This window comes from Neofelis nebulosa, chromosome 5, assembly GCF_028018385.1.
Source record: "Neofelis nebulosa isolate mNeoNeb1 chromosome 5, mNeoNeb1.pri, whole genome shotgun sequence".
Lineage (NCBI taxonomy): Eukaryota > Metazoa > Chordata > Mammalia > Carnivora > Felidae > Neofelis > Neofelis nebulosa.
In genome coordinates this window covers 156,582,888-156,652,701 of record NC_080786.1, presented here as the reverse complement: position 1 = coordinate 156,652,701, position 69,814 = coordinate 156,582,888, and the positions used below count along the sequence as shown (strand labels likewise).

Sequence of the window (69,814 nt, the reverse complement as noted above, 5' to 3'; positions counted from 1 at the left end):
GACTGGGACGCCACACAGCGGGCCTGGGAGAGGGGACAGACAGTGCTGGAAAGCAGCAGGGGGACCGGAGACATCCGCGGAGTTCGACTGGAAATTTAGCCTCAGGAAATTATCTTGCAAACGCACAGACTCTTTCACACCGTAATAACTTCCATGGTTCTAAATGTGGGATAGGAGAAAATTGAGAATGGTCCAAATTTCCTAAAGGACAGTCACAAAGGACATTAGTGTGATCCCAATTTGTAATTATGTGATGTGATGTTCTATTATATCATGTTAGCTGGAAGGAAACACACTGGAGGGTAGAACTGAGGGTAATTTTTACTTCTGCTCTGCATGGTTTCCCACATTGGCTGCGTGGCTGTTAGTGGTATTTGTCTGATACCCGCCACATCCCCAGCATTCTAGCTGAGCTCTGTGCGTGAGTGTGGACATAAACGACACTTTGCGGAAAGGAAACGAGCTCAGCAACATTGAGCTGATGAGCTGGTGCGCAGCGGCCGGGGTCCAAGCCTGAGACCGCGACACAGGCCTCAGAGGTCCTGCAAAACCCGGCATCTTATTAAAAATGCAGCTGGCTGGGCCCTGCCCCCAGATCTGCCTGGGCAGAGCCCAGGAATCTGCATGGACCAGCCCCTGGGTGACGGGCTTCCGGTTAACCTCAAGGTCAGAGGAGCCCAGAGTTCCCAGAGCCTGTGGTTGCAGGGAGCTAGAGCGCCCAGGGCCTGAAACCCACCCACCACGCCAAACTCACTCCAATAAGTGCCTGCTCCCTCTCCTTGGTATATGGGCTTAGAAACTGCCCTGGAGAGGACGTTCACCCCACCGACTCCTGGGCCCTCAAAGTGGGGACTTCCCAAGAGAACAGGGTGGGATCTGAACACAGGTCTGTCCACAGCAATGTCCTGTGAGTTAGACAGGCCACACACCAAGATGGTGGTTCCAGAAGGTTCCTTGGGGCCCAAGATCTTAGTTGAGCACCTACTTGAAGCCAGACTCGCCATCGGGGGGTGGACAGGGTAGCTCCCTGCCCTGCATGGCCCGATGCTGACCCCACCTTGGTCCCTGGGGAGAGGGAGGGGCCGGTCACCCCAGGTCACCGCCAGGGAAGGGCAGGGCGGTGGCCCCGAGAGTTCCTTCGGGCAAAGGGGCAACTCCGGCCGCCCCCCGCTCAGCGCTGTGGGCTCCAGGTACCAGCAGTGGCCGGGCCTGTGACACACTCTCCCGATGCCGGCTCCAGGCTTCCTGTCCGGAAAGCCAGGCTGACGTCAGCGTGCGTGGGGACTCACCCTCTCCGGGCCCACGCGGAGGCAGCGGCGAGTCCAGAATGAGGCCCCTTTGGTACAAAAGCCCTGGGTGAAGGGGCTGAGAGGGGCTCTGAGGGCCCCTCCGGGGCCCCCCGGACTCAGAGACTGCGGCGATACTCAGCACCGTCTGCAAGGTGCAGGCACGGGGCGGGGAAGCCCCGAGGGGGTACAGAGACTTCCTAACACTTTGCAGAGTCCCACACGTTCGTGTCCCAGGTGCCTGTCCAGAGGAGCACGCGGCACGGACGGCCGGACCCCTGTCTGAGCCTGGGACTGCGGTCAAGGAGAGCAGGTGGCTCCGATCGCCCAGCCAAGTGTGTGTGTGTGTGTGTGTGTGTGTGTGTCCCCGTGTGTGAGGTGTGCATGCCTATGCAACCGTGTGTGCACCCTCCCTCCCAGGGTGTACAGGGAAGTATCTGGAACCTCAGAGCCCTGCCTGGGGGAGAGGGCAGGTCCGCCCGTGGAGGAGGGGATTTGGGCCTTGGGCACCTGCACACACACATGTGCAGAAACATGCATACACGTGCACACACGGTCGTGCCAAGAGGGAGGGGAGGCACCCAAGTGAGATGGGGCCCGGCTCACAGGCTTGGAGCACAGGGACCATGGGGACACAGGTGGGAGTGCCCTGAGGCCCGCCGAGCTGTGGGAACGGGGACCTGTGACCCCTCAGCTTGCTTCCCGTTGAATTCGTGGCCCGACCAGAGGCAGCGTGCCATGTCCCTGTGTCGGGAGGGACCCTGACCACTGACTGAGTGCCCTGGAGCCTGTAGTCAGACGGGAACATCCGGGGACGCTGCTGGGGACCGAACACTCTGTCTCAGGCCCAGCTCACCGGGTGTGGGGAGGGGTCTGCCCTTCCCCGGGAGGCAGCAGGGGCCGGAGGGACACAGTGGGTCGGGGTCTCAGCTCCATGACGGCTGGGGCTCCTGGCACGTGCCCTCATACGGAGACAGAGGGAGGGGCCGCGTGGTCCGTGAGGCCCCCGGCCAGGAACGCTGACAGCCACCAGGCTCCAACAGAGGCAGAGAGGACCGTCTGTCTGAGCCTCAGCGAGGAGAGCAGGCCTGACGCTTTGATCTGACTTCCGGCCTCCAAACTGTCACCGAATAGATTCCGGTTTAAGCCCCTAGTGGGCGGCACTTGGCCGTGGCCAAATCGGTACATTCACACAAACTAGGGGCTGGAGGCTCCGTGGCTTGAAAGATTTGTGTGCAGGCACAAGGGGCACGGGCAGTGGCCACTCCAGGTGGGAGAAGGGGACGATCAGAGTTTGTTTTATTCTGTTTGTCTGGGTGGCTTAGCAGGGACCCTGTCCCTCCCCCCAGTGTGCAGATCTTTTGGGGGGGGGCAGCCTGGGACAGCACGCATGGCCCAGCCAGTGCCGACAACGGATGTGGTCAACTTGTCCTCGGGAAGAGGATGTCCAGGATCGAGCCCCAGGCTGAGCTCACGGCCCAGGGTTCATCCCAGGGCAGCCTCCCGGGACCCCCCCCCTCCCCGAAGCTCCTCCCTTCCCCGTGGTGCTGTCACCGTGGGGGCTCTCCGTGGGCCTGTCCGCTGTTGAGTAGCGGGCGCCCAGGTTCTCTGGCTAGAGAGGGGCTTAGGGGCCGGAGGCTTCTGTGCTCTGTCGCCCCCTCCTAGCAGTCCTCCCTGACCTTCCCATCTAGAGCTGCACCTATCACTGCCCGTCATATCGCCGTGCTTGCTGCACAGGCAGTGCGTGTAGTGATGAGGGATGCACTCTGGGGCCAGGGCTCTGGGCCTCTAATCCAGCTCCTGTGTGGCCTTGGGAAAGTTGCCTAACTTCCCTGTGCCTCTGGATTGCAGTGGTCCCCGCTCCTCAAAGCGGCTTAGACAGCTGAGGAGCTCAGAAGGGCACCAGCAGCAGGGACCGTTGCCCAGAGTGAGGCCCGAGTACCGCCGCACCCCTGCCTGGAGCTGCCCCTCTCCCAGCCCCACTACAGGTCAGTCCCGGGAAGTTACCGAAAATAACAGGGAAGGTGCAGCCCCCCCCCCACACACACACACATCCCGGGCCTCTGCAGGGTCATGGGATGTGGCCCTGGAATCTGGGTGCTGGGCAGCTCCTGCCTGACTCTGGTGTGTGGACAGACCCGCCTCCTGCCCCAAGTAGGTCAGCATTCCAGGGTCACCATCCCCGTGCAATGCCAGTGGACGCAGGGGCAGGCCTGGCCCGTGGCCGTGCGGGCACCTGCCTGCGCCTCCCGGTGACGCTGCCCGGAGTGACGGTCAGAACGGCTGCGGAGGGGGAGCAGGCACCCCTCAGACCCTCCCTTCCCTCCAGCTCCGTCCGGGCTCTGCCTCACAAGCACAACAGCACCCGTGGGGCTCTTCGTGGCACTCCTGGGCAGTGCCACAGTTGAATGAACTTGCAGCAGGAAATGCAGGGACGGGACGCTCCTGTGCCCCCAGCACCGCCTCCTCCCGGAAACAGGCCCGTGCCAGTGTCAGGCGGGCCTCCCCCAGGGTGGCCGGAGGCCATCCAGCTCCACGGGTGACCTGCTGCCTTAATGACCGACATGTGGCCGCTTAGCAGCCTGGCTGGCTGGCTGCAAGGGCAAAGCCAGGCGAACAAAGCAGGCCATTAAAAAGCAGTATGGAGGCATTTGCCCGCAGCCCAGGGCGGGAGGGCCAGACGGGAGGCGAGGCGGGACGCACGATCCCTGGCAGGACACTCCGGTCTCGTGTCCTTGTTAGCGAGCCGCGGCACAGGACTGGACGTTTAGCGCCTGCAGGGCCGGGAGCAGAGGGGCCTGAGTCACAGCGGAAGACAGGTCACGGTCCGAGGAGAAAGCGGGTGACCCGTATTGCCTCCAGGGTCCCTTCCTCTTGGTGGAAGTTTCTGAGAACCCCTCCCGCCCTAGGCTGCTTTCCCTTCCTCCGTTGTCCATTCCTTCGTTCATGTATTCACTCATTCATTCGTCCGTCATGCGTTCCGTGCGCACTTTCTGTGTGCCAGGCGCTGTCCAAAGTTCCAGGGACACAGCAGAGAACCAGCCAAGTCCCCGCCCCCACGCACCTTGCAGTCAGAGCAGGGACTGCAGAGACAGCCACGGGAGCCGGGCAGTGACGCAAGCCAGCGCGGGCGCAGCACATGAGAAAACCAACGGCTAGTGCAAGGCAGGTGACGGGGACATGCAGTCCCCTCAAGGGCTTGGCTCCTGGACCCGGCAAGGCAGTGAAAGGACAGGGAGCTTGTGGAGAGAAAGCTCACGGGTGCACACGTCTACTCTGCGGACAGAGCTGTGTTCACACGCTGTGCGAGCAAGGCCACCGAGCCACGAACCCCGGGGGCAGGGCTGGCACCGGGGGTTGTAAGGCGCTGCCTGCGGCTGTGATGTCAGCCTCTGTCTCCGGGAGCCGAGGGGCCACCGGCCGCGACGGCCTCGCCGAGACCCTGTGCCAAGAACACACACACTTCCTGTGGGCTCCCCGGGGCCCCACGCTGGAGCATGGAGGGGATATGAAGGCAGACACATCCCTGAGAGACCCAGCATTCTTAAGCCAGCCAAGCATGCCTGGGGGCCTTCCTGGGGCCTGGCCGAAGCTTCCCCTTGCTGTCCCCAACCCCTTCACTTGGAATCAGGCCTGCAGGGGCACCGCATGGCTCTCCCGGCTTCCCCCCACTCCCACCCCATCCCTGCTGTCACAGGTGTTTCCCCCAACAGGATCCCGGCTCCGGTGGCTTCTGGGATGGCACAGACTGTCTCAGCCTAGAGTCTGCTGGCTCCCTGAGGGCCCAGAGGGGGAGGTGTTGAAAAGGTCACAGCCTTCCATTCACCAGCTTTGTGTCCTGGACCTCTCTGGGCCTCACTTTCTAGAGAAAAGGGAGACGCTGGACCAGATGTTCTCCAAGAGCCTGCCAGCTGTCAACAATACAAGACCTCCATGCTGGTTCCTGGCCTGGGGCCCGGGCCGTGCCTGCAGCACTGAGGGACGCATGGAACCAAGGCCAGGAGGGGCTCCCGCCAGAGTCCGTGGCCACTCCTCACTTTCCCTCGCGCCCAGCTTGTGCGATCCTGGCCACACTGCACCATCTCCAACGTCTGGAGGGCATTGGCACCTGTCGGGGTTGAGTCTCTGTGCCCTGGGACTCTAGGACCCAGCCAGGCTGCCCTTGTCTTAGAAAACGTGTTTGCAGTTTGGGACTCATGCAAAGTCGTGAAAATAAGACCGGCTCTGGAATGTGCAATGATCTCCTCCAGAGGAGCCGATGAAATCGAGCCACCTCCTATCTGGTTTCCACAAGTATCAGAAAGAAATGTGCTCCACTGCAAGTTAGCGGTGGGGAGCAACCTGGAAGCGCTTAAACAAATAGAGTTTTTATCAAAAGTCGCATCGTGAGAATCCGGAGATAGACGGTCGCTGTCTGGGGTTTAACAGGTCAATGCCCTCATCACCAAAGTCTCTGCAGTTTTCTAGAGCTTCGCCTCGCTGATGCAAGATGGCTGCTGTGGCACCAGCCATCCCATCCTGCTCTCTGGTGACCGCTCTCTGGAGAGCTGGTGTGGGGGGAGGAAATGGGGGAAAGGGTCTGTGCGGTAACCGCGCCTACGAACAATGGTGCTCTGCCCCCGCGGTCCCAAGACACCAGCAGGGCGACATGAGCCGTCAGTGTTAAAACCAGCTACTGGGTGGAGGTGGGGGTGGAGGAGGCAAGACGGCGTGTCTGTTGTAAGAAGCTCCCCAGCTTCAGTGAGGTTAGAATGTGGGGGGCGCCTGGGGGACTCAGTCGGCTGAGCGTCCGACTTCGGCTCAGGTCATGATCTCGCGGTTCGTGGGCTCGAGCCCCGCGTCGGGCTCTGTGCTGACAGCTCAGAGCCTGGAGCCTGCTTCGGATTCTGTGCCTCCCTCTCTCTCTGCCCCTCCCCGGCTCACACTCTGTCTCTCTCTCAAAAATAAATAAACGTTAAAAAAAGAAATTTTAGAATGTGAAAAGTATGCGGAATCCAAGGTGAGAACAGGCCTGTCATAGCAGATTTCACCTGAGGGAGCGCCCGAGGCACACAGGGGTCTGCAAGGGCCGGGGTGTGGGCCCCCGCACAGCCACCTGGGCTGGACCCCACCACAGCCACACCAGCTGTGACACACCAGCCCTCGCCCCAGGGGTAGTGCCCAGGGCTCCCCCCACGGCAGCCGTTGAGCCCTCACCCCTGTCCTTGCAGGGAGGCATGTCACAGCAAGAGACCGGGGTCCTTGCAGGGCCCCAGACCCATACACCTGCCCCTCTGTAACAGGCCGTCCCCCCCCCGTGGTAAATAGAAAGCTGGCGGGTGCCATGGACGCAGCCCAACCAAAGGGCAGGAGTCGCTGTAGGAGCAGAGGCTCCCCTTGAAGTCCACCCGGAGGCTTGAAGCCACGGGAGCAGACGCCCTGCTGGCCGAGGGGCCGGCACTGCCCCCGAGGACAGACAGCCCCGAGGCCGTGTCCCAGAGAGCGTTCGGAGCAGTCCTCCTGGCCACCTAGGCGGAGAGGGGCCAAGGATGGGGCGACAGACAGAGCCGGGGAGAGGCCCCACACCCTCCACTCCGGAAACGGAGACCAGCGATAATGACCGCCAAAACGTTGCCGGCATTTCTGGAATCTTCCTGCTGCTCCACACGGACTGTAATCTGCTTTCAATGTGTGCTTCTCCGGCACCGAGACTGCCCGCTGCCCAGGACGAGCACCCAGCCTGGGGGAAAAGAGGTGCTCCCGGCATCAGCTCTGGGGGCCGAACAGCACAGAACCCTCCGTGGAGGGCCTCGCCACCTTCAGCCCTGCGGCCCGCTAACTGCTAACGAGCACGGGGCTATCTGCAGAGATCTCCGGGGGAATCGGCAGCTCTCCGGTTGGCATAAGGAACACCAGAAAGGACTCTCCTGGCTGAACTGATGGTGTTGAAGACACGTGGGTGGGCTACATTCTGGAGCTGGTGCCTGCCCTGCGCTGGGCACAGAGCCGAGGAGGGCGTCCAGCAAGGCCCGGCCCCCCCGGGTCTGCATCCCGCACCGTCAGGGGTCCTGGTGGCTGGTGCCCCTGCCTCCGGAAACCCCGTGCTGGCCGGAGCACCCACGGGGCACACTGCTAGGATCCCCGGGGCCACCGACAGGCCACGGCTGTCTCCTGTCTGCTCATCGACACAGGCCGATTTCCTAAACACCTCTGGTCAGACCGTGAGGTTGTGCGGGACTCTAAGCTTTAGCCACCTGGAAGTCTGGGGTCACGGTCACCCTGAGAGCTGTGCCTGACCCAGCCGGCCAGAGGACACGCAGATGGCCCCGGCCTCCCGGAGCCAATGCCCACACCCCCGCCTCCTCCTTCCCATCTGGTGCTCTCTGGTGTCTGGCCTGTCCCGGTGTCTGACACGCCCTGGTACGGCATGTGTCCTTATCCTAGAGAGTCTCCAGGACCGTGCAATCCGTTGGTCACTTGGCCCACTGGCCGTAGCTCACAGACTCACACACCACATGTCGCCATCTGGCCCCAGACTGGCCCTCCAGGGCCGCTGATTATCCCGTTGGCTAGGAGATTGCTCTTCCTGTTTGGGGCTGCGAAGGTATGGTCTTGGAGGCCGGCTGGCCTGTGCACGGCCTACAGAAAGCCCAGCGCCTCCCTCCGGTGCCCCCGAGCGTCTCCAGTCAGGAGGCCAGGCCCAGGGGCTCTGCCCAGGGCAGGAGGGCCTGGAGACAGCCGGCCCACACTGACAGCTGCAGCTTTGAGACGGTCTCTGACCTCACCAGCCAGACGTTGGATTGTCCCTAAGCGTGAGAACCCCAAACCACCCTGGGCTTCTTTGTGGGGACTTAGGAGTTAGAGGCAAGAGTACAGGCACAGGTCCCCCACAGGCTCCCTGTCTCTGCCCCCCAGCTCCCACCCCAGGGCGTTTATATCTGCTGCCATATCTGCCCCGGCCACCTGCCTGTGGAAAGGGTGGGGGGACAGACCCCAGAGTGCCCCAAGTAGAGACCAGAATGTGGTCAGGGCAGAGGGCTGGAAAGAGGGGCCAGGGCCCGACTTGGGAACCCACCTGGCCTGTAGGGGGCAGGGACCTCCATGCATGGACCCAGCCAGGGCCCCACCCTCCAATTCTAGAAGGGAGGGGGGGCTGTGACAGCTCTTGGGGACATGGAGGCCTGGGAGTCCCTGTCCTGTGTTAGGGGAAGTCACTGGGAAGGACGATCCGAATGGAGAGTTCAGGACGGTCCCGCTGGGCAAGGCAGTACACGTGCACTTGGACCCCGGGGTCCATAACCTGCTGTTGAGGGACCGGGGAGCCTGGGGGTGTGTCTGAGAACGCCCCCATCCCCGGCCTCCCAAGAAACAAGCCACGGGCTCCCGGCCTGTATCCCCGAACCCACCCCCAGGGTCCACACACTCAGAGACGAGCCCTAGATGGGCACAGCTGGGAGCAGGGCGGAAGAGGAAGGGGGCCTTGGCTGGGACTGGGGTGCTGGGAGCTCTGGAGGACCCGAGGCGCCCCGCCCTCACCAGGGTGGTCTCCGAATATCGTAACGTCGGCAGACAATGTCACTGCCACTCTAACAGGGTGCCAGGGGCAGGGGCAGGTGGGGTGGCCCTAAGGAACACCGAATTGTGCCCCTGCCCCAGGGTGGCCCAGGAGCCTTGGGTGTGAGCAGGACCCCGGAGTGGGCTCTCTTGAGGCCAGAATGGAACTGGTAACTCCGTGTTCCATCAGCTGGGGTCGGTGAGGGTCCTGGGTCTGCCCTGACAAAGCCCCACAGGCTGGGCGGCTTGAACAACGGAAGTTTCTGTCTCCCGGGCCAGAGGCAGGAAGTGGAGATCGGGGTGAGGGCAGGGCTGGTCCCTTCCGAGGGCCCTGCTCCAGGCCCTCCGGCTTCTGGAAGCCCCACAGGTTCTTTGCAGGCGGCCGTGTTCTCCCTGTCTTCACAACATCTTCCCTCTGTGTGTGTCTCGGTGTCCGAATGTCCCCGTTTTATAGGGACATCAGATTGGATTAGGGCCACCCTAATGGCTTCATCTTGACCTGGCCATCTGCAAAGATCTTATTTCCAACTAAGGTCCCGTTCACGGGTACTGGGGGTTAGCACTCCTGCATCCTGGGGGGCACACAATTCAGCCCATCAGCTGGGGGAGGCGGGGGAGGCTGCGGGCCCACCTGCAGATGGGGAGGGAGGTCCCCTGGGCTGTGGCCGGCCCCTCCCCACGGCCACACGCAAACATAAACCTGCATCTCGTTTTACGAGCTGGAAATCTAATAGCAAACCCTCCTGCTACTTAAATTTCTACATTAGGACCTGGGAGCATGAGCATTTTCCCCTCCTCCACACCCCCCCCCCACTCCCTCCACCGCCGTTTTATGCTGAGTTGATTCAAGTGGGCACGTTGCCAGGGTGAACATTAACCGTGAGGCTCTTTCCCCGCCTTGGGAATATGCATAATAATTTTATATCTTCTCCATCTGGCCAAACACAGCCTCGAACGTTCTGATGATGAGCCAGGGGGCATATTCTCGGTTTCCTCCAGTGGTATAGAGTTTTCTAGAACCGGAGAGGGGAGACACTGAAAACACTGTGGGGCCAGCACTCCCTTGGACGTATTTTATTGTTTTAATATATAAATAGGTTCTTTTAAAAAGGGAGCCACATATCTCATGGTGTGCCCCCTTTATGTGCAGAAACTCCAATTAGTTGATATTTTGTAAGCGCCTGAAAAATTATATTTCTAATTCCTCCCAAGGCCCATCGTGAGAAAGCTTATCATGACCGCGGGGCACTCCCCCCAGGATTCGGCCGCTGCCACGCCGAGGGCGACGATGGCGTTCACGGCTCCTTTCAGGGATGGGCCCTGCAGGCTCAGACGTGATGTGTCACTAGCGATGTCCGTCTGGATCTGCATCGTTGAAGCACCCGTAGTGCTTGAAGGCTGTGGAGAGCGAGGACAATCGTACCACTTTGCCACAGTCAGGACAGTCGCGTCATCGCCCAAGTGAGTCAGGCTGCCCAACACAGAGCAGAGAAAGGCGTGACCCCCCACCCCCCCACCGTCCGCATGCAGAGAGATGATCCCAGGGGTACAGGGAGGGGAGAGCCCACGGAGCAGGCCGAGCCATCTGGAAACCCCTGGCTGCAGACAAATGGCTGAGGGCAATGGTCCCTCCCTGCTCCCCATTCTTTTTGTCACCTCCTGAGGCCCGGTGTCTGTCCTTATGGCCCTCTCCCAGCTCTGGACAGTCCTTGGCCGTTAAATGTCTCAAGAATGCCAGGGAATAATCTTGCTCCCGGGCAAAACGCTCCCCCCATCTGGGGTTTATTAGAAAGAGGTCTGAAACTTTACAGAGGGGTACGGCGGGGAGAGTCTGTCCCAAGGGGAGCCGGCCTCAGGAACTCGACCCTGGAGGTGACGCAGGGCCGGAGGCTGGGGGCAGGCGTTAGCGTGGGTGGGCAGGCTAACTCGGGGTCAGAAAACAACCCCCCGCCTCTGCTTCCCGATTCCACGCCTGGTACAACTCGACCTCAGCTCAGCAAACAAACGCTAAGCTAATGATTGCCCAGTACCTGCTGGCTGCCAAATTCTAGGAGGGATGAAGGGAAGGAAAGCTGTGGCCCATGCACTTGGGGAGCCTGCAGTGTAGACTTAGCAGGGGTGGAATCTGAGCAGGTTATGTCAGAACAGGACAGTGCCATTAAACGTCAGGCTCTGAGATCCTTGAGGCAACCACGAGGGTGGGGTGTAGAATCACCCCCGACATCCTTTACATCCTTCTGCCTCAGTGACAAGAACCCCAGCTTTTAGCTAGATTCATTGCACACGGATAAAAGACTACAACCCCACACAACATAGTGACTAAGTAAGGAATGTCTTCTTGGCTGGAATGCGGAGGCGATGGATGTCCCCCAACAGCCATTTTGGGCCACGAGGTGTCACGATCAGGACAAAGGAGCAGCCGTGTGGAAAAAGTCTGACTCCCAACTCTTATCTGAGCACGTTGTAATAGAAAGCCCTCAACCTAGCTGGATATACTCCCCATCCTGTCTTGTGGCCATGTGCCTAAAGTTTGGCCAACAAATCTTAAGCAGCTGTCTTATATATGCAGCTTTCAGAAAGCATCCTTACACAGCAGGGCCATGCCCTCTGCTACGACCTGAACTGTGTCCCCCTCCTGAAATTCACACGTTGGAGCCCTGACCCCCGCGTGACGGGATTTGGAGGTGGGGGCTTGGGGAAGTATCTGGGTTTAGATGAGGTCATGAGTGCGAGCCCCGGGATGGGATCATTGTCCATATAGGAGGAAGGGACTGGTTCTCTCTGTGCCGCGTGAGGACACAGTGTGCAGGCGGCCGTCTGCAAGTCCGGGGGGGAGGCCTCACCAGAACCCCACCGTGCGGCACCCTGATCGTGGCCCTGCCGCCTCCAGAAGCGTGAAAAATAAACGTCCGTTGTTTCAGGCGCGCTGTCTGTCTGCGGCATTTTGTTACAGCCGCCCGAGCTGAGCGAGGCTCAGTTCATCCCTCCGCCGGCTGGGACACCCAAGCGGCCGGCCCGTGAGGGAGCGCGCTGCCCATGGAGCCGTTAAAGAACCAGATGCTGTTCTGCCTGGGCCAGATCGCCCCCTACGATTATCTTGGATTTGCGATGTATTCTGAGACAGAACATACATACGAACCCTGAACGTTGATACGGCCTTTGCTCTGGTTTTCTAATGAAAAAAAACCCAAACCAAAAAACCTGAGTAATAATTTTGCCTGAGAATTCTCACTCCACAGGCTGATAAACACCTTCTGTGTTCTCACCTTTCCAGATCAGGTGGGTGGGTGTTTCCTGAGGCAAAGGTGTCCACACGCCGTGCTCCCTCCACAGACTCCCGGGGAGGAGGCTTCCTGCCCTGTCTGGCGTCTGGTGGAGACATCTCTCCGCCTCTGTGTCGTCACATGGCCTCTGCCCCTTCTCTGCGTCCCTTCCCGTGTCTCCGGAGGACGCTCGCCAGATAATCCAGGATGCTCTTGTGTCAAGACCCTTTCGTTACTCACACCTGCAAAGACCTTTTGCCCACACAAGACCCCACCGGGAGATTCTGGGGACTTGGTGCGCACATGCCCTCCGGGGACTGCTTCCCGGCATGCCACCGCGGCGGGTCACAGACAGAACATGACCGTGCTTGCAAAGTGTCAGCCGGCCTATGGCAGCCCCGAGAGCGTCCCCAGGCTCTTCGCCTCGGTCTGGAAGCCTCTTGGCCTGGTGGGCCCGGGCGTCACCCGGGCCACACGCCTGGGACCTGTCAGCCTGGCGGCGTGGGGTCAGCCGCTGGCCTGTGCTTCCCGCCTGGGCCGAAGTGTGCGACCTCATGGATTTCCCTGGTGGCTTTGCTGCACTCCCGCTGGCCCCGCGTCCTCAGCTCCCCGTGGCTCGGGAAGGACCTCTGAGGCTCCCTCCCCACATCTGGGGCCCTGCGCCCCTCTGCCGGGCTCCCCTCCGTGCTCAGGGAAATCTGGTACTGCTCAGTTCCCTCTCCCTCTGCTGTGTGCACCAGCCAGCTCCTCCCTCTCCTGGGCCAGATGAGCCGAGTCTGGCCAGCCCTGGGCTCCCTCTGCCCCTCTTCCCCCCCACCAGCTCGAGGTGCCTTCTGCCCGGGGTTGGGGGCAGCACCACGTGGGAGCCCCGACGAGGTCCAGCCCCTCGGGTGGGTATTCTCTGGCCCTGTGTGTCACACAGCCTGCCCTGGTCGTACGGCGCCTTCTTTACGTGACAAGATCTCAGCTGATCTTATAAAGAGCAAAGAGAATTTGGACACATTTTTAAAACAACTCTGCTCAAGACTGTCCGCCTCCCAGAAGCCTCTCCCCGATGCACCCTGCACGCCCCGATCTCCTGCCCCTCTGCCCCCAGGCTCCCAGGGTGTGACCCTCCACCCTGCAGGGCCGCCCCCTCCCCACCTGCACTGCGTCCCCTCAGCAAGATTTCCACCCAGATGGTCCAACTCGGGAGCCGTAAGGGGATGCCCCCAGAGGCCGCGGCTGCAGGAAGAGACACCACGCTGGGGTCACAGGGACTCAGGCCCAGGGACCCTGGGGACCATCGCTGTGACAGCCTTCCCCCCACACCCGGACCTCCGGCAGGTCCCCCCTCGAGGAACCACCCTGCGAGGGGGCCTGAGTGATGGGGTCTGAGAATGACCCCCGGGAAGACGTACAGCAGGTGGAATGAAGAAAAACCAAAAGCCCCACCCAGTTTCCCTCAGAGAAAGACCAGGACGGGAGGAAGCCGCCCTGCATCCACGAGGTCACACACAACCAGAGGGCAGAGTGATGGGGTCCTTTGTAGCCCCTCAGCCACGAGCACCGTGTCCGGGGCGGGGACAGGCTCAGCCTCAGCCAGGGCCTGGAGCAGAGCGGCCCCCCAGGCCGAGGCAGACCCCGGGCAGCGGGCTGCGGGCTCCCACCCCCGTCCTCTCTGGGAGGTGCCGTGTCCTCAGACGGTCCCTGCCCCACCCTGACCTCCCTCACTGGGGCGCTACCCCGGGACTCAGGTTCCCTGATGGGGCCTATGCGGCCCCTCCCCATCACCCGCCAGCCCGCCTCCCAGGTCTCCCCGAGGGCAAGAGTCCAGCACGGATTAGCTCAGTGTGGCCTGCCTTTGCCCAAAACAGCGTGCCCCGTAGGATCGCCCGATTCTGTTAGCGCCGGGTCCCCATCAGGACCGGCCCTATCCTGTTCCTAGGAGTACCTGACCCCCATTAGGACGTCCCATCACCGTTAGCACACGGCCAGCATCAGGACCAGCCCTGTCCTGTTACTATCAGGACCGGGCCCTATTGCTCAGTGTGGCACCGCTGGCTGGTCTGTCAATCCCTGGGCAGGAAAGGGCGCCTGCTCGTTGCCACGCAGGGCTGGGGTCAGCAGGAGAACTGGGGGCACGGTGACCTGTCACCTCCTTAGTGTCAGCCCGCCCCCACGGGTAAGATCCCCTCCACCTTCTTTCTGTCTTTTGCAGGAAAGAGAGGAACACAGAATCACAGCTGATGGAAAGGACATCTCAGAAATGGGCCTCTGTGTCAGAGGAGGATGAAGGAAAGGGGGAGAGAGGGACCACCGTGGGGCCACGTGTCTTTGGGGGAGGGACCCGACCTCCCACCTGCAGCCGCCGTCCTCCGGGCTGCGCTGAGGCAGGCCTCGGGGAAACCTGCTGCTCTGGCCTTGCAGCATCCCCCCCATACACACAAGTGACAGGGGCCCAGGTTCCCTCTGGCGGGAAGGCTCACCCAGGAGGGACACACATTCCTTGCAAAGTCAAAAGAGCCTGGCGGATTCCTCCGGAAGGGCTTGTCTTTTGACAGGCTTCGCACCCTCTCCCCCGAGGTCTTTGTCACCAGCCCTGATGCCCCCCTGGTCAGATTAGATCACGGTTTCCCGTCCAACACTGTGAACATCTGGGGCCAGAGAATGCTTTGTCGGGGGCCGATGCTGAGCCCTCCCGACCTCTGCCATTAGATGCAGCCCCCCGAAGTTGTGACAGCCAAAATGTCCCCAGACGTGGCTAAGCGTCCCCCGTGTCCAAACCACACGGCGTCCTGGCTGAGGAGACCCGAAGTCTGCCGGCTCTGGGATGGTCCAACTCGGGAGCCGTAAGGGGATGCCCCCAGAGGCATCCGGAGGGGCTTGTGCATAAGAGCAACTTAGGGAGAGGCCCGGGGGAGGGGCAGGGTCACAGGAGTGTGGGTTTGTCCTGGGGCAAACAGGGAGCCCCGGAAGAGCGTCAGAACCGAAGGCCACACCGGAAACCCCCTCCACGGGGAAGTGGTCTGAATGACTCTCGAAACATTTGCGTGGGACAGTTTGCATTTGACTGACCCAACCTTTCAGAACATGCAAACTCGCGGGGTCTTATGGGTAAAAGAAACGCTTTGTGGGGCGAAGCTGGAGCCGGGGGAGTTGGGTCCAGGGCCAGAACAGGACTAGGCTGTTCCTAGAGCCACCTGGGAAGGAAGAGGGTGCCTGTCCCACCTGCTTACCCCAGATTCCCACCGGCCGCTTCCTACCTGGTGGCATCGGCCTGCATGTGCGTGCACACGTGTGTGAGTGTGTGTTGTGTGCGTGTGTGTGCATAGCTGGAGGTCAGCTAGAATAAGAGGTGACTGAGTTAACCTAAAATGGAGAAGTATTTGAATTAGTGAAGAATATTTGCATTGTTAAAAACGGAAGACGTAATTCAAATAGAGATCGACTTGGAAAGACATACCTCCCTGCAGGGTAATGGGAGAGGGTGACCAGGCCAGGAGTTTGCGGGATGATGGGAGAGGATGACCAGGCCGGGGGTTCGCAGGCTGATGGGAGAGGGTGACCAGGCCGGGGACTGCTGCTCCAGGACACATGGCTGTGCCTTCCCGGTGCTAGTCTGTCCTGAGCCTGGCAGGGAAACCTCATGCCTCCGCTCCATGGGGAACAGCCGGCGGCAGCCTGCCTGGAGGACGATGCGCAGGCCTCCGCAGCACCAGGAACTAATTCTCAGTACCCATTTTGATCCTGGGTGATTCTAAGACGCGGTCTGAAATCCTGAAGACCGCCACGGAATCTTCCTTACCTCAGTTCCCAACTGCGGTGGGTTGAATGGTGGCCCCCAAAAGATATGACCACTCAGGACCTAGAAATGTGACCTCATTTAGCAAAAGGGTCTTTGCAGATGTCTCAGTGAGGTTGTCCTGGATTAGGGTGGGCCGTAAACCCCACGAAGGCATCCTTACAAAAGAGAGGGGAGAGCGCAGACCCAGGGGGATGCCGTGGGCAGACGGAGGCAGAGAGGGGAGCCAGGCAGCGCAAGCCCGGGACCGTCTGGAGCCCCGGGAGCCGGGCGAGGCAGAAAAGGATCCTGCCGTAGAGCCCCAGAAGGAGCGTGGTCCTGCTGATACTTTGTGCCCTTCCAGCCCCCAGAACCGTGAGACAATACTGTGGTTGTTGAGTTCTGAGGTTTGAAGAGTTGTCGTTTGAAGCCCCCCAGTTGGTGGCGTTTAGTTATGGGTCTCCCGGAAACTAACACGCTGACTATCTGCCCAAGTGTTACCGCTGCAGGTCCCCTGTGTCTCCAGGCAGCACACTGCAGGCCTGTTGTGCACCCCGCTTTGGGGTTGGCAATTTCTTGGGGTGATGGTTGCAGGTAAATTTGCCTCGTGCTTTTTAACAGCTGCCTGATGCCACTTCCACTGTCGGCACGTGTGACATTGATTTGACCGGCTCCTCCCGGCGGACATCGAGGCTATTTCCAGCCTTTGACGGGCGCACACACAACGGCAATCGATATCCTCGCGCAAATGTTACTTAGGCCCCCTGCGCATACATCTGCAGGGAAATCCCTCGAATGGAGCCGTGGAGTGTAGGTAGCATAAACGTTGCAACAGTGCCCCCCAGAAGCCGTGCCAAGTCGCCCCCCCACCCCCGCAACCTGTATGAGCCCCTTTCTCCCACGGCATCTCTCACCGTGCGCTCCACACACGTCTGTCCTTGCCAACCTCACAGGTTTCCATGGCTTTCCTCTCCGTTTCCAACCCGTAATCCTTCTCTCCCCCTCCCTCCCCCTCTGTCTCCCCCTCCCCTCCCCTCCTCTCTCTCTCTTTCTCTCCCTCTGTCTCTCATTTTGTTGTTCAGTGCACCTGGGTATCCTTCATACGTGTAAGAGCCCTTGTATAACTTTTTTTGGTGAGCCGTTCCTTTTCCATTACTTTGGCGGTCTTTATCACACTGATTTATAGAACCTCTTTATATAGGAATACAGTTAGAGCTTTTCCTGAGATTTATGCTGCAGATTCTGGGTTTCATTTCTCACCAGTCTCCTGTCTTTGTTGATGGTGTTTTCATTTGGGCCAGGATTTTATTATTGTTGATCTTTATTGGTTTTTTTATGTGGCTTCTGAGTTTGGGTTATCCGTTCGAAGACCTTCCCCAACCCAAAGCTATTCAAAGAAACTACAGTGTTCTCCCAATACGTTGATGGTTTCGAATTTTACAACTAAACCTTTGCTGTATGTGTAACCTATGGGGGTTTAGGGAGTGAGGTAGGGATGTAATTTAATTTTTTCCAGAGAACCACGGAGTTGTCTCAGCAGGACCTGCTGAAAATCAGACTTCAGACGGCTTCGGTAATCAATGTGGCACCTCCCTTGTTCCAAGTGTTTAAATCTGCATCTGAGTCCATTTCTGGCTCCCGGGCTCGGTCCCATGGCCCCATCTATCGAGTTGGCCCAGGCTTCCAGTATTGTAACTGTATAAGCATGTCAGATAGCTGGTAAAGCTACTGGCCTGTGTTAAAAAACAAAACCCAGCTGAGTGAATTTTGGAGGTCTGGTTGGCTTTCTCCAGGGATCCCGAACCAGGCAGCAGGCAGTGCAGCAGACAGAAAGCTCCAGCTCGCTGCACGCATGACAGACTGTCCTGTGCAGAAGGGAGCAGGGCGAGGAGGCTGCCCCGGGCAAAACATCTTAGTTGGGCGAGGTCACTCTCCTCCAGGGGACCGTGGGGATCTGCCACCGATGACCTCGCTCGTGCTGACCGGGTGACCCCTCACGGACCCTGAGATCCCATTTCTGGGAGAGGTCAGAGCCGGAATCAGGTGAAGTCTCGGTTTGGTGACGTGGGGCTTGGCAGAAGTGACTCCATTTTGGAGACTTCTGTCTTCTTTTTGACACCTGACATACCCTTCTCTTCCAGAGTTTCCCCTAACTACTCTTGCCTGTTTATTTTTCCATGTGAACTTTAAGATCAGCTTGGCTAGTTCTAAGGGGAAAAAACCCTCGGCATTGCCGTAAGTTCATAGTCTAGTTTCAGAAAACTTGACCCCTTCATCCTACTGAGTCTTTCGAGCCCAGACCAGGTCTCCATTTCATTTCTATTCGTTCATCCGTTGGAGAAAGCATGTTGGAGAGCTTGCTACCCCCAGTTGTCCACTTCTCTTTCGTTCGTTACGGAGCACTTACCGGTGTTGCGGCATTGTGGACGGGGTACTTTCCCATTACGCAATGTCCCTCGTTGCCGCTTACATCGGAAGAAGGTTCTTGGCCCTCGTCAGTTTGACACAGGTCTCTAAGCTGAGTCCCTACTCCGCGTGGCAGTCTCCCAGCAGGTTCTCTGGGGAGAACCAGAGAACGGCGGTGTCTCCGCCGCCTGCACTCAGCCCTTGTTCCTTGCGTACAAGAGTGCGGCCAGTCCCCCAGAACCGTGTTAAATAGCAGGGAAGATTCTGGCTTTCAACTGAGTGCTCCCAGGCTTTGTTCATTCGGCATAACTCGGGCACTTTGGTTGAGACCTGTTAAATATGCTTTTTTCCATATCCTTATTACTCAGGCTTTAAAAAAAAAAAAAGTATGGATGCTGATTCTATCAAATGTCTACACCTGTGGAGGTCACCTCATGCTTTTTCTCTGTTGCTTTATGAACATGGAGATCTATTTTACGAGGTTTCCTAATATCAGACCATGTTTACATCCCCAGGTCACGGCTGATTAGGTTTTACACATTTTTGTGTTGATGTTCATTCACAAAATGGGGGTGTGGTTTCCTCGCTGTGCCCATCTCGCTGGGTTTTGGTGTTACTCCTGTGCTGGCTTCATAAAAAGAATTTGGAAATTTGCTTCCTTGTCAATACTGTGCAACCATGGAAGTGGCACTGATGGCTGTGTGTTGCTTAAGGGTGTGGTGGAATCACCTGTGAAGCCGTCTGGGCCTGGAGCCATCTGTAGCTTTGTTAGTGTTCCAGCATTACGGTCCTCGGGGTCCACTGCTAAGATCAGTAGAATAGTGGGTGGGAAACTTGGTCAGAGCACACCCCATGAAGAATTTTTAAGTGATAGTGGGGTGCCCGGGTGGCTCAGTCAGCTAAGCATCTGACTTCAGCTTAGGTCATGATCTTATGGTTCGTGAGCTCGAGCCCCACTCTGGGCTCCACACTCTCTCTCCCACTCTCTCTGCACCTTGCCCACTCATGTTTCTCTCTCTCAAAAACCAATCGATCAATAAAATGAATGATATGAAAAATTAAATGATAGTAAAGCCAACTATTATTACCATCACTGTCAATTCGAAGTGGTCAGAGAAAGAATACACTCCCTCTTGAGAGGACACCCCCTGGGTACAGCTTCACCAGGATTTCACAAGAGCACACTGTCCTCAGCAAGCCAACACAAACCCTGAGCCTCTGCCAGTGCCTGGAGCCTGGTCTGACAGCTGGTTTGGTGGGCATTTACATCCTATTAAATCATACTAATTTATTCATCCGGAATGAGAAAATAGAGAACAAGAATTTTTTGTCATATTAGTTGTGAGACATTATTATAAAAATATTAAGGAAACTTTGTGAGGCACCCGGGTAGCTCAGTTGGTTAAGCATCTGACTTCGGCTCAGGTCACACTCTTGCAGTTCGTGGGTTCGAGCCCCTTGTCGAGCTTTGCACTGACAGCTTGGAGCCCGGAGCCTGCTTTGGATTCTCTGTCTCCCTCTCTCTCTGGCCCTCCCCCATTCTTTCTCTCTCACGCTCTCGCTCTCTCTCAAAAATAAATGAACATTAAAAAAATTTAAGGAAATGTTGAAACTCTGAATCTTCCAAAAATCAAGCATAGAAATTCCTCAAAAAATTAAACATAGAATTACAGTATGATCTATAGCAACTCCATTCTGGGCATAGACCCAAAAGAATTGAAAGCAGGGGCTTAAACACAAGATATCTGAACACCCGTGTTCATAGCAGCATCGTTCACAATAGCGAAAGGGTGGAAACAACACACGTGCCCCTCCATGAATGAATGGATAAACAGAACGTGGTCTGTCCACACAGCGGACTAACTTTCAGCCCTAAAAGGGAGGGACATCAGACACCTGCTGCAGCGTGGATGAGCCCTGAGGACGTCATGCATGTGCCAGAGACACAGGGGTGTGTGGTTGCCCTGCTGGGGGAGTTGGGGGGGGGGGGGACAGAAAATGGGATGAAGGCCGCCGGGAGCTGGGGGAGGGGGAACCAGGTCTCGGGGTTTAATGGGGACAGAGTTTCAGCTTTACAAGATGAGCGGAATCCTGGAAATGGGGGGAAGTGGGGCTGCACAGCAGTATGGAAGCCCACTTAACAATAGTGACCACAGGGCGCCTGGCGGGCTCAGTCGGGTGAGTGTCTGACTCTTGATTTCAGCTCAGGTCTCGATCTCACCGTTCGTGGGTTCGAGCCCCGCGTCGGGCTCTGCGCTGACAGTGTAGACCCTGCTTGGGACTCTCTCTCTCTCTCTCTCTCTCTCTCTCTCTCTCTCTCCCTCCCTGCTTCTCCCCATCTTGCGCTCTCACTCTCTCTCTCAAAATAAATACACATTTTTAAAAAATGGTCAAGATGGGAAACTTTGCATTATGTGTGTTTTACCACAATCAAACAAACAAATAAATGAAGCAAGTTCTTTAACTTGTTAAACAAAAGAGTTATTGTTAGAAAAAAAAAATTTTTAAGGAGAGAAGAAAAAACCAAGGCACAAGCCCTGGCTGCTGGGTCTGCCGGCAGCATGTCCCGTCGGGGGTGCCGTGCCCGAGGCCCCCCTCCTGCACACGCCCTCCATCGGGGTCCAACCCTAGAAAGTTCGGAGGAGCCCTAAAGCTCTAAGCCTGTGGTTACACGTGGGATTTCCCAGCAAGCTGGTTTTACACTCATTGCCGCTAAGCTGACCTCCTCTTTCCAGACATTTCCACCAACACAATCTTACCAGAAGCTTCGTCTTTGGTTATTTCATAAACTCATGAGTTTAATTCCCGGATCTCCAGGGTCACTCTGAGAAGCTCTGAGAAATGGGGTACTTTCGGCTCGGGGTGTAAGGACCCTCTTCGGGAAGAGGCGTGGCCGTTCTAGGGAATGTCCTCCCTAGCGGGGGGGTCACTCCTGGACAGTCGCTGGAAGGACCCACAGGGGAGCAGGAAGAAGTCTGTCTCGTTTCCCAGGAGGGGCCCTCACCCCCGGGCGGGCGGGTGGGAGGTCAGCACAGGCCCACGCACAGCTCACAGGGTCCCAGCGCTCGTCTGCCTTGTCCTCTCCCTCCCCCGGGAGTGAGATGGACTGTCTCCGTGCGGTGACAGGGTGGTCACACGGCTGTCCGAAGAGTTCACATGCTCCAGAAACAGCAGTCCTTCCGTTTCCTGCTTGATTTTTTTTCTGGTGTCATGAACAGAGTTGACTCCCTGAAACAGCAGCTCAGAGATGGGGACAGAAAGGACGGGGGCGGGGGGGGGGGCAGACGTAAACATTTCTAGGGGCTGTAAGGTCACTCCACGGCGCGGACGCAGCGTGAAAAAATCCAGCACGTGACATGGGGAAACTCGAGCGCGGTATTTCCTCTCCGGAACTGTCTTTCACCCGGCAGGTAAGAGGGATGGTGGGTGGGGACTTTGGGGCGTCACACCCCTGATGGCTTCCTACTTCAGTGGGCTTAATTCTAAGGCCCATCTTACCAGTCTCGTCGCAATACTGCGAACAATACGCCGGCGGTGGAAATAAAGGTACGTGGGCATTTCAAAACCTGGAACATTTCCATCGCATCCGATTCAAACGTGCGTGATCCTGTGACGAGCATCACGGAGGCGAGGGGACCCGTGTGGACTGTTGGCGGGCTGGGGACACGGGGAGGAGAGCGCTGCTAAAGAAGCGAACTCTCGGGTGACTGCTGGAGACTTTGAGGCAAATTCTGAACACTTAACTGTATCGCGGCCGCCTGCCTCCCTCGGGTCAAGATATACTTATTGGCCAGTGGAAGGATGCTCGCGGCCCCCGGGCCTTATGTCAGTCACCGCGGTGCGTCATCGGCACTATTGGCTCACCAGCCCCCGCGGGAGAGGCCCAGCCCCCACGCCGGTTTCGGCCCCCGGGAGGTGGGTGTCAGGCTTGGCAGGCTCCAGCCGCGGCTGCGCCATCCAAGGGCGGCTTCCTGCCAGGGCGGCTCCCACAGTTACCCAGTGGCTGGTGGCCACCGAGAGACTCACACAGGGCAGGGGCCTCTGGGTTTCCAGGCCCGGGGACAGGAGTTGGGCAACACGGGGCTCGTCCCAGGACTTGTCCCTCTCAGTTGGGCTGACGACCCCTCCCGGCCCAGAAACAGTACAGGCCTCGCCCTCCTGCGTTGAGCAATGCCCCTCCCCCGGGGCCAGCTGCCCGCTGCTTCCTCTGGAAGAGACTCCCCTGTCCTGGGGCTGGGGGGTGCCCCAGCAGGGCTTCTCCTTCGGGAAGCCCCTCCCTCCCGCCGTCCTCACTGCCCACCCCCAGCCGCCACAGGCTGCGGATGCCAGGATTTCCACCCCCTGCACCCACGTGGGCCCTGGTGGCTTGGCTGGCATTGCCCCCCCCCCCCCCCCCCCGCAGTCTGGCTTTTCCAACTCTGGGCTCCAAATTTAGGGGTGGAAACAGGCTCACCGTGGCAGGGCTCCCCAGTTTGCCACGGCTGGATGGACCAGAGAGGTCCAAAGGGCTCAGCTGCACGCGCCTGTGAGACCCAGGCCTTCCCCATCGGGGTCACCTCTCCTACCCCCGCCCTCCAGAACGGAGACGAGACGAGGCCGCATCTGGGGCAGGGGATTTTCCATGCCAGCTGTGTTGAGGCTCAGGGGCCGCCAGCTCCGGGCCGTGGCTGGATGCCCTTCCCTTTTCTCAGGCAGAGTCATTTGCATTCCTGGGTACAGCCTGTTCAGTTTCCATCCCGCCCGGCCCTGTACTCAGGAGAACCAGTTCCGGAGGGTGCGGCTCTGGCCCGTGGGCCCCGGGGAGTCGCCCACTTAGGAGGGCACCAGGGTGCAGGGGGGCCCCCCCGGGCACATGGTGATGCCAGTCTACCCCCCCCCCCGCCCCCCAGGGCTCAGCCAACACCCGTCTCCGCTCCCGGCTGAGAGAGGGGACAGCAGACAGGCTCTCCTATGGAGCCACGACTCAAGGTCAGCTCGGATGTGACAGCAGCCCCTGCAGGCCCAACGGCCACCGCGCTGTTACGGATCACAACAGTAGACGCGTTTCAGGTGCTCGCCCAGGCTTCGTGCGCATCCAGGCAAGCTCACGCCTCACCGGGAAGCGGGTGTCCCTGTGCTGTGCGTACCCCGCCTGGGAGCACCTCCTACCCGCTTTTAGCTTCCCAGGGACGCATCTGCACAAAGACGTCCCCGTGGGGTGATGCTGGGGCTGGTCTCTGGGTTGGGAAGGTGGAGACCCAGGACCCTGCTCTGTCGGGGCCTCTTGGAGCCCAGAGATCCTCCTGGAAGACCGAGCTATTGCTGCTGGACGTACGGCATCCAGGCTTCTCCTCGGGTGCCCACCTGGTTGGAGGCCAGCGTGGGGTCCCTCGGTGGATCGTCGACGGGCTCAGCGTGTCCCCGACAGAAGACAGTGCCTGACCCTGTCCACGCTCCTGCGGACGGTACTTGCCATCAGTCGGTGGAGAGGTGACAGTGAGCATGTGTGCCTGCCCCCAACACCCCTTCCAGATTAGCCTGCTCCACTTCTGCAAGAAAAGCCCTAATTCTGTTCGACCAGGCCAGGCCACCGGCCATAGGAGTTTCGGCTGGCATTCTTCTCCAGAGGAGCTGGTCCGGGGCCGAGCGTCTGCCACTTCATTCAGGCGGCTTCGCTGGAGCCCCCACACAGCCCCCACCTGGAGCAGACTGGCCCCCAGACACCCCGGCCGGGGTTGAGCCTCAGTGTCTCTGCTCGTCGCGGCTGCCCACGACTGAGCCTCGGTTCCACCCACTTATCTCTCGGGTCGCCTCGGAGGCTGGAGCAGCCTGTAGGGCAGACGTTTCCGGAGCCCCCACTTAATGCCAACAGCTTCAGCTTGTCCTCAGAAAGCCACCGACACGGGCAGCCCTGGTGACTCCCGGGGTGTGGCAGTCCCCGGGAATCCGGGTGAAATACAGCCAGCACAGGCCACACCTGGGCGACCGTCAGTGGGGACTGAACCACGGGCCACATCCCGCAGCCCACACCCCGTGGTTCCTAAAGGGAGGGAGACACTTTACTATCCATTGTAGATTAAATCGTGCGTTCCCCACGAGAAGACACGTCCACGTCCTAACCCCTGGTACCTGCGACTGTGACTTTATTTGACAATAGGGTCACTGCAGATATAATTAGTTAAGATGAGGTCAGACCGGAATAGGGTGGGCCCTAAATCCAATGCTTAGCGTCCCTATAAGAAGAGGAGAGGACACACAGAGACACGGGGACAATCAGCCATGGGTGGCAGAGGCTGAGGTCAGAGGGACCCGTCCTCAAACCCAGGAACTCCAAGGATGGCTGGCAACACCAGAAGCTGGGAGAGAGACAAGGAACACATTGTCCCCCAGATCTTTCAGAGGAAGCACACCCTGCTGACATCTTGATTTAGAGCTTCTGGCCCCCAGAACCACGAGAGAATAAATTTCCGTGCTTTAAGCCGCACAATCTGCGGGACTTTGTCACAGACGCTCTAGGAAACTAATAAACCATAATTTACATCCAGCACATAATGGACGTAATTTATGGCTCTGGGAGGCAGCCCTGGGAAGGACTGGAACCCCTGTTCTTCCCTCCCCAATAGACTCTCCCAAACCCCCTGACAGGTACAGAGCTTGGAGCACCTATCCGCTCACACATGGAGACCTGACCGAGCCCGCACCACCCTGGGGCTGGACCCCAGGCCCCCCTCGCCTGGGGCTGGGACAGCTCTGTCCTAAATGACGAGTTCTCCCTCGTCCTGCCGGTCGGCCATGAGAATTCACCCCAGACATCCTTTTAAGACTCACTGCCCAGGGGGGCCTTCTCTGACCCTTCCTGCCCCGGTGACCCTCCCTCCTCTCTGTGAGACACCAACCCACCCTGGCACTTCTCCCTCACCCCGACCCGGTGCCCTGGGGCGTCCATGGGACCAGGAGTGACTCTCAGGCACGGGTCTGCATGTGCTGTGTAGTGGTCCAGGTGGGCAGCCGGAGGAGGCGGCCACCTTATGGACACGGCGGGAGGCTCGCCTGCCCCTCCCCCTCTCCCCCCCGACTCCTACCTGGGGCGCCACCAAACCTGGGCCTCAGCATTCCCTGTACTTAAAGGAGTCGGGGAGACATCGCTTGCATACCCGTGTTTGTGATGAGTTGCCTTCCTTCCCTGCCAGCTCTGGGATCCCAGCGGAAGTCACAGCCGTTGACCCTGGCACTTGTCACTGGGGACCTGGAGTAAAATTGTGCACGTCAGGACCAGAGGAGACGCCCGGATTCTTAGCAAGGACGGGCTGCGGGACTCTGGGTGAGGGGAGGGGGCAGGAGGGGCAGACGTGTCCAGTCCCCTGAGCACCAGAACCCTCCCAGCACAGCAAAGCCCCCTAGCTCTCCCGCTGGGGCTGCGGGATTCCTGCCCAAATGGACACTGAGTTTCTTTTCTTCTGAAGGGAGGTGGGGGCTGGGCTTTTTCAGCATCTCCTGCCCCCTCCACACCCGCCCCTCCACCGCCACCGTGGTCCAGAAAGGGGACAGGACTCCCTGGGAGGGAAAGGAGGGATAACGCGAGGAGCCCAGGACCTCGGCAGGAGCTCCATAGCGCGACAATGACAACGGATGTGAGTGGAGAGTCATGACGGCTGCTGGAGTCTGTGTGCGTCATCAAGAGCAGGCGGATGGAGGGAGGAGAGTAAGAATATCCACTCAGGAGGTGGGAGGGAGAGCCCGGCGGGGGTGGGGGGGACACTCTCTTCCTCTTGCCTGGAGAGAGCTGCCACCAGCAGGCACAGGGTGTCCTTGGGGCTGGAGGGAGGGGTGGAAGATGCCCCAGGACCCGGCGGAGCCTCGTGCCCCAGCGGGTCCTTCCCCACCCACATTTCATGCTTGCAAACGGGAGTCCAGTCTGCTCAGTGGAGCTGAGCGCCCCCCCAGCAGAGGCCAGACCCGCTCTGTGAGGCTTCTGGGCCATATGGGGTCTGCCCCGCCCCCTGGCCTCGCCCTCACTCACCTGCCTGCAGCCCTGCTGACCCAGCTCACGTCCCACTGGACACCCGTTCGGCCCTCCGCTCAGAGGGAGTCCCAGAGCACCACATCGCTCTGTCTCTCTCAGACCCAGAAGTGCCACACCCCACCCTCCCCGGGTCCCCTGTCCCCCGACCCAGAAGTGCCACACCCCACCCTCGTCCGTCGCCGTCCTCCGCCCTGCGCTGGCCCGCCGTTCCTACGTGACTCTGTGTGCTGGCTGGCGGTCTCCCTTGCTGGGACCTGGGTCCCATGAGGTCGGAGACGGTGGCAGTCCCTGGTATAGCCCCGGTACCAGGCACATGGCGGGCCTCGAGACAGTTTCTTGAAGGGACAAGTGAGTGAGCGGATGAATGAATGAGCCTCCGCTGAAGTCCTTGCAGGCCTAGGAAGTCCATCCTGGGTCCCCGCGAGCCCCGCTCCCTGTCGGCCCAGCACAGAACTGTCTCTGTCACTCTGGGGGACCCCTCTGCGCCTAGAAAGGGGTGGGAGGCCGACAGCTTTCGCCCAACTTCAGAGTGCCCAGAACACCCACAGCTTTGTTCTGTGAGAACTGCATCCAGTAGTAGGGGTGAGGCCAGAGGGGCCCACAGGTGACCCACACCGCCCATACCGTACAGCCCTAAGGCCACAGGCAGCACCCTTGGCAAGGACGTGGCAGCTTGTGGTCAGTGCTGGCCATGGGCCGTGTGGACGGCAGAGGGAGGATCCCTCACGGAAGAGCCTAGACGACAGGACATATGCAGGTGGCAGCCACGGGGCACACGGGGGAGATGCCCTGTGAGGCTCCAAGGGCCACACACCTGTAACTCCTCCCCTTCACACCCACCTGCCAAGCTAGGGACACAGACAACCAGAAGAGACAACATTCCTGAGAACATGTTTTCTACAGCTCCTTGGGAACAGGTACTCGATGGCGGCTGAGGCGCCAGACCCAAACCTGGGGACCTGCTGCGGGAGAAAGCCACCGCTCACGGTGACGTGGCAGAACCCCGGAAGCCCGACATTAACTTTCCATAATTCAGACTTTTACTAATCCGACCGGCCTTGTCCTCCACTTAGCCAGAATCAGCGGCGTGCACTCGTCTGGGCACATGCACCTCACCAATGGGCCCTTTGCCAGAATTTGTACAAATGACCCTGTTTTACGTCATCGCTTCATTGTTCGTGGCTTATCTTTCCTGATTCTTCGCAAAGCCTGCCAGCAGCAATGCAACGCGAGGAGAGTTGTTCTCAGACACTTTTGCAGCATCCTCTGGCTTTTTATTTGCCAAAGGGAGTGCAGCCCCAGCTTCCGAGTTCCAGTAGAGGTGTGGGCTAGGCCATTACTCCCACTGCCCTTTCTCTTCCCCCTCTTAGCTACGGGGCCCCTCCTTGGTCCGGGCCCCCCTCCCATGTGGCCACACTGCGTGCGCGCAGGAGACTGGCAAGGTCCTGGGAGTAGCCTGCCCTGCAGCCAGAGACCCGCCCCCCCCCCCCCCCCCCCGTCTCCTGCTGGGGCGGAGGGGGCGGGGCTCCGCGAAAGGGGTGGGGCCAGGTGCAGGGAGGGGGGGGCTCCAGGGAGGGGGCGGGACTCCATCGAGGGAGCCAGGGATCCGTGAGGGCCAGGCTCTGCGCAGTGGGCGAGGGTCTGATGAGGAGGCGTGGCTCCAAGCAAAGGGCGTGACTCGGCGGAGGGGGCGTGGCTCCGTGCGGAGGGCGGGGCTCTGCCGGGTGGGCGTGGCTCAGCACAGGGGCTGCGGCTTGGCGGAGGGGGCGGGGCTCCCCCGGGGGGCGGGGCTCTGCAGAGTCGGGGAGACTCTCAGCGCAGAGGGCGAGACCCCATACAGAGGGTAGGGCTCTGCGGAGCAGAGGTCAGGGCACTGTACGGAGGGTGGCAGGGCTCATGAGTACTCTGATGCCTTTTGCTAGTAACTGACTTCTACACAAATCCAAGTAAAATCCACTGACAGAGGCACCAGATTAATTCTGTCCCCGAAACAAGCCAACCAGTGACACACGGGGCAACTGGACGCAGGACCCTGGGACATCCCCTGACCCTGGATCTCTGACCACTGAGACTCACCAGGAGTCTGCTGACCCCGCAGCTCCGGGGTGATGGTGTGGACCGGTGATATCCGGGACTCCATGGAACAGAACCACACGTGTATTTTTTTTTTTAATTTTTTTTTCAACGTTTTTAATTTATTTTTTTTGGGACAGAGAGAGACAGAGCATGAACGGGTGAGGGGCAGAGAGAGAGGGAGACACAGAATCGGAAACAGGCTCCAGGCTCCGAGCCATCGGCCCAGAGCCCGACGCGGGGCTCGAACTCACGGACCGCGAGATCGTGACCTGGCTGAAGTCGGACGCTTAACCGACTGCGCCCCCCAGGCGCCCCCCACACGTGTATTTTTAAAACAGATACCGTTGTATTTCTCAATAGCGGCAAAATGTGCTAATACTTACTTTCCTAAAATACATTTTTAAAAACACATAGGAAAAGTTCTAAGCATCTCAGGTGCCCTTAAGAAATGGAGTGCCACACTTTAAAACGCCAGAAAGCCCCCTGAGAAAACCCACTGGTAGCAACACACCCTTTCTGAGCACCTGAGTATCAGCGCCCTGAGGCTGCCAGAACAGAGCCCCGCAGGGCAGGCCGGGTGTCTTAAATGAGAGAAACTCGTTGCCTCCCAGTGCTAGAGGCTGGAGGTCCGAGATCCTGGCGTGAGCAGGGCTGCTTCCTCCTGAGACCTCTCTCTCGGGTGGGTGGATGTTGGCTTTACCCGTGTCTTCACATGCTCTCTCTCTGTATATGTCTGTCCCGAATTCTTGTAAGAACACCAACCAGGTCGGATTGTACCTTCGACCGATGACCTCGTTGTACCTTTATCGCCTCTGTAAAGGCCATACTGCCACATTCGGAGGCTGGAGGTCAGGGCTTCACCGTATGATTTGGAGGAGGCACAACTCAGCCTACGGACCCTTCTTGGCTCTATCGTGTCAAAGCTTTGCACACGTCAGTCTGTGCGATCCTCACATGCCCTTTGGGGTGGGAAATCTCCGAATCCCCATTTACAGAGGGAGACACTGAAGCGGTGGGTATTGAGGCAGCTTTTCCAACTGAAGGTCAGGTTGCTGCAGTCTATTCAATAACGATTTTGCCCATGACGCGAATAACTGACACATCACTGCAACGCTGTTCCAAACAGACTGCCCGCGAGACACTGTGAGTGCTGGGGCTCACTCCTGGTGAGCCAGGGGAAGGACTAACGATTGCAAACCATGAGCCGGGCCTGCCCTGTGCATGTGATCCTAACACACAGAAGCAGGAGCCAAAGGCGTGTGCAGGAGTGCCCCAGACGGGCTGCTCTGTGTTTCACTCCTGCGTCGCTCACACAGCCCCAGGCCTTCCACCCCAACAGTGTTGATAGAAACCTCAAGAAGAGTTTCAGAATGCTGGGTGCCTTAACCTGGGTGCCTCACCCGGTTGAGCGTCTGACTCTTGATTTCGGCTCAGGTCACGATCTCCCGGTTCGTGGGATGGAGTCCTGTGTCGGGCCCTGTGCTGAGTGTGGAGCCTGCTTGGGATTGAGTCTCTCTCCCTCTCTGCCCCTCCCCCTCTAGCTCATGCACACATGCACCTGCATGGACACGTGTTCTCTCTCCCTCAAAATAAATAAATAAACATTTAAAAAGAAAAGGATTCTCCAGGGGCGCCTGGGTGGCTCCGTCCGTTAAGCATCCAGCTTCGGCTCAGGGCATGATCTCTCAGTTCATGGGTTCAAGCCCCACATCAGGCTCTGTGCTGACAGCTCAGAGCCCGGAGCCTGCTTCGGATTCTGGGTCTCCCTCTCTCTCTGCCCCTCCCCCCGCTCACACTATGTCTCTCTCACTCTCTCTCAAAAATAAATAAACATTTTTAAAAATTTTTTAATAAAAGAAAAGAAAAGAATTCTCCAGATAAAATGCTCCCCTGTTTGGCGGAGTGTGGGGGTCAGGGATGACAGGTAGCCTGTCAAAATCATAATTTGACTCCTCAAAGGTTGGCCAGTTTCCCAAACTGACATGCACTGCCCTCGCCAGCCCCCGGGGCCGGGGCAGAGGCTTGGGCTGCCGGGGCACAGGCATTTCTGGTGGAATGAGAAGTCTGGGTGTGGTCAAATCCCTCAATCCATCACGCAAATAAGTGACTCACCTCATCAATTGTTCAGAGATGGAACCAGAACGGGGTGAGGAACGCCCCCAAAGCAGGCACCTGCTGGAAGGTTCTTCCTGCCAATGCAGAGTCCATCTCCCAGTGAGGGGGACCCGGGAGCTGGGCCAAGCCAGGAGCCAGAGCTCTGCCCCAGCAGTGGGGGTCACCTCCAGGGAGGAGTCTGTCCCTGGACCTGACTCTACTCCAGCATATGCTGTTATGCAGCATTATTGTGATGGCAGCTGACGGACAGGCCTGTGTTCAGGTCACCCGCCCTCGTGGCCCCACGTCCACCGAGAGTGCTGGAAGGCTCTGCGGAGCCCCAGCCCTTGGGGTCTGTTCCGTAGGGGCTGTGTCAGGCTGAGGACCGCCCACATTATAAGAAGTGCTCCAGGTGAAGTCCAGGGCATTCTACGGCTCTCCCTGTGTCGGCTTTTGTTTCCCCAGAGACAAAATCCTGTTCCCTTCCTAACGAGTCCTCTTAAGACAGAAAAGGCGGGCAAATTCACTTGCTGCATCGGTCTGCCATAACATGCCCCAAGTGCGGAAGCCTTCCAGTGTCAGCAGCCCCTTGGGGTATCCGAAACCCCAAGTTGGAAAACAGCGCCAGCCACTGAAAACCCTATACCGAGTGACAGGCTTTCCTGGGGGGTGGCCCCCCCGGCCGCCCCACTCCGAGGGAGGGTGCTGTGCCGCAGACGTCGGGGGGGGGGGGGGGGGGGCTCTGTTCAGTGTGAGGGGACGACACCTTTAGCGCCTCTCCCAGCTTCCGCACGTACAGGTTGTCAGGCTAAAAACAGCAGCAGCGAGCAGCCCACACTGGGCAGGCCCCCCCTGCCGCTGTCTCTGCCTGCTGGTTTGCTTCAGATGACAAGTCCACACAGCGCCGCTCCTGCACTCAGGGCCCCCAGGCGCACGCCCACACGCGGCCGGGCATGTGCACACCCGGACAGGCACGTAGCGTGAGAGGGCCACGGGGCCCTTGTGCGAAGGCAGCCCGGCCCGGGAGATCCAAGGCAGTGCTCCAAGGGGCCTCTGGAATGCACATCCGCAGGGCAGTGACGGGGACCAGCTTCCTGTGGGACGCACGCCGTGGGCCTCTCCTGTCCTCGGGGACAGCCGGGCCTCTGAACGGGAATGCAGGACGTGCTGGCGTTACTCCCGCTGAAAGAGCTCTGCGGGAGCAGGCTCGCAGGCCCCCAGATGTGTGAGGGGTCGGGGAAGTGGGGCCAGGAAGGGACTTGGTCTTGGGCAGCCTCAGGGGCCAGCCCTGTCTCCCCTAAGGAAAGGGCCAAGCCCCCCCTGTCGCCTGCACCCTGCCAGCCATGCAGCTCTCCTGGCCCCTTCCCTGCCTCACCAGCCACGAGGTCCCACAGGCTCCCAGGGCCTCAGTTTCTGCACCTGCACAATGGGATGGTTCCGGCAGCCCTCCAGGACATAGGAAAGCGTACAAAGCTTCAGGGAGGTGGAAGGCTGTCGACAAATGCCTGTCTCCGGGCAAGATAGGGTGATATGCAAATCTACCCCCGTCCTACCACCGAATGCTCCCTCCCTGCCAACCCTCAGCTGCCTGTTGCAAGCATCGCGCCCAGGCCCTGAGCCCGCATGTCTGGCGGCCGAGGGCATATGGAACCAGTGAACGAGGAGGTAAGCGGACCGCCGTCCAAGGAAGGTGACACGGCCCCGGCCCCCAAAGGCTCAGCCACGTGCGCCTAGACTTTGAATGTCTGGGACCCCGAAGCCGTTTTGGACCTTAAGGTGACACCCAAATGGTGAACCAGGACGGGGTAGCAGGCGGACAGCACAAGCCAGCCCCAACATCCTTGAACGCCACACCAGGCTGCCTGCTTCCACGTTTCTTTGATAAGAGAGAATAATAAACTTCTCTCTCATTTTTTTTAAGAATGTGTTTCCAGGCTGTCAGCTCCGTGACAGTTTGGTCTGAATATCCCGTCACCACATGCCCGTGCCCCACATGCAGGCAGCGTCACAGGCGTGCCTGTTGGCTCCCCGACAGTTCGAAGCAGATGGGCCGTGGGCCGCGGCTCAGCCCTCCTGGCCGCCTCCCCGCGGGCTGTCACCGCCTCGCATGCCCAGCGGTGTGTGTGTGTGTGTGTGTGTGTGTGTGTGTGTGTGTGTGTAAACGTCCCAGAAGGCCTGATTCCCAGTGACTCAGGGCTCCGGGATCCCACTTTCCTTGTGAAACCGTCATCCACCTGACCTTGGGCCAAAAGTAAATATATTTCAAGACTTTAAGTAAAAACTCCTTCCAGCGCAATAGAATTGTGGGAAAGAACTACTTTTTAAAACAATAATAAACAGAGCTCAAGTGGGTGCAGCGTCAGGGTCCCCAGGAGGCAAGCTTGAGGAGGAAGGAAAGGGGCCCGGCCAGGCTGGCTCGCTTCCCCGGCCACCGTTGGGAGGGGGCCAGGCTTCTGGGGCGCGCCAGCCCAAGGGTCCCGTGTCCGGACTCTGGCCGCGGGGGCCCTGAGCCTGGGGAGGAGCCTGCGCTCACCAGGACGGAGCCCAGCGCCTGGGAAACAGAAGGGGCGGCCTCGCACCACGCACGGCCTGAGCCCCCGTGCCCGCAGAATGTGGGAGCCGCGGGCGGGCCTGGGCACCGAGCGCCCCTCCTCACTGCTCGCCTCGGGAGAGGGGGGAGGCCTGGGCCAGAGCTGGAGGCGAGGCAGAACAACCTGTTGCGGTTGCCCTCCCAACGGGGGCGCAGGGTGCCGCCTCGGTACGCCTGCTTTCCCTGCACGGTTGGCTGCAGCCCACGCGGGGCCGGGAGCGGTCCGAAACCGGGTGTGTGCGTTGCCGCGCACTGGTCCGTGGCGGTGGTGGTGAGCGTGTGTGCATGGGGGAGCGTGCGTGTGTCTGTGCCCGCTTCTTCCCAAAGACAGGCTGTCTTGCACCTGCCCGGCCCTCTGCGGCCGGCCGACCTGTGCACAGCTGTGGGCAGCGGCCTCAAAGCCCCTCCGGGCGCAGCCCCGGGGGTCCCAGTTCCACCGATCAGATGTGGCCCCGTGGAACCAGAGCTCTCCCATCCTAAATCTGCCAAAGCTCATTTCTTGTGCTTTTCCAAAAAGAGCTGCCAGTTTTCCCAAAACTCCCGGGGGGGGGGGGGGCGGGGGGGATTTCTACCCCCTTGGTGGCTGGCCAAGACCAGGTTCCTAAGGAGCAGTCGGGCCAGCCCGGGGATCACGGTGAGAAGCCCAGAGCCCGTGCACAGGGCTCCCGCTGCCTCTCCCCTCCTCCCGCGGCCCTTCCTCCCGCACGTCTGAGCTCCATGTGCGCACAGCTCCGGCAAGGAAGGCTGGGGTCACTGAGCAGGCATGTGGCGGGAGCTGGGCCAGCTTCTCCCGGTGGCTCAGTCCCTCAGTCCCGTCCCCTCAGCCACGACGTCCAGAGCCGGCTCGGGAGCAGGCTGCCATCCAGGCGGAGCGAGACAGGGGGCACGTACAGAGGTTGGAGCCCCACCCACACCTCTGCCAGAGTCCTGAGCGAAGGTCTGGGTGCAGGCCACCCTTTGAGCCCCACCCCAAGGCACCTCCTGGAAGGCATGACCCAGGGCCCAAGGCCCAGGACAGAGGAGGTGTGAGAGCCCAAAGGAGAGGCCTGCCGCCAGGGCTTTGGCGGAATGAGCCCCGATGGCTGTCTTCCAGAGCAGCACAGGAGGCTGTGGCCGGTGATGGCCACCGTGGGAAGCGACACCTGCAGGAATCCGCTTGCTGGCCACTTAGCAGGGCCTCTCCAAGGGGTGCTCGGTGGGGATGGTGAACGCGGGAGGCAGAGAACGCAGGGACGCGACGTTTCAGGATTATTGGGACCGGCTCCAGCCCATCACACTCTTTTAACCCCCACCCCCGCTCCCGAATACAGAAAATGCAGTTCGGCGACTCTCGAGGTCAGTTCGGACACAGGAAGCACGGGCCATGGATGCGGACGGCACAGGGAGGGCCGCGGGCGGGAGCAGGGCGGGTGTCCCTGCCAGCAGGCCGTGCCCTCCCCCCCATGGCTGATGGAGTCCTCCGACCTCAGGCGGCATTTGGGGGGTCCTCCGGGGACTCCGAGGGCAGCGGGGAGGCTGAAATGGTCCCAACAGCCCGGATCCAGGCCCCTTGAGGAGCTGAGACTGCATCTGACAGTCTGTGCTAATGACGTCACTCAGGACGTGGGCTGTCCAAGCCCGAAATGCCGCCTGTGTGCTTAGAGAGGCGGGGCTCTGAGCCGGTGTCGCAGCCCGACCTGAAGGGCGCTCTGTGCCACCAGGATGGAAGGGCGTGTGACGCAGTGCTGGCAGCTCGGCCAAGGGCACACCCAAATTGGAATTACACTCGAGGTCTGTGCACTTCACCGTGTGTAAGTTACAACTCAAGTTTTATTTTTTTTGTTTTTTTTAAGGTTTATTTTTGAGAGGGAGAGAGCAGACGAGGGGCAGAAGGAGGGAGAGAGAGGATCCGCAGCAGGCTCCCACGCCGTCAGCACAGAACCCGACGCGGGGCTCGAACTCACGGACCGTGAGCATCATGACCTGAGCCGAGGCCAGGCGCCTAACCGACTGAGCCACCCAGGCGCCCCGCGACTCAAGTTTTAAAGAACGGCCCAGACCCTTCTGAAGAAGGAAAAAAGGAGGGGGCATCATCACACCCGCCGGAAAGGCTAATAGCAAAGCTGAAATCGTCATAAAGTGGGGTATCGGCTCAGGGACAGACAGGCTGACCAGTGAGCGCAGAAAGACGCCCCCACCCGTCGATGGATGTTAACCACGGGAAGCGGCATGACAGGTGCCTGGGGAGGCGCTCGGTACACACGACAGACAACTCGATGCTTTCTTCACACCGCGCACAGGAAGCCACTCCAGACGGGCTAGGAAATGAAACGTAGAAAGTCAAAGTGTAAAACCTCTAGAAGAAGACATGAGGGAGTATCCAGGTGACCCTGCAGCGGGAGAGGACCTCCCAGATAAGACACCAAGAACCATTCGTGTAAAAGACTGATACATTCGGCGACATCAAAACCGTGGACATTTTTTAAATGCTTATTTATTTATTTTGAAAAAGAGAGAGAGAATGCAAACAAGGGAGGAGCAGAGAGAGGGGGAGAGAGGACCCCAAGCAGGCTCTGAGCTGTCAGCACAGAGGCTGTGCTCACACTGTGAGATCATGACCTGAGCTCAAGAGTCAGAGGCTCAGGGGTGCCCGGCTGGCTCAGTCGGTTGAGCGTCCGACTTCAGCTCAGGTCACGATCTCACGGTTCATGGGTTCAAGCCCCGCGTCAGGCTCTATGCTGACAGCTGGGAGCCTGGAGCCCGCTTCGGATTCTGTGTCTCCCTCTCTCTCTGCTCCTCCCCTGCTCGCACTCTGTCGCTCTCAAAAATAAATAAACATTAAAAAAAATTCTTTCAAAGACAGGCAAGGGATGAACAGCATAGAGGACTTTTAAGGCAGTGAAACTACTCTGTACGATACCATCACCGTGGACACGCGACATCACACATTCTCCCAAACCCACGCAACGCACGACACCACGAGTGGACGGGATGCAAACTGCAGACTTTGGGGCATGGCGATGTGTCGGCTCAGGTTCATCGACTGTGACAAAGGCACAGCTCTGGTGGGGGGTGACGGTGGGAGAAACTGAGCTTGTGTGTGGGCAGGGGGACACGGGAACTCTCCACGCCGTCCCCTCAATTGTTCTGCGAACACAAAGCTTCTCTAAAAAACAGTTGATTACAAAAAAAACATTTTTTTTAAGAGAGAGGGTTGGGGAGAAAACTCAGAAGGAAGAGGGGCTATTAAACACATCCCATGGTTTTTGGCATGACCGGCCAGCGTCTGTCACTCGAATCTCCTAAGTCACAGTGATGTCTGCGTCCGAGGACCCAGCCACACCAGGAAGCCTGCCCACTCCAAAAAATGGTACCTGTCATATGCACAGCTTGTCCTCAGCACCAAATGACAGAGAACATGGACACACGCACCCCAAGTGGCCACACCCTGAATCACATTGGTTGTCACCGTCCAGTGCCTCAGCTGAGCAGGAGGGCTGCCCTTGCGCCTGCCCTCACACCAGGCAGAGACCCTCCCAGCGGGGCCGCTTCACTCCCAACAAACCTGGGTCTTGGGGGAACAACTGGAACCTGGGCTTAATTCCCAGACCTACCACCCTCCAGCTTTGCAGCCGGGGCCTCCCTGGAGGCTGGCAGGGCAGGGATGAAGGAGTGAAGGAGTGAAACGCCTCTGGCCACTGTCACCGGGACAAGAGGACTTGTTGGAACCCCCTGGACAGGTCTGGACGCCTCAGGTGGTAGGGGACAGCAGGCGGCCCAGGGAGCCCGGGGCTGTGGCGTCTCCCACCCACGGGTCCTACGTGGACGGCCTAGGGAGGTGGAGAAGACCGTTTCCAAGAGCCATTCCTAACGGGCTCACCTCTCAGAGCCACAGAGGAGGTGGGCTTGGTGGCTTCTGGTGAGAAACCCCCTCTGTGGGGTAGGAGCAGGGTCGAGGGCCAGGAAGACTCAGACACGCCCCTCGAACACGGCGGGGCTGACCTGAAGCACCTCTTCTCCAGAAAACGGCCCCCACGGCGTCATCGACCTCACAACTGGATTCTAGAAGCGGTCGTGTGGCCGGTCACCACTGCCCTGCCCGGCTTCCCGAGGGCCCGCTGCTCGCAGGGAGGGTCCACACCCAGCCCCCAGCGGCAGCCTGCTGGCCTTGCCCGTGTCCGGCAAGGCCTGGGACCCCAGGACCAGGAGGTCGAGTGACCTCATTTAACGGCAGGGTCCCCACACTCACTCCTAACCCCAGGGCCCCTGGGCCCCGGAAAAAGCCCAGGGGAGGGTCCTGGGGGCTCCGCGGACACATTCACAACAGCTCCTGGGACCGCACCTTCTTGCTCCTACGTCCACTTCTCGGGGGCCCGGGGGGTGGGCACCGAACGACAGCGCTCTCTCGGTGGGAGGACGAGGGAGAGCGTGCCGTGGAAACGTGGACGCTGCCCACGCCGCCAGCAAGGGTGAATTTGCCCCCGTCCTGGCAGAGGGTGGTCTCGGCAGCCCCCGGCCCCCTGGACACTCACGCGGCCCTGTGAGGACGTCCCGAGTCCCCGCGGCAGGGTGAGGAGGCCGGACAGGTCGCCCCGCTCACGGCCGAGCCGGGCCCACACGCCCCGCCGCCCCGCCGTGGCTGCTGTGCCTCAGGGCCACGGCCACCTTCAGGTTGTGTGGCCTTGTGCCGTGGCGCGTTTCACAACCTCCCTGCACGCTTCCTAAACGCGGGGAGCAGTGGCTGCAGCACTGGCCTAAATGACGTGGCCGGGGTTCCGGGAGACAAGGCGCACAGAAGTGCCCCGGAGCCCCCGACCGCTCTCCGGGGCACTGCCGTCACCAGGCCGCTCTTGTCACGCGCTCCCGAGCAGGAGCAAGGTGGACAGCAGGCGGGTCCCTCGGCTCCCGTGGGCCGACGGCAACGAGGACCCTGGCAGAAGGGCAGGCCGGTGTCGGGGGAGGACAGCTGTGGCAGGTGAGCCGGAAAACTCGGTCATGCACGAAAGCGAGCGGACAGAAGCCAGATGTCTCCCTCTCCCTCTCCCTCTCTCCCTCTCTCTCTCTCTCTCTCTGCACCCGGCGTGTGGATCCGCCCCCTCCTCGCCTTTGGAGATCAAAGAAAGGCACGGCTCGCCTGGTTGCTGCTTGGGAGCCGGGAGCGGGCGGGCAGCTGCAGGGCAGGGGAGCCGGCTTCGAAAAGCAGGCAGGTCCACTAGCGGGAGGCGTCTTCTGCAGAAAACGGAGCCTCTCAGAGTTTGACGCTCAGGATCGCGAGATGAGTCTTTTTGTGCGAATGCCGTGGCTCCCGGCCTGGGCGTGCGCCCTCCCTGGGAGGACCCTGCGCGGAGGACAGCTGGAAACCGCGACGCGACGGGACGCGCCGGGAGGACGTCGCCCGCCTCCGGACCGGGGCCGGCAAGGAAGTCCCGGCTTCCCGTCACCCCACTGCCGGTGCGGCCGCCTGACCGGGAAAGGAAGGATGACCCTAACCCCCAAGGCCAACACCGGAAAACGTGCTCGCCCTCAACCTGCCTGAGGTTATGGAAGACCCTCCCAGGGCATCCGGAAGCATCTTCCTCTGGGCTACACACGGGCCAGAGAGAGGCTGGCGGGAATCGGCCACGCTCCAAGGGGAGGGCACCAGGACCGCTGTGTCCTCTCCAGGTACGGTTTCTGTGAACGTGGCGCGGACTCAGCAAATGAATCGCTGCCTTAATAGCCGGGGGAAGTGTCGGCACCCAGAGCTTTGGACCCTGGTCCAATCATTTCTGGAAACCGGGCAAATGCCCCGTATACGTGGGCCTCGTTAGCCAAACTTGAACTCCTATGTGACGTTACGTTTTGAAGAACCTTGCCATATCAACTTCCGTTTCATTATCTACTGCTCAACGACGAATGACCCCCAAACCCAGTGACTTAGAATAAAAACCCACCACGCGCTATGCTTCGCAGCTCTGTGGTTTGCTCTGGGGGTTCTTCTGCTCTCCCTGGTATTCCGGGGGGCAGGGGTGGCCACAAGTTGGAGCTGGCTGGAGGCCCCGGTTCTCCTCCGCCTGGGGCTCCCCTCGTGGCTGCACGGCCGGCCTCACAGGAGGGCAGCCGGGTTCCAGAAGCAGACAGCAGAGGCTCCAGTTTAAGGCCCGGGCTTGGAAGCCTCAGGACGTCCTTACCGCCGCATTCCCCCAGGTCAAAGCCAGCGGCGAGGACGCCCGAATTCGAGGCGACGGGACTTCGGCTCTACCTCTTGGCTCGGGAGCAGCTCGTGTGCACGAAGGGGGGAACCAGAGCCCCGTCTTTGCTGACCAGCTGCTACAGTCACGTCAGCCTGTGTCCCTGCACGATGACCTTTCCCCGCTGTCCAGAGCCAGCTTGCAAGGTCAAAGGATAGAGTCTTGGAGACGGTCTCGAGCACATCCCCGCCTCCTGGTGCCCCGGGAGCTGGGCTGGTGCTGGCGAGAGGACACGCCCTCGGGGTTCTTCCGGGAGCCCCAGGGCCTTTGTTCTCCTCTGCAGCCGCCTCCACGGGCCAGGTGGTCTGGGATCTGTACGTCATGTCCTTCTCCCTTCTCGTCACCGATTCCGGAGACCCCCCTTCCCCACCAACAGCCCTCCCCAAGGAAAGCCTTGGCAAAGCCCTCGGTCAGCGGGAAGCTACCTGGTGGGGACAGAGGGGGAGACCAAAGGCGACCTCCGGGCCGGCCCTCTCCACCCCGCGGCGCGAAACCGGCCCAGCGCTCCACCTCCCTCCCTGCCCCCCTGCAGTCAAGCCAAGCACCCCTTCCCCCCGGGAAGGGGCCCGGTGCTGCTCCTGAGAGCTGGCCTGCCCCCGCCCCCTGCGTGTGGCCGCACGTGCCAGCCTCAGGGTTTGGGGCTCAGCTCAGGAGGGAAGGGGGTGGGCGGCTCCCAGATACTCGTGGCACTGTGGTCTAGAGAGCGGCCTTGCAAAAGCCGAAGTAGGGAGTCCAGAATATAACGGAATGGCCACCACGGTGGAAAGCGGTACCTAGACATTGCAAATGTATGCGGCACTCAGCCACAAGCCACTTAGCTCCTAGGGAGTTTTTAATCTCAGCAGGATATCAGAGCTGGGTGCAAAGACCGTCCACGCGGTCGTCCACACTCTGTCCAGCGGTGAACGGGGAAGGGGGCTCGGTGTCACTGGAATAAGCCGATGATTAGAAAGAAGTGTGCCCCAGACAGGACCACACACAGCCAGCCGTCCAGCCCCCGGGGCACTGAGCTATGACGCGTGCTCTAGACCCCCGCCAGGCACGGCCCCAGCCAGCGGGCACCTTCCCTGAACCTACCACCGGGTCCCGCCAGGGCCACGTGTGCAGTCGGACCTCGCACAGCTCCCTCCCGGCGCCCGTCAGCTCGTGATAGACGTGCCCATCTGGGGGTCTGCTTCTTGTCGGTGACCCAGCACCGGGCCAGCCACGCGCCGTGCAGCTGACACACGGACGTAGTCACTGAATGGATCCACGCTTAGGCACACCGTGTACCACGGGTCACTTACGTGAACCGTTGGTGCACCTGCTGGAAGATTCTTCAGCCATTTAAAGTGGTGGCCACGTAACGGGAGGAAATGCTCACGAGGTCGTGTAACAGGAAACAAGTGTGTCGTGAAGCCGGGTGTGCAGTTCGATCCCGAGGAATCTGAGCATTAAAAACTGGACTTGGGGGGACAGTGGTGGCTGGAGGGTCACCCCCAGCGCCCTGGGCCCGAGGAGCTGGCAAAGGTCCCTCCTGGGCTGACTCACCGTCTCCCGGCAGGTGACAGCACGCACGTGTTTCCGTCTGCAGTGGTGGGGGGCTCTTGAGGGACACACGGTCTCCCAGCTGTGGGCCTCCCATGAAGGGCACGCCCGCCCAGGGAAGCCCAGAGTGGGCACCTTCTGCTATATTTCTGTGCCCCCTGGGGCGAGTTCTGGGAGAAGGCGGTCCTTTCCAGCCACAGCGCCCTGATCTCCAGCTGGGTCGAGGCTCCAGATTCGGCACACCCTCTCTCCCAGCAGCCCCTGCACCACGCCAGCTCAGAGCTCGAGCCCCGGGACAGGTGGCCCCTTCCCTGGGGCTCCACACACCAGCCCCGGGGCCCTCCCCTCAATGCCCACCTGTAAATGCAGGCAAGGGGTGGTCTGCCTCCTGGTGGGGACCTGCCTCGTGCGGGGCACTTGCCACAGAAGGGCTGAGTCCTCTGTTCCTTAGAAATATCCCCACAGAGGGGGAGCCTGGGTGGCTCAGTGGGTAAAGCATCCGACTTTGGCTCAGGTCATGATCTCGTGGTTTGTGAGTTCGAGCCCCACGATGGGCTCTGTGCTGACAGCTCGGAGCCTGGAGCCTGCTTCCAATTCTGTGTCTCCCTCTCTCTCTACCCCTCCCCTGCTTTCTCTCTCTCTCTCTCTCTCTCTCTCTCTCTCTCACTCTCTCTCAAAATTAAATAAACATTTTAAAAATTTTAGAAAGAGAAACGTCCCCAGCTGCGCCAGAAGCCCGAGCCCAGGGCCGGTTTCCACACCTGCTTCTGCTACCCGCAGCTCACGGCCCTTAGGAGCTTTTCTGTTCTGTGTGTTTTTAGTTGACGTATAATTTGCATACAATAAGCTACACCCATTCAAACTGCAAATCTGTGTATCTGACAGATGTCTAAACCCGTAAAACCACCACCACAATCAAGATGTAGGACGGTCCCATCACCCCCAAAGTTCCCTTACACCCCCTTACAACCTGTTTCTTCCCACCCCAGTCTGCCCCAGGAAACTTTTCATTGGTGGCGGTAAGCACTGGTGTAAACTTTCTGGAGGCAATGAGGCAAATGCTATCAGAACCTTCTATGGCCACCTCTCCCCTTCAGCCTCACCGGCTGCCCCTCCTGGAACACTGAAGCACGCCTCTGCCCCGGGGCCTTTGCACGTGCCGTCCCAGTCTCCTGGCCGGCTCTTCCTCCAGGTGGCTGCCTCCTCACTTCCCCCAGGTCCGTATTCAAATCATACTGTCAGGGAGGCCTTTCCCATCCCGTGTTATATGGTCCACACACCATCTCCCCTGCGCTTTGCGTTATTTCCTGGCGTACCAAGGTTTACACATTCGCTCGCCCTTGGTGAGCTCTGGGTTTGCTGCTCGGAAACATCATTTCAGTTCCCCGCCTCCGTCACACAGGCAGGAGGGAGGGCCGTGAGTGCCCCGGGCCAGCACACGTGGCATCCCCAGCGCCCACCGTGGGGCATTGAACAAACACAGCAGGGAGGGAGCAGCACAGAGCACCATGTTGGGGGGGGGGGGGGGAGCGGAGAGGAGAGGAGTTTGGATTTTCCAGCGACAGCGTCACAGGCAGGGCCCCAGGGCACATACCGCCTTCCCGAGGTGAGGGACACTGTGTGGGGCAGAGTCAGACTCTGGGCTCAGATCCCAGCTTGGTGTGACCGGCAGTGACATACTCAACTTCTCTGTGCCTCAGTGTCCCCCTCCATAAAACGCAGATAATAACAGTGGCTCCTTCGTGGAGTTGCGCGAGGACCCAACGGTCCTAAGCGGTGACGGTCAAAAACCACCTGGCGGGTTGTCCGTGTTAGATAACCCAGGTGGGGGCGGGGGTCACGAGACCATGAGGGGGTGGCCGGGGGCCCAGGAGTCACCCAAGAGGGGCGAGTAGGAGGCTGGAGCCCCACAAACCCACCTCCCTGGACCACCGTCAGTCGCTCCACCCCTACTCAGCCTTCTCGCCCTCCGCCTCCCTGCCCTGCATCCCCAAATGAGGGCAGATGACAGGTGCACGCCGGGGCTCTGGACCAACAGAGAACACGAAACACCCCCGACAGCAGAGGGCAGTTACCGACACTGACGGCAGAGCCGTGACCGAGGGACTGGATCGTGAGAGCGGATGTCCTGCCACCCAGGAAAGGGTTAGCTGGGAACGTACTCACGAGTGCGCTCCACCAGCCACCGTCCTCTGCGGCCAGAATGAAACACGCTGAATCGTCGTTCCCCTCAGTGGCCCCTAAGATCCCCGTTGACAGAAGCCAATCTATCTCCTAAGGAGCTTACACGGAGAATTCCCCTCCAGCCCTTTAAACACATTGAAACGTCAGTCTATTTTTACAGGGGTTATGTAACCGTTCTCCCTCATTCATTGATGGTAAATGCTTCCCTATGAATGGTGTTTCTATTTAGGGCAGAGTTTACTCCTGTCCTGCCAGGAATAAGGGCTTGGCTCCCCTTTCAAGGGCTGAAGCCCCGGACTGAGGCCTCGGGGTGTCCGTGGGACAAAGCCGCAGCAGCGTGACGTGGGCTCGGGGCGGAAGCTTCGTCTTGGCAGGGGTGGGTGTGTGGGGGTCTGCCAGCGGCCGGATGGCGGTGCGGCTGGAGGGAAGGCTTCAGGCCCTCCACACCCGGTCCGCACTCGCTGTCAGGGTGAGGGCGCTTTTGCCTTGTGACCAGCACCACCAGCCACAGCGCCGGCCAGGAAGGCTTGCCCTGGCCCCGAGGCCTGAGGGTACATCTTGAAGACCCACCTTCACTTCTGTCCTCCTGAATGTGGACATGAGGCTCTGGGTCAGGCAAGAGACAGACATCGATACGCTCAGACATGACAGACCGACCTGACTCGCACTCGTGCGTGCGCGTGTGTGAGTTCGGTTCTAGGCAATTCCGGCACTCTGTAGCCGGCTCCACGGGACGACGGCGCCGTCCCACCCCAAGGGCCCCTCGTGCTGCCTCACCGGAGCCCCCCAGCTCCAAGCCCCTGGCAGCCGCTACACTCGCCCTTCCCTGGAATCGCCTCACCTCCGGAACAGACAGAAACGGAGCTGCACCAACCGCCGGCCTTCGAGACGGCCCTCCTCACCCCGGACAGCTCTGCGAGCGCCCAACAGGCTGCTGCGTGAGCGGTGGGCGCGGTCCGCCCGCTGGAGTGGCGCCCCGGGGCTGTTGATGGACGGAGGGTGGTCAGCTCGGCCGCTCCCCGGTGAAGGACATCGGGTCGTTTCCAGTCTCGGTGCTTAGGCGTTACGGCTGCCGTAAGCATCGTGTGCACGCTTTTGTGCGAACACAGCCTTCAGTCCTCGGGGTCGATGCAGACGTTTGCTTGTTTCTTTGTTTGTTATTTTTTTTAATGTTTATTTATTTTTGAGAACGAGACAGAGAGAGAATCCCAAGCAGGCTCCGAGCTGTCGGCATAGAACCCTACTCGGGGCTTGAACTCACGAACCATGAGACCGTGACCTGGGCCGAAGTCGGACGCTCAACTGACTGAGCCCCCCAGGCGCCCGTCTCAATTTCTCCTCTGATGGATGCGATTTCTGGGGTCAAGTCTGAAAACTCTCCCTCTTAGGCCCTGAAGATTTTCTGGGTTTTCCTAAAGGTTTGCACACGATGTCTCACATTTAACCCGCGATCCATTTGGAATTAATTTTCGTGTTCGGTGTGAGGCTTCGGTCAAGCCCGCGAATGTGCCGCTGCTCCCGCACCAGGTGCCGAGAAGCCTGTCCTCCCCCCCTCGAACTGCTTTGCACGTCGGCGACGCTCAGCCAGGCGCGGATGGCTCAGTGTCTACGCCCCCGCCAACAAGCACGGCGCTGTTTTGATCATTGGAGCTTTACCGCCAGCCCTCACACGGGGCGGGGTGCCTTCATCTGGGGACGGGGGCGGCTCGATCCCGTGTGTGGTCACCACTGGCTTCTCTGCTGGGACGAGGCAGCCGTTTCTGCCACCAGGGGCGCCTCGGGGCGCCTCAGGGCGCCGAGGGTGATTCTGGGCTTCACGGCCTAGCTGGCCACTGGGCTCACGGCCGATGCCAAGGCGGGCAGGCTCCCGGGGGGGAGGCTGAGTCCTTGGGCTGACCACCCCACTCCTAAATCAAAACGAAGAAACGGCCGGTTGCTGAGCTGCGGTTTTGCTCCTGGGTCCGTTCAGTGTTACCAGGACCTCGGCCCTTCTCTGTCCTTCCGGTTAAGCACCTGAGCAAACAGGACGCATTCCCTGAGCATCTCTGGGTGGTTTTAAAGTTCAGGCACCGGGAAGAAAAGGATCATCTTTGCTACCTTTGCCCTGTTCAAGGTGGCTCAGAACGTGTTTCAGAAAGTCCAGAAAACTCAAAACACGGGAGTTAGCGGCCGCCGAGAGCCTTGTCGACAGGGTGTGCTTCGTCCAGCCGGACAGACGCTTGCTGTCTGCAGAGCTTCACTGTGCTAAACACGGGACAAGCCGGCTCGGCGCCTCTGCCCCCAGCTAAGTGGCCGCCCGCCCACCAGGACGCACCCCTACTTGGAGCGGGACCAGGCTGGGCTCGGACCAGTGAGCCAGGATCTGCAGGGGAGTTTTCAAAACCCCGACGGCCAGGCGGTGCCCCGGACGAGGCAGCCAGATCTCCTGCGGCCGGGACCCAGGTAAGAGCGGCTGCTAAGTCCCCAGGTGCCCTGAGGGCCGCAGGCCTGACAGCCAAGGAGCCGGGGTTCCCAGGAAGAGCGAGGTCACGGAGAACCCGGGGAGATGCTCTCTGCCCGGCCGTAGAGACTGCGCCCAGCCCGGCGGGAGGAGGCCGGGCTGGACCAAGCATGAAAATGACAACAAACGCACGAAGACGAAAATACCTTTCGGCTTCCTAGGGCTTCAAGCACACATTGCTACAAACTTGGTGGCTCAAAAAGAAAAGGAATTTCTTCTGTCTCAGTTCTGGAGGCCGGGAGTCTGACATTGAGGAGCTCGCCATGGCCGTGCTCCCCCTGGAGGCTCTGGGGAGGATGCTTCTTGTCTCCCCCAGCTTCCGAGGGCCCCTGGCGGTGACCCCATCTGTCTCTTCTCCCTCTCCTCTGTGGGTCTGTCCGGTCCCCCTGCCTTGCTCTCATAAGGGCACACGTGATGCTTTCTAGGGCCCACCCACTAATCCAATAAACCCCTCCTCCTCTCCCCTCAAGATCCTTTCCCATTTTTAACATTTATTTATTTTTGAGAGAGAGAGAGAGAGAGAGAGAGACACACACAGAACATGAGCGGGGGAGGGGCAGAGAGAGAGGGAGACCCACAGTCCCAAGCAGGCTCCAGGCTCCGGGCTGTCAGCACAGAGCCCGACGCGGGGCTCGAACCCACGAACTGTGAGATCATGACTTGAGCCGAAGTCGGACGCTTAACCGACTGAGCCACACAGGCGTCCCCCTCTCAAGAATCTTAATGTGATTGGAGTGCCTGGGTGGCTCTGTCAGTTGAGTACCCGACCCTTGGCTTCTGGTCTGGTCGTGATCTCACAGTCGTGAAATGGAGCCCGAGTCGGGCTCTGTGCTGACAGTGCAGAGCCTGCTTGGGATCCTCTCTCTCTCTCTCTCTCTCTCTCTCTCTCTCTCTCTGTCTGTCTTCCTCTCTCTCTCTCTCTCTCTCTCCCCCTCTCTGCCGCTCCCCTGCTCATGCCTGCGCTCTCTCTCTCTCTCTCTCAATAAATAAACTTTTAAGAAAAGAAATCGTTTCTTAAAAAAAGATCCTTAACGTGATTACGTCTTTTGTATAAGGTGATAGTTCTGGCCGTCAGGATGTGGACCTATCTTTTGGGGCCACAGTCCAGCCCAGTACACTATCCACGCTGCTCCTTGGGGGACATGAGCAGACCATCTTGCCTGGTACAGAAGAATCCAGCCGGGGGCAGGGCTGTGGAGACCTCGAATTGTAAGCTACAGAATTTTCTCAGCCAAGGGAAGGGCTGGGGGTGGGCAGGGGCTCCCCTGACGCAACCTCAGAGCTTCCCACCGGGAACGAAGGGAGACAAGAGTCTCCTGATGTCTTTAAACTTGACCCCGTTAGCCACACGCACCATGAAGGCACGTTTTTAATAAGCACTGTAATTTTATTTTGAAAAGCACAATCACGGGGCACTTAGTTTCTACGTGCTGAAAGCTAATTCATTAAATGTAAACATGATGTGCCACAGTTTCAGAAACCCCGCTTTGGTTCTTACGTGCACGTCTGTGAACTGGAGCCCCGAGATGGGCGTGTCACCCCCGAGGAGCCCGGCCAGACCCCACTCCAAAGGGTTTGCTTCCGTCACGGGAGGACCGAGAGGCCCCAAGGAGGACGGCCCCCTCGCAGAGGCGACGAAGACGGAGCCTCCGCCTTCCTGGCACCTCTGCTCAGCTCCAGCTGGCATCGTGTTCCTCCCGCGCGGTAGTGTCGACCCCGGGGAGCACTCACGGGGAGGAGCGGGGGAAGCCAGGCCTGCCGCTCGTGGCCGGACTGCTCAGCGAGGGACACGACTCGGGCAGCACGGGCTGCTCCAGGCGCGGCCACGACAGGGGGCCTCTGTCGTGTCCGCGCCTTCTATCCGGAGTGCGCGTCCCATCCCCAGGCTGACCCTTCAGCCAGCTCCACGCGGCCTCGCTGCCCCCCGGCATGCCCCCCCACCCCTGGGGAGCCTCTCACAAACACGACCCCATTCTGGCCGAGTGACAACTTCGGGGGGCGAGCTGAGTACGCGTGTCTCTCCCTCTCTCGGGAAGCTCGGAGCGGGAACGGAGGTAAAACACGCAGCTGAGTCCCCCAGAGCCCCTCGGCCATGAACAGAGCTCCCTGGACGTGAGCCCACGCAGCATGTGCGGCCGGCACCCCCTCGCCCGGGCATTCCTCTTAGGGGTTCCCGAAAGTCGAGAGGACGCGCCTTTCGGGAGGGTCTCAGGTGTGCGTTTACAGGGCCTTGCATGACAGTCTGCGTCTGCATGAACCTCTTCCATTTGCAACAAAAAGATGAAGCCCCTACGTGTCCCGGCAGCCGCCCCGGGCCCCATTGCAAAGCCAGGTGAGTTTCCGGTGGCAGGTGCAGACAGAGGGAGGAGGGCAGCTACCTGCCTCGCGGGTGAGGACCCCCCATGCTGTCACGTGGCCAGGGACAGGGCCCAGCACGGTACACGAGGCCTGCTTCTGGCACCTAGAACTGGGGAGACGGGACTGCGTGGGAGAACCTTCCTTTCCTTCCTTTGCCCTCCCCTGTGCCTGCTGGCGCTGGCTGTCCCAGTCCCTCCCCTGGCCCCTGCTTCCTGCCCCCCATGCTTTGCTCCGGCCTCTCTCGTCCTGCCCCCAGTGACCAAAGCCCCCTTTCTCTCCCCGCTGCTGGTCCAAGGGCTGAGTCACTCAACCCACTCATGCGAGGGACACGGACCGGTCCTTGCCTCCTCCTCCAGGGAGGTCCCCTGCCAGCAGGTGACTGTCCCACTGTGAAGCGTCAGGACAGAGTGTGGGGAGGGGGCCCACCCCTCATGGCACCGTACCTAACCCTGACCTCACGCTGCTTTGAGACCCTCATAGGGAAGGTCTTTAAAAAGGACCCCACTTTATCAGGGAGAAGCCGGCAGCACCCGCCTCCCCTCGTCCATCCCCTTCCTGTCTGGGAAGGATGCCAGGTGGCTGCTGTCCCGAGTCTGATGGCCTGGAACCCCCAGAACGCGGGACCAAGAAGATCGGCTGTCGGCACCCAAGCTGCACACAGCTTCTCACCCCCACCGGCCACATGCGACAGTCCTCGTGGGGCCCGTGGCCAGCCGTGCTCTCTGGGTGACGCCACGTTGGCCCACAGAGCCTTCGCCTGATCCAAACGCACAAATGTGGAAGAAACCCCCAAATTTCAGGAGCTCAAAGGGAGCCTCTTCCCTCCCTCCCTCCCCGGGGCCCTCATTTCTCTCCTTGGCTTTCCAGCTGCGGGGAAGGAGGTGAGCCGGGGGCGGGAGGACGAGACCCACTGTGGCCCAGCTATCAGCCAGGGCACACGACCCTCTCCCGCCGCGGCCTGAACCACCAGGGCTTCGTGAGGGAGACGGAAGGTGACGTTTTCTTCCAGGTCAAAGGACAGGGCTGCTGGCCAGGACTGAGAGAAAGCGGTGCAGGTGGATAGGAAGAGGTGGGAGGAAGGTTCTGGAAGTACAGCGACCAAACCTAACAGGCACCTCGGGCGACCACGGGCACGCTCACCCACAGAGCCGGCTCCGGCCCCCGCCGGACAACGACGGCCGGCGCTGCGGGCGTTTCCCACCAGGTCTGTTGGAACCCCGTCCTGGGTCCGTCCGCCACTCTGCACTCCGCGGGAGGCAAGTTTCGATTCCGCAATTATTTCTTGCGCCCACGCGTGTGTTGAACGCCGCTCTAGATGTCAGGCCTTCTGCGCCCCTCACGGAGCCAGAGCGCCAGCGGCCTGCAGGCGCCAGGACAGCGGGGAGGCGGCGGAACCGGGACTGGCACCCGGACGTCCCGTGGCTCCACCGGCAGGGGCGGGAGGGGCGGCCTCTTTACCGAGCCTCCAGGGTCTCAGAAGTCACGGGGACACGCGAGACAGCCAGACAAGCTTGCATCCCGTGGCCGGAACAGTCTGGCAGGGCCACCCAGCCTCCGGTTTCCCCTCTGTGAAATGGGGTGGTGGCAGGACCTCGCTCACGCTGCTGCGGAGCGCTGCTGACTGAAACGCCGCGGCTCCCTTTGGCTGAGGCTTGTCATCCGCGGTCAGCAAGGGGATCGTCCTCCTGGAGGAAGGCCGGAGGGTCCGTAGCGCCCCAAGGTCCATCACCGGCCCGTCACTCGCCTCCCTCCATCTCATCACGCGGGCACGGCCCAGGAAGACGAGACGTTTTGAGAGAGAGGGAGAGAGAGAGAGCACATTCCCGTCATTGTTGTTACAGTATATCGTTAGAGTTGTTCTAGTTTATTCGTAGTTATTGTTGTTAAGCTCTTACTGGGCCTAATTGACAAAATGGGGCGCCCAGGTGGCTCGGTCGGTTAAGCGTCCGGCTTCGGCTCGGGTCATGATCTCACGTGCGTGGGTTCGAGCCCCGCGTCGGGCTCTGCACTGACAGCTCGGAGCCTGGAGCTGCTTCGGATTCTGTGTCTCCCCCTCTCTCTGCCCCTCCCTCACTCATACTCTGTCTCTCTCTCAGAAATAAATAAACGTTAAAATTTTTGTTTAAAAATAAACTCTATCGGGGCGCCTGGGTGGCGCAGTCGGTTAAGCGTCTGACTTCAGCCAGGTCACGATCTCGCGGTCCGTGAGTTCGAGCCCCGCGTCGGGCTCTGGGCTGATGGCTCAGAGCCTGGAGCCTGTTTCCGATTCTGTGTCTCCCTCTCTCTCTGCCCCTCCCCCGTTCATGCTCTGTCTCTCTCTGTCCCAAAAATAAATAAAAAACGTTGAAAAAAAATTAAAAAAAAAAATAAAATAAAATAAAAAATAAATAAATAAACTCTATCGTAAGTTTGCACGTAGAGGAAGAAAACAGGATATTCGGGCCTTGGTGCCGTCCGAGGTTTCAGGCACCCGCTGCGGGTCTGGGAACAGTTCGGGGGGAACCATTGTAAAGAACCCTTTGCAGAGTGAAACACAAAACAGCCGGCTGCCGGGGCTGTGACCTTCAGCTCCACGCGGGGCAGGAGGAGGAGTCGGCACCAGGATTAGGGACCCTGTACTAAGGAACCAGAGCTTGCCCCTGAAGCCCCTCGCCCAGGAGACGTGGGTTTACATCTCCTGGGCCAGAGCGCAGTCCCGGGAGCCCCAGGAGCAGCGAGAGGGACAGAAAAGCAATTAATTGGTTTCAGCTTCTGCAGCTGGAACTGGCAAGGCACAAAGCGGAAATGGCTTTGGGGACCAACCCACAACGTCCTCCCCGCGAAACACCCCAAATGCAAAACGGTCCCCTGCCCCTCCCCCCCCCCCCCCCCCCCCCCCCGGCAGCTTACCCTGAGTCTCCAGCCCCCGAGGCCCACAGGCCAGCTTCTGTAGTAGCTGGACGACAGTTTGGTTTCTACCTCTCTCTTTTCTAGAATTCTCTGAAATAGCGCTCTGTGAAGTTGCTGCCGGCGCTGAATCAGAGAACAGTGAGTGAGCCATGGCTCCCGGGGGAAGAGCAGGTAGGTGCCTGACAGTCTCTGGTCACGTTGTCATCGATCCACCTGTACATGACCTCGTTTGATGCCTGCTTCTGTTTAAAGGCGCGAGGTTTCATATACAGCACGGATGCCTGGACAGGACAGCACTTCCCACTCTGCTCGGGGCCGTTTGAAACCGAGAAATCACCAGCCAACAAGCACCAAAATGCAAGCAACACGGGACTAGACAGACTGGAAAAGACACTCATCAGAGTGACCTGAAACAGAAAGGCAGAGCATCCCCCGGTCCAGCCTGGGAGCGTGAGTATCCGTGACTCAAATTTGCCTCCTCTCTGCAGATGTCCGGGGTTGACTCTGGAGGCTCCAAGCGTTGACTTTGAGGCTACAAGTAAGTTTTCGTGAAGAGAATTCACAAATACTGAATCTGCAAATAATGAGACTCAATCACCTCATTTTCTCCCTGGAGTCAGGCCCCACCTTCTTACAGAGGTGGGGGAAGGGGGCGGCGGGGACACACCTGGACGCAGGAGGAGCTCGCACACAGCCCCTCCCCACTCAAGGAGGAAGCGGCCGGCAAGACAGGCTGTCTCTCCTGCTGTCCGATCTCTGCTGTCGGTAAATACTTTTCAAGGCTTGTGCTTCTGTTCTGCAATCGTCTTACAGTTCGGGTTCCCCTCTGGATTCCTAGGGGGGCTCTACTGGGCCGGTGTGCTCCATGCCCTGGGCCCCCTGTGCAGGGAGTGGACGACGGGGGGCCCTGGGGCTCACCTGGTGGGGGGCGGGGTGCTGCTTCCCTCCACCCAGCCCCACGGAGGGCAAAGGCCCGGGACGAAGCGGGGGGGCGTCTCGGATTTGTGGCCACATTGTGGGAGCAGCAGCGGTCGGGATCCACGCGGGAATGAGTAGAGAACCAGCCCCCCAGGAGCGCCGTCTCCCCCAGAATGCAAACCAACTTCTGGGAAAACGCTCCACTTCCCGGGGAGAAGGTCTGTGGGTGAAGGGGCTGTCCCCCCAACACCTCTGAATTTAACAAAATGGTGAAATCATCCAAACACCCCTGGCCCGGCCCCGGGACAACGCACCCCCTCCCGTCCGTGCCGGGAACGGGTCCGATTCTCAGACGGTGTGCGGAAAGAGCCGGAGGGTCAGACCCTCGGCAGTCCTGGGGATGTCCGAAGGAATGTCTGCAGAGCCAGCCGGCTGTCAGCGGGTCACCGCCTGGGCAGCCCCACGCGACAGTGGACAGTACCAGACCCCAGATCGGGACCGTGGAACATCTAGAGAAACCGGGGCGCAAAGAGCAAGCCAAGGACGGAGGGCTCACACTCGCCCCGGCCCCACGAGCGCAGCCGTGACGGCCCCGGGGAAGAGCCGTGGCTGGGTCACGTGGAACAGGGGGCTGGGGTCCCCAGACCTGTTGGGCCTTCGTGGTCGTTTGGGGTTCAGGGCACTTGTGGCCCCCGTCCTGGGTGATACTGCGTCACGACGTCCTGCAGCACTAGGACACAGGGCCCCTCGGGCGGTCTCCCTGCCCCGAGGGTCAAGGCACGCAGCCGTTGGACTCGGGCTCCCTCCCAGCTTGGTCAGATAGACACCCCTGTTTCTTCGCTCTGCAGCCCCCTTTCCGCGGGTGAAAAGAGAGAGAAGCTTCGCTCAGTCTGTCACACGTTCCAAACCGCGTGCGCCCGTCTGCACAGGGCGAGTTCCAGCCGGGCCGCCGTCTCTTCTCCCCGTGACGGCGGTGGATGGCCCGTGGACGGCGGGGGCGGAGGGGGCTTCCTGGAAGCCAGCGCGGTCTCAGCTGCCTGTTCAGCCGGCAGGAACCCAGGGGAGGCCCAGCGGCCGCCAATCAGGGGGTAATTACAAGGCCATCTGCCTGAAGGGAGACTTCCTGCCGTTTCCAGGAAATGTCTGTGCAGATTACGCGGCTTCGGGGAAGAGGGAAACTGCCCGTTTTCCTTCCCGTGAATCCAAACTGCGAGCCCTCGGGCCCAGGCGGCTGCTGTCCCCAAAGGGATCTGGAGTGACTTTTCAGGCTGCGTCCCCGCCAGCCGACATGCAGGATGGAGGCCTGGACGCCAGCACAGACCCCGGCCCTTGGGGAGGGGGCAGGCGAGCCGTCAGAGCAGTGGGATCCCAGGCCTGTGGATGACGTTTGTCTCTGAGCCAGCCCCCGGGAGCCACGCCCCAGCCTCCCCCGGCTGTCCCCTCAAGTCTGACGGTGTGGTGGGGGGACACTGGCCTGGGGCAGTGGCCACAGCAGGGGAGCAGTGCCTGCTGCGGTGAGGGAAACATCCCCTCTCATTTCTGGGGACAGCTGCCGCTACCTCTCAGCTTTCGGTCATGATGTTGGCCCAGACGCACCCCCAGGGAGCACCTAGGGAACAGAGCCGCTCTCGGGGTCCTGTTCCTGGGGTCTGGCTGCGTGTGACTCACATCGACACCGCACCATTCAGAAGATGGGACGTGACTCATTGCAGCCCCACCTGTTGGGCTCTCTGCACACCCCTCCGCCTGCTCCCAGTTCTCCGCAGGGCTCACCCCTCCCCGCCAGGTCCTGGCAGGTCCCCTTCCCAAGGGGACCACCCCCTCGTGAAGAAAGGAGAATTGGAAACAGTAGCTCCCACTACTGGCCCAACAGACGGGGGTGGGGGGGCCCAGGACACGGACGGGGCCCCAGGCCACGGATGGGGCCTAAAAGATGGGGCCTGTGACAGGGATGGGGCCCAGGACATGGACGGGGCCCCAGGACACGGATGGGGCCCAATGGACGGGGCCCAGGACATGGACAGGGCCCCAGAATACAGACGGAGTCCAGGAGAAGAGACAGGCCTGGGTCCACCTGGGTAACAAGACAAAACCACTCCGGTGAGGATGGGAAGGGACAGTGGGACCCTGCATGGTTACCCTGGTCACTTCAAGTGAGGGCAAACCTCCCCACTCCAGGAGATCAGTCTCTCCAGCAGCACCCAGAGCCCCCCAGATTAAGCCCACGGGCCCATCTCATCTAAGCAGATTTACGGGTCATGTCTGCAGGGAAATGAGTGAGGCTATGATGAATAACACACTCAGGGCAGGGACAAAGTTTCCTGAATCTTCCAAAGCAGGCCCAGTCCTAGAGGTCCAGGGAGGTGTCTACCTCCTCTGTGGAGACCAGAGCAGCATCCGGGTCAGCAGGACGGGGGACCAGTGGGCCGAAGGAACAGTAGGGTGGCTTCTAGAAGGACGAGGATCCTGGCACACCCACCCAGCATCCTTGCCAACCCCACCCTTCCCGACTACAGCTCCGTCGTGGGGCAGCAGAACTGTCGGAGAACCCAAGAGTAAGGTGACCAGCATGGCCGCCTGGCCGCCTGCTCGGAGCTGGGCTCCGTCATCCCAACTGGGATCTCCCGCTGGGAGACAACGCAGCAGGGGCGGAGGTGGGGACGTGGGGCCTGGTGGGGGGCTCGGGCGACTGCACGAGACACAAGAGAGGAGGAAACAATGGCCAGCTTTCCAAAACAGTCACCTATTTTCTTCCCCTCCGTTCACTGCACTGTCTTTTCCCAAACCTTCTAAACCAGCAGATCTGCTTTTCCCCAGTGGCCACACCCACCCCACAAAGGGCTCAGAGGGTGGGGCACCCCCACGCCATGAGGGTCCTGGATGCTATTTTTTGCCGCAGACCCCCAGAAGTCTTGTCAGCTTCTCCCTGCCCACCCCTCCCCCCGTGGGCATGACACTGGGGCAAAGGACACTTGACCTCAGCGAGCTCCCTCGTGGGGACAGATGAGGGGTGTGACAATCCTGTCCTCGAGGGAGAGGGACGCACCCAATGGGACAATGAGCTCCAGCGCCCTGGGAGGGGTTTCCAGGGTCAGCGGGCCAGCAGAGCCTGGCAGACGAGGCCTTCAACGTGGCCGTGAGCCAACCCTGTCTGCCCTGGAAGCCCCCGGACAACAGAGGAGCACAGTGGGCAGCAACCTCTAATGTGCACCCACCCTGGCTGGCCCCGCACCAGTCTATGAGAGAGCGTGTGGGGTCCCCACGGTGGCCAATGTGTGGCCTTCATCATGGAGACTCACTGACGCGGTTTGATCAAATGCCTTCCATTTCTCAGGGGTGTGACTTCATCTGAGCCAGAAAAGACACCTCCCCCCTGGTAAGTTCTCTCGGGTGCAGTCAACATCACCCTGTAGAGTAATATCCTTATTTCATAGTGGAAATTGTTTTTCTTGTAATTCAAGGACCCCAGAGTATGCTGAATGAACATTGGATTTTCCTGCCTCCGAATGCACATGTATTTTATGGACAATAGGGAGTGTGGCGTGCCCAGACAAATGGATCTGTGAATAAGGATCTGTGGGGTGAAAGCTCTTTACTGGGAGAAAGACTAACGGGGAAGAGGTTTGCATTGATTGAGAAATCACTGGGGGCGGCAGAAGATTTGACTTTCTCCGGGTGGGTATTGACTTTCATTTTCTTCTTGTGATAACTGCTAAGCACTCAGCTTCGGCCTCCTCACCGAGATGGCTTTTCTGTCAATACATTTGGTTCTTTTGATCTTTTTTCCCCTTTTGGAGAGGAGCTGTTTTTTCCCCTTGACTGGTGGCAGGTGCTGGGTTGAGTTAAGACTTTGATCCGTGGCCCATTCCCACCCCCACCCCTGCCAGAGGCAGATTAACCTAGCAGTGGGACTGACAAACCACATGTGTAATGGCAGGGCAGGCCAAAACACTAATCCTCCTTCCATCAATTGAATAACGCCACTGAGCACCTCCCGCACCACACCCTGGAGACAGGAGAATGAACACCTGGCCCCCGAATGCTCTCAGGGGAATGGGGCACGTCAATCCCAGTGGCATGGCTGGGACGTGTTGCAGGAACACCAGGATGGGGCCGCTCTGCAAGCCAGACCACCTAATCTCAGACGTGAGGACAGAAGGAGCAGAGGAGCCACGGAGGGAGGAGCCCAGAACCAAGGAAGCACTGGGTAGGAGAGAGAGTGGGGCTGGGGCACCAGAACAGGGAGCCGCTAAGCCCAGCAAGGGGTCAGGCTTTGTCCTGAGAACCTATGAGACTTCCCACATTTCTGACTTTCTGAATGAGGGCAGGACCTCTTGAGAACATGAAGAGTGGATGGGTAGAGAGCAGCCTGGAGGCAGACAGAGGCAGCCCTGAAGGAGTGGAGTTGGGGACTGGGAGGGGACAAGCTGGAGGGAAGCACGGGGAGTGACGTCAGGGAACTGCCTGCCAAGTTCATCAGGGTCACCCCACCCCAACTCCTGTCAGTGGTGGGGTTTTAGAAAGGCAGAGCTGAGTGCTAAAGCAAGCCAAGATTTGGGGGATCATAGCAGGGAACGGGAACTCTCAACAGGAATCAGAAGTTGAAGCCACAGACTCCAGACTGGAGAAGGCAGAGCAGCCAAGAGATAACTCCTTCCCCAGCCAGGGTACTGAGGCCTCTGCAACTAGACAGGCTGAGCCAGTTGCTGCATGAACCAGGGAGCCTGCTGAGGCAGCCACGGGGCTGGCGGAGAGCTTCTCTGCCTGTAAATGAAGGCTGAAAAGAAGCTGTTCGCTGCAGGGGACAAATAGCTGTACAATCAGAACCTCCACCACATCAGCTACAATCCCCCAAAGGAGGCAGCTACAGAAGTGCCCACCTGGGGGTGGGGGGTGGCAAGGAGGAGGGGAGCAAAATAAAACAGAAAACGTCAACTCAAGATGAACTTACAAACTAAACTTTAAAAACACATTAGAAAAACTACTGCCATGAAAACCAGCCAAAAAGTCAACAAGAGAAGTTGAAAGAATAAAGCAATCAAGAGAGACATTATAGAATTATATACGTTTGAAACCCTCAGATGTCAGTAAACAAACCAAGGCAATCAATGCAAAACTGGAGAATATAGGGAAGAACCAATTCAAAATACTAGAAATGAAAAAATATGGCCATGTAATGTTTTTGAAACCTCAACGAGTAGAAGAAATGCTACATAGAAGAAGTAACTTATGAATTAGCAGTGAGGAATTGACCAAGAAAATAACACAGAGATGTCAAAAGAAGGGAAATATGAAAGAAAAGTTGAGAGACATAGATGCCAGATAGAGAAAAGTTAGCACGTGCCTACTGGGAATTCCAAGATTAGAAAACAGGAAATCACAGTTAGGTAGTGTGACGCTATGGTAAACAATGAGGTAATGGCTCAGAATTTTTCAGAATTGAATCCATGAACACTCAGATAAACAGGGCACACCAAGCACCAGATAGGATAAAATGAAAATTAGCAAAAATCTTAAAAGCTACTAGGAAGAAAGACAGATTTCCTACAAAGGAAAAACAGTTAAGCTGCCAACGAACTTCTCATCAAGAACAATGCATGCCAAAATACTCTGAAGGGATATCCACAACGTGCTAAAGAAAAATTACCATCAACCTGGAATTTTATACCCAGCTAAACTATTCTTCACAGCAAATATGACCTAAGTCATTTCAGGAAAACATTGACAAGGTGCATTTATCGTTCACAGATACTGAGTACAAGAACTACTTCAGAGCCCCACAATGGCTCAGGAATCAGATGTACCAGTAGCATGAAAAGTGGGGTGCAGTGGAAAGATAAAACTGAGGGTTTGATTAAAAGTGTGGAGATCTCCCTCCAGATCCAATACCAGACATTTCCCCATGAGAATCTGGAGTTTTATTATCTGAAGGACTAAAGCATTAACTCTCTGGATCCAGGAACATCAGGTACAGAGTCAGGAGTGGAGCCTGGAAACGTGGGTCAAGTGGGAAGCTTACATAGTGCATGTGATGGTTAATTTTATGTATCAACTTGACCGGGAGGCCCAGAGAACTAGTAAAACATTATTTCTGGGTGTGTCTGTGAGGGTGTTTCCAGAAGAAATTAGCATTTGAATCAGCAGACTGATTGCCTCCACCAATGCAGGTGGGCATCATCCAATTTGTCAAGGGCCCAAATGAAACAAAAAGGTAGAGGAAGGGCCACTTCATTATCTTCACTTGAGCTGAGACATTCACCTTCTCCTCCCCTGGCACGCCAGAGTTCCTGATTCTCAGGCTTTTGGAATCAACCAAGACTTACACCATCAGCTCCCTGGTTCTCAGGCTTTTGGCTTCGTACTGAATTACACCAACAGCTTTCCTGGTTGCTTAGCTTGCAGATCATGGCAGTTCATGGGACTTCCTGGTTTCCATAATCATGTGAGCCTATCCTGTAATAAATCTCCTTATATATATGTCCTATTGGTTCTGTTTCTCTTCAGAACCCTGATGCAATACAGCATAGTGTAGCTCTACCTTTTCCCCTCCCTACCAGCATGAAGATTGGAGCCATCAAGACTGGAGAAAGTAAAGGCTCCAGAAAACACATCTCTAGATGGTGATTTTTTGTGTGTGGCCCACTGAGTAAATAAAAGACTCAGGACCCCATCCCTGGATCAGCCCCTGTGGCTGGGGCCATGCAGTGCTGTAGCTGACCAGACTCTGACCAGATGTTCATGCTTGTGGGCACAGCAGGTGCTCTGACTGGTAACATCACCCAGAACCAGCCGCAGGAGGAGGGAAAGGCAGGCACTGACCAGAATTAAGGAGGAAATAGATAAAAACAACAGTGGTCCACTAAGAACATTCTAGAAAGATCAGATCTCAAAGATTCGAGGCATGTAAAAATAACAAAGTATATATTTGGAAGAGTCCTTCCAGGAAAAATCCAGCTTGCTATCTAGCTGCTACACACATTTGATTTTGAAGGAGCTGGAACTGTGATCGCTCCTTGCCTTATTCACTCAAGGTGAATGACAGGTGGTCCCAGGTGAGGTCAGTGGAGGCTGGTTGACTTGCCGTCTCAGAACCAGCAACTTTGGACTCGGTTCTTCCCCTGTCTAATGACGAACTTCTATACGTAGCTTTCTATACATCCAACCATTGAACAAAATGGTTAAAGACCTCTGGGAACAATTTTCATAGAACTACAGTATGGACCGGTTAGATTTGTATCAAGGGAGGCATTTCTTGACTTCAGGTGATGTTCATTTTTGAAGTCTGTTGCTAAGTTTTCCTGAGGCGGATCTAAGTAGCCTCTCCTCCAGGGCTAATTTATCCCTCCTGCAAAGACATGAGTCTCAGGGCACCTGGGTGGCTCAGTCGGTTAAGCGTCTGACTTCGGCTCAAGTCACGATCCCGCAGTTCATGAGTTCGAGCCCTGCATCGGGCTTTGTGCTAACAGCTCGGAGCCTGGAGTCTGCTTCAGATCCTGTGTCTCCCTCTCTCTCTGTCCTTCCTCCACTCGCTCTGTCTCTATCTCAAAACTAATAAATAAATATTTAAAAGTTTAAAAAAAAACAAAGGCATGAACCTCCATGCCTCTATTGATGGCCCCGGGGTTCCTCGAGACCTGCTCACCTCGTCGCCTGGTCTGGGTTCCAGGAGCTATTAGGCTCCTGCCCACCACCCTCTGCTGGCCTCTGGGAACCTCCCCTCGGTGCATAGATGCAGACTCAGTGCAAACTCAAACTCAAAGGAAGCCTCTCGAGTATCTCCCCATCTCGGGTGCTCTGCCCCACGGCCTCCCCGAGGCCCAGCCTCCGGCTCCTCAGTCCCACAGGGCACCAGGCTGCTGGCACTGCCCTCCACGCCGGAGCGGGGACGCCGCCTCCAGGGGGGAAAACCGAGTTGATCAGACAGCTCACTTTACCTGTTCCTGTCCTCCCACGCAGCCTCCTGTCCCGACGTCTAATCCACATGTTCCACATATTTCCTCCAGCTTTCTAGGTCTTTCTGGCAAAAAGAAAAGGGCTGGCACAGCTTCTATACCTACCATTCCATCATGGCCAGCTGCAGAAATTCTGAAAACGGCTTCTGGTGTTTGGAAGACCACTTCACTTCCTGGAGACCCCTTAGAAACTGAGCTTGAGAAGGTTCGAGCAATTTGACCACAACAGGTATGAAGTAAGCACGTGCCAGCACCAGACCCCGGGAAGCCTGGCTGGCCTCAGGGAGCGTCCCTGGGACTGGGGGGGAGGGAGGCACACCAGGGTGTGTTCCTGCAGGAATAGAGGCCACGTGGGTCTTGATCTCGGCATGAGTGTCTACGCAATACAAAAAGCAAACTGCACAATTTGCAGCCACATGGCTCTACTCAAAGGGGGGTGAGCTGGGATTTCCTGCTGATAACACTCCCGGATAAGCCTCATTTCGTTTGGTTTTTAACATTTGTTTATTCTGAGAGACAGAGAGAGAGAACAACAGAGAGCACAAGTAGGGGGAGGGGGAGAGAGAGAACCCCAAGCAGCCTCCGTGCTATCAGCCCCGAGCCCAACAGGAGGCTCCATGCCACGCACGGCGACATCACGACCTGAGCCGAAACCCGTCGGACACTCACGTCGCCACCGAGGCGCCCCCCAGTCCTCGTTTCTGAGCAGACTGACCTGGGGCCATCGTCCCAAGCATCTGCCCACAGGGCTTTCTATTTCTGGGGTTAAAGGGCTTTCTTCTGAGTCCGTAGATCCTCGTAAAGCCAACGTTCAGGAAGTCTGAGCAGTCGCAGCTCGTGTCAAGGAAAGGTGCCCGGCCCTCAGGACCGCCAGGTGGGCAGGCCTCCTGTTCCCGTGCTTTGTACCCCTCGGCCCCGGCCCTTCTCCTCCAGTTGGGGTGACTGGATCAGGGCGGACACCCGACCAGAATAACAAGTCCACACGCTTGCCAGTGACCTGGGGGGCGGCCCACCGGGAAAAATCCCTTTGTTTAAGAAGTACAAACCAATAAACACCAACTGAACAAGGCATTTAGTAGTGAGAGCTGAAACCCAAGAGGCACTTACAGAGACGAGCCATGAGTCAAATCCGGGGCCCTGCAGGGACAGGGACACGACAGCCATTAAGACAGAGCAACGAGAAACACTCGGTGGGCGGGTAGCACACGGGGACCGAGATGACAACCGGCCTCCCTAAAGGCACGGCCTTCCCCCTGCCCCCCCACCCCCACCCCCCCCCGAGGCCCCAGGGGGCACCCCCCTGCCAGCTGCACCCCTGCTGAGGGGCTGGGCTATCACATCTCCCACCCTGGATTCCCAGAGACTCCGTCATCTATATTCCTCTGTGTTGTCTTAAAAACAAGGCCCATCGCCCAGTGGAGACGCATCCAGAGATCTCTAACGCACAACAAAATGATCACCACCGCTCCTCACAAGGATGTCGGGACCAAACACGCCGGACTAGCAAACGTAAATGAACTGTCGCCCGGTCTGGCAAAGCGCAGGGCCGGGAAGGCTCCGGCAGAAGTCTCAAAACGGCGGCCCAAGAGTGTATCCAATTCACAGACACGTCTTGTTTCACGTGTACGACAATTTTTAAATACAAACGAATACCTCCTGATGTCTTGCTCTCCTAAAGAAATCAGAAGATGCCGTGAGCCTGAGCTCGCGTCCCCAGACAGCAGTCATCTGGAGCTGAGAGGCAGCGCCCCACTTAGATGGGGCTGGGTCCCCACCCCTCCCAGGAGGACCCCCACGTGGGCACCTGACACACGACCCGGGGAACCCACTCCCCCCGCCACCCCACCCCTGCTCTAGCAGCAATATTCCTGAGCTGATCTTGCAGAGATCTGACTTGGGAGCCAGACATCTTGGGTGCCCGCACCTGTCCTACCTCCAGTTTGTGTGTGACCAGAACAGTCCCCTCCCTCTCCGGGCCAGGCTGAGCGGACCTATCCCAGGTTATTCAGTGCCAGGGAGACAGATCCCTGGGACAGTCTCCAACTTCATTCCAGCCCTGGGATCCTGGAAAACAGCCATGGTAAAGAAATCCCCCCATACTCTGTGTTCTGGAAATATCTCACTATAAGGAACCCTCTACCCTGGTAGGATTCAGACGAGACTCACCAATGCCCCCCCTGTTCACTTAAGGCCAGACACAGACTCCCAGGTTCCCGCCAAATTCCCATTCTCTGCCTCGTAACTCATACCTGACCTGCTGTCCTCATTGACCGACAGGATCAAAACTGTCCTTAACCAAACTCGGTTGAACTTCAGTCTCCCTTCCCCCCTAAAACTTGGACCTACCCTCCACCAGAGCCCAAGACCGGCTGGCCTCAGGGCAGCGTGCTCTCACCACCACCCCGTCGCCCTCTCCTTCCCCCACCCCAACCCAGCCCGGCTCTCTCTAGCTCTGGTTATGCTTCCTTATGAAAGAGAAGCCCGGCCTTGAAGGTCCCTGCCATCACCCGCCCTGCTGCACACTTCCTAATAATCTGTCTTCAGCAAAGTCCACACGTGCTGTCTACTTGCACAGAGTTTCTCTATCCCTGGGGACCCTGTCCCGGCAGAAGCAAAGCCACATCGGGGTCCCCCCCGCCCCACCCAGCTCCTCTCCCTGAAGCCAAGACTCCTGTGGCCGCCCTGCGACACCCTCCTGGCTCTGCGATTTTGCAGAGGAACACAGCGTGTTTGAGCCCCCGGTCCACTCTCCTACACACGACCACCCCGTCCTCATGGGCCAGGGCTGGGGGGAAGCGGGGCCCACGTGGGCCCACGGCAGGGGCTGCATCACAGCCTCACCCAGGAGGGGTGGCCATGGTGGGGAGCCCCACTTCATTGGCGTCCAGCTCCCGGCGTCCTGCCCCAGGCCACCCCAGGAGCCAGCCGGAGCCTGGCCCAGAGAAGTCCTCCCCGCCCCAGACCACATGCCATGGAAGCAAGGGAGGGGTGGAAGGACCACTGAGCCACGGCCACGGAGAGAAGCAATCTGAAACCGTCACCAGAACCGGATGGAAGCAGGCTGCCACTGCACCAAGGTGCCCGCCGTGGTGACAGCTGCCAAAGGCAGACTGAGCCCGGGTCAGTCCCTCACCTGGCCTGACTCTGCGGCTGCTGGCCAAGGGGCCCACCTGGTCCTCGGGCACCTGGGCAGGGTCCTCCTCTCCGCAGCAAGAGCCTGAAATGTCCCCATGGTCCTTTGGCCTCAGTTTGCCGCTGACACCTGAATGTCACCTCACAGTCACATGCAGCGTCACCTTGAGCAGGGTGGTCCCCGACACCCCCGGAGCTGGGTGATGGGGCCTGAGAGATGAAGAGGTGGGCCCTGGGGTGCAGGGAGTGGATCTTACCCCCGGGGTACAGCTGTTTGCTTGGAACGCAAGGTCCCAGGAATGTCCTCGGGGCTCTCTCTTGACCCCCAGTCCCTCCCCCATGGCTGCAGGGGCTCCCACAGGTACAAGCACGTTCTAGGACCCAGTGGGTCCGGCTCCTTCCACCTTCTCTCTAAGTGCCCAAGGACGCACCTGTTCCTGGCTCACCATGGGTGGCCAGGGTGGCCTAAGCAGGACCAGCTCTGCACCGCCTAGGACAGAGGACCCGGAACATGAGAAGCCCTTTGACGGGCGTCAAATAAAAAACAAAATGCAGGGGCATCTGGGCAGCTCAGTCGGTTGAGCATCTGACTTCAGTTCAGGTCATGATCTCGCAGTTCGTGAGTTCGAGTCCTGCATTGGGCTCTGTGCTGCCAGCTCAGAGCCTGGAACGTGCTTCAGATTCTGTGTCTCCCTCTCTCTGCCCCTCCCCCGCTTGCACTCTGTCTCTCTCTGTCCCTCAAAAATAAACATTAAAAAAAGAAAACACAACGCAGACTTGGGGGAGGACAGACTTTATTCAGGGGATAGCGGCGGGGGGAGGGCAGGGGCTGGAGTGATAGGGGGACCCCTCCCAGCACAGAGTGTCCTCTGGGGGGGGCAGACGCAAGGAGGAGGAGAGAAAGCCTGCAAGGAAGGGGTGGGGGCACAGCGGGGAGGGCCTCGGGGCAGCCACGTGGTTTGGGTCTGGCTCAGTCTGGGCCTGTGCCTTTGGAGGCTCCTTGCGGCCGAATTGTTCTGAGAGGTTCTACCAGGAGGGACAGACGCGTCTACAAACCTGAGAAATTGAGCAAATGTGGGGAGCCGCAGACACAGTCGCCCTCGGTGAGCAAAGCTCAAGGTCCCGTAAACCAGACCCAAAAGCAGCCCCATGGCGAGGCAGTGGGAGACCCCGGAGGTGCCTCTGCCGCGGGGCGGGTGCTGTGGCCTGACTGTGCCCCCCGAAACTCACACGCCGAAGCCCCTCACCCCCAGTGTGATTCTGCGTGCACATGGGGCCTGTGAGGGGTGACAAGGTGAACTGGGGCCCTGGTACCATAGGGCTTGAGCCCTTGTGAGAAGAGGAGGAGGTGAGGACAGCGAGCCAGAGTCCTCACCAGACGCCGAGTCAGTGGGCACCTTGACCTCTGACTTCCAGCCTCGAGAACTGGCAGGAAGCACTATGGCCGGGGCCCCCCAACCCCCGGTGTGGCAGCCCGAGGGACTGCGGCTGCTGGCCAAGGGGCCCACCTGGTCCTCGGGCACCTGGGCGGGGTCCTCCTCTCCGCAGCAAGAGCCTGAAATGTCCCCATGGTCCTTCGGCCTCAGGTTGCCGCTGACACGTGAATGTCACCTCACAGTCACATGCAGCGTCACCTTGAGCAGGGTGGTCCCCGACACCCCCGGAGCTGGGTGATGGGGCCTGAGAGATGGAGAGGTGGGCCCTGGGGTGCGGGACAGCAGGGAAGGGGATGCGAGTGGAGGACCCCTGCCAGTGGTGGCCCCCCTCAGCACCCTGCCGCCCTCGGGACGAGGGTCGGCTCCCTGAACCGGTCCCCATCACCGCTGCGCCCGGGAAAGCCCTAGAGCGAGAGGTGACCTTGGCCTTTGCAGGAAGGGGCAGACTACGTCAGGTCCACAGCTGGGCTCAGTGGCTGTCAGCTCCCAGATGCCAGGGGTAATTCTCCAGACACAGAGCTGTGAGCTTGGGTGGGAGGAGATGCCGGGGGGCCCCGGGGCCAGAGCCCCGCAGGATGAGGGCCGGGGAGCTTCTTCAAAGCCCGAGGCAGGAGTCACTCCTACAGCAAAGGATGAGCGCTCAGTCCTGGGCTCTGTTACGCCTCTTTTGCGCAAACTTAATTGGGTGGCAGTTTTATACAGTACAAAAATTAGCACCTCCTGCATTAGCATAGAACTAATTGCTGTTGGGAGAAAATTCATGGCTAATGACTCAAAGGTGTAAAAGAGGGGCACCTGGGTGGCTCAGTCGGTTAAGCATCTGACTTCAGCTCAGGTCAGGATCTCACGGTGCACGGGTTCCAGCCCCACGTCAGTCTCTGTGCTGACCGCTCGGAGTCTGGGGCCTGCTTCGGATTCTGTGTCTCCTTCTCTCTGTCTCTCTGTCTCTCTCTCAAAAATAAATAAACATGAAAGAAAGAAAGGAAGAAAGAGAAAGGTGTAAAATAAAACCTTTATGGCATGCCTACCATTTTATAAATGCACGGTTTACTCCGTGCCCATGCCAGCTTCCCTTTGGGGCTGTATCTATGGGGTAGCCCAGGAAGTAGGGGGTCCCAGATGCTTCCTGTGCTAGAGAAGCCCCTCCTCCCCAGGCATGAGAAGCCCTCCCCCACCCCCACGCCTGGACAGCACACAGGTGTCTCCTTCCTGGGGCGTCGGGATCCGTCCCCTCCCACCGGCACACAGGAGCCCGTATGCTGACCGCCACCTACTCTCCCACCTGCCATCCCTGCTCCTTCCTGTCGCCCCCGCCCCCTACATCCTTGAACCTGACATGGATGTTCCTGCCACCCCCCATCCCTCATTGGCCGATACCAGGGAAACACTATTGTCAGCAAAACGACATCAGAAAATCCATGCTTCAAAAACACTCGCATTACGGTGGGCTCCCACATCTCATTTCGAAGACAGGCCAATTGACAGGAGTGGCTGTGGGTTGCGGTCCCTCAAGTCCCCCTTCCCAGCATCTCTGCATCAAAGCCCCACGCTGCCGCCATTCCCAAAGGTGACTTTCTAGCCTGAGAAGCGTTAGCCCTCCTCTGGTGGGTGGACATGGCCGTCACAGTGGGGTAGACCCTTTGTTGGGGGAGGAGGCCAGAGCACGAGCCGAGACACCTGGGCGGATCCTTCCTGCCCCAAGGGCGAAGGGACGAGATGACAGGTGGCCTGGTGGAGGCTGCCTCTCCCAGAGCCCGTGCAGCCTGAGCTGGTCACCTGTGTGTGGCAGTGACCCCAGCCCCTTCCTCTGCCGTTGAGGGTCAGATCCCAGCCCAAGGGAGGAACACGGAGGAGGAAGCCTGACCAGTGGTGACCCAGGGCCAACCCTGTGACCTAGACCTGGACGCCCACAGGGCAGGCCTGGTGGCCACACTGGGGGTGATAACTGGACGTGTGAGTGTTCGCAGGAACAGCCACGACCCTGGGAGCCCAAGGGGGCTGAAGCCATCAGAGCCGCTCTGCCAAATGTCCCCTGGGGGGTACAACGGGCTTCCATTGAGAACCGCCAATATGAGGAATTCCAGAAGTCAGAGCGAAAGGCCAAAACAGGAAGGACGTGGGCAAAGACGTCCAGGGGGCTGAATGCAGGACTCTGAGCGTGGGGACGAGGCACAGCTCGCCAACAGCCAGGGAAGCACACACCAGTGGGCAGCACCCACAGCCAGATCACTGCAGGCAGGACCGTAACTGGAGCTGCGGTCGTCGTGCGGCTGAGCCCGGCAGGCCCCAGCCGCAGCCACTCCATCCCGAGGGCCCTGGGGACACGGAGTCACGCCCCCAGCAGCATGTCCCGTAAGAGCCACAAGTCAGAAGCCACTCCGATGTCCACCAACCACAGAATGGGGGACTGGGTCACGGGCCACGCCCCGGATACTACACGGGCAGGCGTGCTGGCAGGGACAGGCCAGGGGGACGAGGGGCACAGGACCGTCGGACACATGCAGCGTAAAAATAGGAAATTGTTTTCAGTCCTAAAACCGTTTGGGAAACGGTAGTGAGGGAGAAGTTGTTTTGCACACTGTAGATACGAAACAACGTGCTGCGGTTTTGGCACAGAAACAGACAAATACGGCGGGACAGAATGAGGCCGGAAAGTTCAGGGGGAAAAATAATGGAATCCTTACTTTTTCTTGTCTGAGTCCCGGAAGAGCTCAAGACACCGAGCTGGATTAGGCTTCGCTTGTTGGCAAAAGGGAAGAACCACCGCGGGCTGGCAGAGGGCGGTTGGCACACGGACCCTCTTCGAGACGCAGGATGCTCGCAGACCTGGCGGCGGAGAGGGGAGGAGCGCGCTGCGCCCGGGCTAAACGGCTCCCAGCCCGCCCAGCTTCCCACAGGGAAGGAAGCGTGTCTGCTAATTAGTGTGATTACTGGAGAGGTTGGAAGGGGCCCCTCTGGCTAACGTTTCAGCAGAGGCGAGGGGAGGGGAGACGCCGCAGCCCTAAAAGGGAGCCTTACCGAAAAAAATAAGATAAACGGGAACAGGGAGCCTGCGCCTTAAACCTCAGGGAAGGAGTAACTTTCCTGCGTATTGGGTTCCCTGCCCCGGGGCCCCAGGAGAGCCACCCCACGGCTCACTGCTCAGCTCTAAGGGAGGAGTGCTCTCTGCCCGGCCCGCCCCTGACTCACGGGGACTCAAGAATCTGATAGATGGGGTGCCTGGGTGGCTCCGTCGGTTAAACGTCCAACTTCGGCTCGGGTCACGATCTCGCGATCTCAGGATCTCACAGTTGGTGAGTTCGAGCCCCGCGTCGGGCTCTGTGCCGACAGCTCAGAGCCCGGAGCCTGCTTCCGATTCTGTGTCTCCCTCTCTCTCTCTGCCCCTCCCCGACACGTGCTCTGTCTCTCTCTCAAAAATGATTAGACATTAAAAAAAAACACACACACACTTTTTTTTAAAGAAAGGACACCGGTGCCAACTCACTTCATTCATTTCGTGACCCACTAACAGCACATGACCACGACTTGAAAACTATGATCTCCCTAGGGGTTTCCAACCCGGGAGCTGGGAGCACCCTGGAGTGTGTGTGTGAGTGCATTGTGCAAGCACATGTTCGCACGTGCGTCTGGGCGGGTGCACACGCTTGTGTGAGTGTGTCTGTGCGTGGGTGCAGTTTTCCTGAAAGCGAGTTTGTGCTTTTCCATCACGTTTCCTCTGAACCCACTTGGTCCACATGTCCCAGTCGAGGAAACCGAGGTCCAGAGAGGCTCACAGTGAGTCCAGGCCGCACTGGGGCAGATGTCCCACCTCCCAACCGCCGCCTAGAGCTCAGCCCGGTCCCTTCTGAGGTGCCCAGTGAGGCCGCGGCCACCCCAAAGAGGAGGCAGGCCTGTTTGGTCTACCCCAACCGCATTTTGCCCACGCTGACCCGAACGCCGGCCATGCGCTGACCACATCTTTCAGGTCGCACCGACTCTGGGGCCCTGGACGACGGCAAGAGTGATGGCTCAGGTCGACCTCAGGGTGGGGGAGGACCTTGCGAGTAGGCCGTGACCTCACGAAAGAGCCGAGAAGCCGGCCGTGGGCCCAGCACCCTCTGCATCGTGACTCAACCCTCGCCCAGCAACCGTGAGCTCTGCAAAGGACCCATCCGGGTGCAGTCTGGGGGTGGGGCGCGGGCTTGAGCTGCTGAATGACGAGTCAAAGGACGAAACCAAGGAGTAAAGCAGGAGGGGCATGCGCAGACTGGATGGCATGACAACGGCGGGGCGGGGCCGAACACGAGTCGCCGGAGGCCCACGGTCCAAGGACCCCCAGGCCAAGTGCATGAATGTTTGAACAGGTCTCCCCAGGGACGGCTCTGGTTACCTGAGCCGGAGCACCTGCTCACTGGAGTGGCTGATTAATGACTCACAGGCCACAGAGGGCCGCCCTGGTCCCAGAGACCGGCTGGCTCCGGGCTGCAGGATCTGAAGCTCTGAGCTGAACCCCAGCTCTGCCCTGGGCCAGGGGCCCCCGGCCTCTGGGACCCCATTTGCGGGGGGGTGTGGGGTGGTGGCAGTGACACCTGCTCGGCCCGTCCCCCGCCTCCCCCAGCACCCAGCATCAGTACAGGTCAGTCCCGTTTCCCCCACCTCCTCCACACAGGGCACTGACTCCAAGCAGGACCACTGGGGTTATGGCGGAGGGCTCCAAGGTCAAGCAAGTGATCGACCTGCCACCTGGCTGATCCAGTTTAATTATTCTGATCACCATTCCTGGAGGTCACACTGGGACAGCCCTCACAGAATCTAAGGTCAGGCCTGTCACGAGCGATGCATTGCATGTACGCTCTCACGCCTGCGTACCAGGTGGGAAGCGTTTAGCTGCGGGTAACAGAAAAGCCACCCGCACTGGCTCACGTAGGCCAGGGAAATCCAGAGGGAGGGAGGAGGCGTTTCTGCGAGGTGTCCCCAGCTCGACCCTGTTCTATGTGTGGGCTTTGTCCTCACGCTGACAGCCAGGCAGCTGAAGCAAGCCAGATCCATATGTGACGGTGTCCAAGGAGGAGGGAGAAAGGTCACCTTGGGACATGCTCTTCCAAGGGCGAGAAAGAGCCCCAGATGCCTCTTCCTGCACCTCACAGATCTGGACTGAGTACCCAGCCCTGACCCAGGCTTTTATGCAGGGAAACGCCAGGTGCTGCCTGTTTAAGGTGCCCGGCCCCGAATTCACAAGCAGAGCACAGGGGCTCTGGTTCTAAAGCCACACGACCACCCCTCCGTGGGGTAAATGGTGAGATGGGGGGTGCTGGGGCACAATGCCACGTCAGGACACAGGACACAGACCAAATGATGGCTCCCCTCATTCCTGGACCCAAATGTCCCCGACATCGCTAGCCTGAAAGACCGTCTTCCCTCTGATGTCCAAATCCCCAAACCCTGAGTCTACCCACTTACAGACACCCTCCCAGCCCTTGGGAAAGGCTTGCTCTCCCTAAATAGCGGCCCCCGAGGGTAGCCGAGCCCTTGGGTGGCACACCCCTTAGCCTGCGTAACCCGAGATGCTGCTGGCCGCTTGTGCAGGCCGAGTGCCGGCACCTCGGTGTCAGGCTCCTGTGCCACTCTGCACCACCCGAGGGCACGGACCCCTCCCTCGGTTCCCCTCGGGGATGGGGATGTCTAGCGGAATCTGTAACCTGCCACAGGATCTCACT

At 59.2% G+C, this 69,814-nt stretch overlaps 2 long non-coding RNA genes across 7 annotated transcripts in view; one reads left to right on the top strand and one right to left on the bottom strand.

Moving 5' to 3' along the window:
• Positions 1-295, top strand: part of LOC131512924 (uncharacterized) — a 1,222-nt gene extending 927 nt beyond the window's left edge. The window contains exon 2 of the long non-coding RNA XR_009262391.1: positions 1-295. This exon is cut by the window's left edge and continues 415 nt beyond it. This is a non-coding gene — a long non-coding RNA (uncharacterized LOC131512924).
• Positions 296-23,461: 23,166 nt separating this feature from the next.
• LOC131512923 (uncharacterized) lies at positions 23,462-43,058 on the bottom strand. Of its 6 annotated transcripts, none has more exons than XR_009262390.1 (4): positions 26,468-26,755; positions 25,824-25,892; positions 25,385-25,476; positions 23,462-24,586 (listed from the first exon to the last, which is right to left on the bottom strand). It is a non-coding gene; the product is annotated as an uncharacterized LOC131512923 (long non-coding RNA). The 6 variants fall into 6 exon arrangements; XR_009262389.1 differs by adding an exon at positions 42,912-43,058 and having other exon boundaries at positions 23,496-25,476; positions 26,468-26,588; XR_009262387.1 differs by adding an exon at positions 42,916-43,056 and having other exon boundaries at positions 23,496-25,476; positions 26,468-26,588.
• Between the last annotated feature and the right edge of the window lie 26,756 nt (positions 43,059-69,814).